Raw genomic sequence first — 72,089 nt, forward strand, 5'->3', positions numbered from 1 at the left:
AGCAGACCTTCCTCATCACTTCCAAGTTATATAGATACATCTCGCAGTACTAACATACTCATCACCTAGTTTCCCAACCATCACTCCCACTAATAGAGGCAATACTGAATATATAAGTGCAATACACTTGCTCACACAATGAGCACCTCGGTGCTCAAGCCACAGGCAAAGATCCGGCCTCAAGTTCTCCAGACTGGCCCAACATCAAACTCACGGAGATCACATCTCGCCCCTCGATCAGGGAATCACAAGCCATCAAGGAACATCTAATACAGACCGCTCATGCACGCATGCGAACGCATAGAAGGAATTTCAAGAGTTACTTTTCAAGATGGATCAAGGAAGCACGATAAGAATTCAAGAATGTGAAGTTTTTCCTAAAGGTTCTGCAGCCTCTCGAGGATAAATACAAACGTCTCCGTACTGATCTGCGAGACTCTACTAAACCTGCTTATGACTCGTGAGACCTATGTAACCTAGGCTGTGATACCAACTTGTCACGACCCAGACACCGATCTGGTCGTGATGGCGCCTCTCGTGAAGACAAAGCCAGCCAACCAACCCATTTCACCTTTTCGGAATAGTTAATATTAATAAATAGTTCTAGCATAATTAAATAACCACAGTTTAAACAAAGGTTTTCTTTATTCAGTGCGGAATACAACCCAAACACAACCCAAACCGGGGTGTCACAAGTCACGAGCATGTATTAGGGTGCAAATACAACTACAAGGTCAAATTATACAAAACCCGAATAATGAATAAAATGGAGAAAAGAGGTGCTGTGAACGCCGACAGCCACCTCGCTAAACTCTGATAACTCTGCCTCTAATCAGTCAAAAACCCGCTACCGGGTGTATAAATACCTGCATCTGCACACAAGGTGTAGGGAGTAATGTGAGTACTCCCACTCAATGAGTAATAAGGGTAAATAACAATTGACCAGTAGGAAATCACGTAAAACAACCAACATGTTGTATAGAAGCAGTGGAAACCCTTTGAGAAAAATAGTGAAGCTGTGAAATCTTTAGAAATATCTTAGCTCAGTTTAAACCTCTTTTGAAAATGACTTTCTCAACAGTCACGCAAATGAGTGCAAAACGAATAGTGCATATAAGCACGGAAATCCGCCCCTCGGGCACAACACTTAATTAATAGATCATGCCAGGCAATCAGATAGATATCACATGGAGTAGCACAAAATACAGATAATGGCAGACAAATGAGAAAAGTAAACACACAGAACAATATCAACACCGCTGCGGCGTGCAACCCGATCCATATATCGCTACGGCGTGCAGCTCGATCCATATTTTACGTCGACGGCGCTCACTAGGGGTGTGAAGACTCCGGGAGGGGCACCTTACAGCCCAAGCGCAATATCAAGCCATCTCATGGCATACAATCTAGGCCCTAGGCCTCATATAAATCACAAGCCACCTCGTGGCATACATATCTCAGGCCCTCGGCCTCATAATCAATCAGTATCTCAACACTGCGGCGTGCAACCCGATCAAAAAGTATCCTCACAATACAGGCCCTCGGCCTTACTCAGTCAAAAATCACATAAGCCCCTCGGGCAGCAGTAAAACATGATGCTCAACCCAAAAATATTATTGAAAATATCGTTTCAAGTGTTAAAGCAAAATAAACTAGGCTGAGTTTTGAAAATAGCGGGAAAATACATGACTGAGTTCAAGTATAAAATCAAAACAGTGAGGAAATATCAACAATAATCCCCGAAGTGTTCGAATAGCTGGCACGAAGCCCAAATATGGCAATAAGCCAAAACATAATGATCGTAAATAAGTTTCAGTCAAATATGCGGTAAAATCATCAATCGGGATGGACCAAGTCACAATCCCTAATAGTAAAAGACCCCACGCTCGTCATCCATCGAGTGTCTCACCTCAATATAGCACTACGATGGCAATCCGGCGTTTGAAACCCTCAGGATATCGTTTACAATCATTACTTACCTCGAACCGGCGAAATCCCTAGCATGCGACGCCTTTGCCCCTCAAATCGGCCTCCACGCGCGTCGAATCTATCCAAAATCAGAATGAATGCTTCACAATATGCTAAGGGAACAAAGCCCAAGCAAAAACAATCAATAACGCGCACAAATACCGAAATTACCAAAGACCCGAGCCTCGGGCCCACTTCTCGAAAGTCAGAAATTTCCACATCATTAGATTCCTTATCATCCCACGAGTTCATACATACCAAAAGTTCTCAAATCCGACCTCTAATGGTCCTTCAAATCCCAATTTAAAATATCAAAATCCCAAGCCCTAGTTCTGCCATTTTTAGCCAAATTTCCATGAATTTCTAGGTTAATCTCACAATACAATCACGTTTTAGGTTCATAAAATTTACCTCAAATCAATTCTACTTGAATCCTTCTACAATTCCACTCAAAGATCTCCCAAAATACTCAGCTATGGTGGAAAAAATGGCTCAAAATCACGGATTAAACAACTTAAAACATTCTGCCCAGGGGTTCTTTTCGCATCTACAGAAAAAAAATCCGCTCATGCGGCACCGCTTCTGCGGGCACTCCTCCGCATTTGCGGAACTTCACCTAAGGTTCATAATCCGCATCTGCGACTCTGCAAATGCGGTTCCTATACCGCACCTGGGGTTCCTGCCTTGCCCCATCGAAACCGCATCTGCGTCTTTCCTTCCGCATATGTGACACCGCACCTGCGGTCCCAATTCCGCAGCTGCGGAAATACCAAAAGCAGCAGACATCAGCTATCTTTTAAGTTCCAAAAATTCCCGTTAGCCATCCGAAATCACCCCGAGGCCCCCGGGGCCTCAAACAAAAGCACGAACATGACACAATAGCTTATTCAAACTTGTTCCAATCATCAAAACACTTCGAACAATATCAAATCCATCAATTCACATCGAATTCAAGCCTAAGTTTCTAAAAACTTCTTAAATACGCTTTCGATCAAAAACCTAACCAAACCATGTCCGAATGACCTAAAATTTTGCACACACATCACAAATGACATAACAAAGCTACAACAACTCTCGGAATTCCATTCCGACCCTCGGATCAAAATTTCACCTATCAACTAGAAATCGCCAAAATACTAACTTCGCCAATTCAAGCGTATTTCTACTCCGGACTTCCAAAACTAATTCCGATCACACTCCTAAGTCATAAATCACCCAACAAAGCTAACCAAATCATAAAAATTCCGATCCGAGCTCATATACAAATAAGTCAACTCTTGGTCAAACCTTTCAAATTCAAAGCTTTCATTTGAGACTGTTCTATCAAATCCATTCTGATTTTTCTAAAAAAACCAATGATCTACATTACTCATAATACATTACACGGGGCAAGTCATGCCCTAGAACTAGCAATCATGTGCAAAAGCTCAAAACGACCGGTCGTGTCGTTACATCCTCTCCCACTTAAACGCGCGTTCGTCCTCGAACGTACCCAGCGTTGTTTTAAAAGTCAACCCATAGCTGAATAATTTTACCATGCATATACCCGGGGGTGATCCAACATCACCCTATCTCATATAGGTTCGATAACACATTGCAACTGAAATAACACAATCCAATCTGGCCCATAAGCCATAGAACCACATTTCCTCTTCCGAAACCATCAATACGATCAAAACCTCACACCTATACTATGAATAAACCCAAACCAGCTGTAATGACCCATGCCTGCAACCTCGGGAGCAATCCCATAATATACAACATAACTCAAACACTCGTAGCGATAACTTCTATTCACAACAGTTGGCCACAACAACCGAATATTGGTAGAAAACCTCTTATCAACTAAAGTCTCATTCCAACACTTGCATATACTGCCAACGTTAAATGAAATACGCACTAAACCATAACCTTTTCTGAGATCGACTATTCATGTAGCCACTTCTCCTTTGGCAAATACCATAGCAAATTTTCGAGCCGAACCTCGACATTATTCTTCTAACATGCTGAAATTGAATCCGTTCGTATTCATTAATGATCCCAACGATCTCCTATAATCCAACACATCACTCTGGTGACATGACGCATCAATAGAGGCCTAAGCCATAACTGGCATAATACGCGCGCCAATAAGCAACTATCCTAACATACTCAATCATGAAAATGACTCAATGAAGGTGTTGTACCTCAAGCTCACCCATACCACCACAACACAAGATTGAGCACCCGTCTCACATCATAGAAATAGAACACCCGAATCTAACCCGCAAGGTCATATCTCCACCTAGCTTCGCTGCAAAAATGCGCGATTCTATCCAAACACTGTTCCACATGAAACACCTCAAGTCACTATGCTCGAAATTGACAACTGCACACAATTTGACGCCTGGAACCTAAGCAAATCACTACACCTACGGAGAAACAAGGAACACATACCACACAGACCCGATACGACGTAGACGATACGCCATCCATCGAGCAACACCCAATTACTTTTCACGCTCGACTTCCACTATGAAACCCAATAGAACCACACCATATATGCGCATAACCAACAAATCATAACGTCTCGCAACATAGAAAGGCAACTCATTGATCTCCCATATCACTAGTAATCTCAATAACGGTCGAATCATTCTGTCCCTCAACAATATAGCTTGGGGCCAACTAAGCCGACTTAGCTAGAACACGCATCCACATTCACCTGCCAACGAACTCCTTATCAAAGAAGCCCGAAGCTGCTCCTTCCACTACTATAACTCCTACCGGAGCCATACGATACGGTGCCCGGTGCCAAATCAATACCGAAATCAACAACCCTGCCCGGCGACATGCCCAACCACAAGGAACACATCCGGAGAGTCCCTCAACTTCGGAACTGAATCAGTGGTAGAATCCTCTGCACTAACATCAATCACGAAGGCTCAATTAAGAAAGGCAATCCTTCCCAGCTGTTCGCTGGGCCTTTGAAATATAAACCACCCTACTAGCCTGAATATGAGAACTTCTGTCTCCAAATCGACACGGCCCATGAATCACCACATCCGATCCCAATTTCGTCGTCCGAATACATGCTACGCCTCAATACCCAATCATTCCACGATAGATACTCAGAAATTTCCCTGTGCCCCCACGCAAACTCGAATATCACAAGTCGATCTAACAAGAAAGTGCTGCAATACTACCGAAGTACCATCAACTTAATCATATTGTCTTTTCTAAAACACAAACCCTCGTCAAATCACCCCAATTAGCACTACCTCTTCCTTAATCATCTGAAACTGCCTATGCTGCCTAAGAATTCATGACTCTCCGTTCAGAACTGAACCGTAACCGTCCACACGCAATTATCAAACCTCCACAACCCACCGCATATACCATACCATCTCAGGATAACACGAGAACTTCACTTTCCTTCCGAGCCACAAACATCTACGTACTCAATCGGTCAAGAACTTTCCATTGGCCCCAATTTAGAAGAAAAATCACTATACATCCCATGCTCCACATGCCCATAAAAAATATACATCTCCAAACCGTGGTAAAAACAATAAAGAATTCTCCGAGTTCCCTTTGCACAAATCAGACATCTCAGGAATGAATCCTTTTAACTCGATCAAGCAAAGCACGCCATCAAAACCAAAGAACATCACCGCACAATACCTGAAAGAACTCATTACCTAGAACACACACAAGGAATTAATTGTATCCTTACCATACTGGTTCGGTCTACTATCAAACTATTCCATCTATCTAAATTTCCTTCTGATTCATTTTCAACTAGATATTCTCTCTTGTTGTAGCACCACAATTCCTCAACCCAGGATCACCACACGAGACCCAAGCACAAGACCACACTGTCTAAGACCTATAAGCCGCTGAATACTCACTCAATTACTCCAAGAAACACCACATTCCAAAACACTTTACTCTGAGGAACTTTTTGTGAATCAAAATCTGTTACCTTTGCTTTCCTGATACCGATACATAGAATCCTATAATCAATATAGAAATATCACAATTCTTGACCTCTTCCCATGAAAGCACAGTTTCTAACCCCATATACAACTTTAAGATACCCAGTTGTTACATGTAGAACCTCAAACACATTAGAACCATTCTAATTCGCACCCATGCCTCATTAGCACTATGACACCCATGCCTCATTAGCCTGATCAATAACGAATGCATCACAATATGCTAAGGGAACAAAGCCCAAGCAAAAACAATCAATAACGTGCACAAATCCCGAAATTACAAAAAATCCGAGCCCCAGGCCCACTTCTCGATAGTCAGAAATTTTCACATAATTAGATTCCTTATCATCCCACGGGTTCATACATACCAAAAGTTCTCAAATCCGATCTCTAATGGTCCTTCAAATCCCAAACCCTAGTTCTTCCATTTTTAGACAAATTTCCATGAATTTCTAGGTTAATCTCACAATAAAATCACGTTTTAGGTTCATAAAACTTACCTCAAATCAATTCTACTTGAATCCCTCTACAATTCCCCTCAAAGAGCTCCCAAAATACTCAGCTATGGTGGAAAAAATGGCTCAAAATCACGGATGAAACAACTTAAAACATTCTGCCCAGGGGTTCTTTTCGCATCTGCGGAAATAAAATCCCGCTCCTGCGGCACCGCTTCTACGGGCACTCCTCTGCATTTGCTAACTTCACCTAAGGTTCGAAATCCGCATCTGCGATTCCGCAAATGCGGTTCCTATACCGCACCTGCGGTTCCTTCCTTGCCCCCTCGAAACCGCATCTGCGTATTTCCTTCCACATATGCGACACCGCACCTGCGGTCCCAATTCTGCAAGTGCGGAAATACCAGAAGCAGCAGACATCAACTATCTTTTAAGTTCCAAAAATTCCCGTTAGCCATCCTAAATCACTTCGAGGCCCCCGGGGCCTCAACCAAAAGCACGAACATGACACAATACCCTATTCAAACTTGTTCCAATCATCAAAACACTTCGAACAACATCAAATCCGTCAATTCACATCGAATTTAAGCCTAAGTTTCTAAAAACTTCTAAAACACGCTTTCGATAAAAACCCCAACCAAACCAAGTCCGAATGACCTAAAATTTTGCACACGCATCACAAATGACATAACGAAGCTACAACAACTCTCAAAATTCCATTCCGACCCTCGGATCAAAATCTCACCTATCAACTAGAAATTGCCAAAATTATAACTTCGCCAATTCAAGCCTATTTCTACTCCGGACTTCCAAAACCAATTCTGATCACACTCCTAAGTCATAAATCACCCAACAAAGCTAACCAAATCATAAAAATTCCAATCCGAGCTCATATAAAAAAAAGTCAACTCTTGGTCAAACCTTTCAAATTCAAAGCTTTCATCTGAGACTGTTCTTTCAATTCTATTCCGATTTATCTAAAAACCAAAACCAACGATCTACATTAGTCATATTACATTACACGGGGCAAGTCATGCCCTAGAATTGGCGATCAATTGCAAAAGCTCAAAACGACCGGTCGTGTCGTTACATCCTCCCCCACTTAAACGCACGTTCGTTCTCGAACGTACCCAGAGTTGTCATAAAAGCCAACCCATCGCAGAATAATTTTACCATGCATATACCCGGGGGTGATCCCACGTCACCCTATCTCATATATGTCCGATAACACATTGCAACTGAAATAGCATAATCCAATCTAACCCATAAGCCATAGAACCACATTTCCACTTTCGAAACCATCAATACGATCAAAACCTCACACCTATACTCTGAATAGACCCGAACCAGTTGTAATAACCCATGCTTGCAACCTCGGGAGCAATCCCATAATATACCACATAACTTAAACACTCGTAGCGATAACGTTTATTCACAGCAGCTGCCCACAACAACTGAATACTGGTAGAAAACCTCTTATCAACTAAAGTTTCATTCCAACACTTTCATATACTGCCAATGATAATTAAAATACGCACTGAACCATAACCATTTCTGAGATCGACTATTCATGTAGCCACTTCTCCTTTGGCAAATACCATAGCAAATTTCCGAGCCGAACCTCGACATTATTCTCCCAACATGCTAAAATCGAATTCGTTTGTATTCATTAATGATCCCAACGATCTCCTATAATCCAATACATCACTCTGGTGACATGACACATCAATAGAGGCCTAAGCAACAACTGGCATAATACGCGCGTCAATAAGCAACGGTCCTAACATACTCAATCATGAAAATGACTCAATTAAGGAGCTGTACCTCAAGCTCACCAGTACCACCATAACACAAGACTAAGGACCCGTCTTACATCATAGAAATAGAACACCCGAATCTAACCCGCAAGGTCATATCTCCAGCTAGCTTCGCTGCAAAAATGCGCGATTCTATCCAAACACTGTTCCACATGAAACACCTCAAGTCACTATGCTCAAAGTTGACAGCCGCACACAATTTGATTCCTGGAACCTAAGCAAACCACTACACCTACGTAGAAACTAGGAACACATACCTCACAGACCCGATACGACGTAGCCGATACGCCATCCACCGAGCAACACCCAATTACTTTTCATGCTTGACTTCCACTATGAATACCAATAGAAACGCACCATATGTGCCCATAACCAACAAATCATAACGTCTCGCAACACAGAAAGGCAACTCATAGATCTCCCAGATCACTAGTAAGCTCAATAACGGTCGAATCAACCAGTCCCTCAACAATATAGCCTGGGGCCAACTAAGCCGACTCAGCTGGAACATGCATCCACATTGACCTGCCAACGAACTCCTTATCAAAGAAGCCCGAAGCTGATCCTTCCACTACTATAACTCCTGTCGGAGCCATACAATACGGTGCCCGGTGCCAAATCAATACCTAAATCAACAACCTTGCCCGGCGACATGCTCGGCCACAAGGAACACATCCGGAGAGTCCCTCAACACTGGAACTGAATCAGTGGTAGAATCCTCTGTATTGACATCCATCATGAAGGCTCAATTAAGAAAGGCAATCATTCCTAACCGTTCGCTGGGTATTTGAAATATAAACCACACTACTAGAACATAATCTGCCGCCCCTCGCCACTCAACCCGTGGCATTTCCGGCATAGCCCATTGCATAATAGTCCAGAATAACCCAACACTAAGACGACCTGTCTGAACTCCAACATCACATCCAACATCTAACATACCAACAAAGAAAAATCCACTCGAGCCTCCAAATCCCAAAATTCGCTAAATAGTGCTAATACACACGATCCACAACAACAACATAGCCCGAATATGAGAACTTCCGTCTCCAAATCCACACGGCCCATGAATCACCATATCTTATCCCAATTTTGCCATCCGAATACATGCTATGCCTCAAATACCCAATCATTCCACGATAGATACTCAAAAAGTTCCCTATGCCCCCATGCAAACTCGAATATCACCAGTCGATCTAACAAGAAAGTGTCGCAATACTACCGAAGTACCATCAATTAATCACATTGTCTTTTCTAAAACACATACCCTCGTTAAATCACCACAATTAGCACTACCTCTTCCTTAATTATCTGAAACTGCCCGTGCTGCCTAAGAATTCATGACTCTCCATTCAGAACTGAACCGTAACCTTCTACATGCAATTGTCAAACCTCCACAACCCACCGCATATACCATACCATCTCTGGATAACATGAGAACCTCACCTTTCTTCCGAGCCACAAACATCTACATACTCAATTGGTCAAGAACTTTCCATTGGCCCCAATCTAGATGAAAAATCACTATACATCCCATGCTCTGCATGCCCATAGAAAATATACATCTCCAAACCGTGGTAAAAACCATGAAGAACCCTCCGAGTCCCTTTTGCACAAATTAGACATGTCAGGACTGAATCCTTCTAACTCGATCAAGCAAAGCAATCCATCAAAACCTAAGAGCATCGCCTCAAAATACCTGAAAGAACTCATAACCTCGAACACACACAAGGAATTAATCGTTTCCTTACCATACCGGTTCGGTTTACTATCAAACTATCACATCTATCTAAATTTCATTTTGATTCATTTTCAACTTGATATTCTCTCTTGCTGTAGCACCACAATTCCTAACCCAGGCTCACCACACGAGACCCAAGCACAAGACCACACTGTCTAAGACCTATAAGCCACTGAATACTCACTCAATTTCTCCCAGAAACACCACATTCCAGAACACTTTACTCTGAGGAACTTCCTGCGAATTCAAATCTGTTACCTTTGCTTTCCTGATACTGATACATAGAATCCTATAATCAATATAGAAATATCACAAGTCTTGACCTTTTCCCATGAAAGCACAGTTTCTAACCTCATATACAACTTTAAGTTACCCAATTGTTACATGTAGAACCTCGAACACATTAGAACCATTCACGAGAGTCACTCACTCTCTTCAAACTGCAATTAGCCGGATCAAACGAATAGAACCACCTGTGCCTCATTAGCACTCTAACACCGCAGAATGAAATCCTCATTCCAACACATCCAAGTAACTTCTTGCTTTATGCACCGAGCATTCTTTACCAACAACAACTTATGACATCCCATGATTTTTCATACTCTATGAAGCATAATATAACCTTTGTCAAAAAATTTCCTCTACTCGAGTCATCCTTGGTCTCAATTCCGTAAGCCATAACTGATTCGCTCGCACGCCTCAAACCGGATCCAACATAGAGCCTAATCGCGCAACCAACTACTCACAGCAAACTCCCCTACTTGGCTTGGTGCCATAGATCAAAATACACTCGATAACTCATAACACTTATACTCTATTAATGCCACAATACCATAGTGAGATTAAGCTCAAATCCTTTGTAAGCTTGTGAAAACACAGATCATCTAGTATTTTAAATCTTTTGAAAATCTCGTATTCATCCCCGCAACAGTTAAGCCCACTCTCTTAAGCGACCCAAAATATCAAATTTCAACATGTACTTTTCACTTACACATGAGATCTTCTAACATTCACATAAGGATCACACCACTTCAGAACACTCCGCAGGAGATAACCCACCTGCTTTGCCTCAATCTAACATTTTCATATACCTTCCATCGTCATACACATTACACAGTCGCTTAGTCTTCCATTGTCTGAACTCGTACCGCAATATAAAATTTACTTCACTCTCAATTGGAAAACATGAAAAGATCCTTCACGCCTATAACTCGGTGCTATACCTCGAATTAAGATGGAAATCAAGCACCTAATATTTCTTCTATCCTCCAGCAGACCTTCCTCGTCACTTCCAAGTTATATAGATGCATCTCGCCGTACTAACATACTCATCACATAGTTACCCAACAGTCACTCCCACTAATAGGGGCAATACTGAATATATAAGTGCAACACACTTACTCACACAATCAGTACCTCGGTGCTTAAGCCACAGGCAAAGATCCGGCCTCAAGTTCTCTAGACTGGCCCAACATAAAACTCACGGAGATCACATCTCGCCCCTCGATCAGGGAATCACAAGCCATCAAGGCACATCTGATACTGACCGCTTATGTACGCATGCGAATGCATGGAAGGAATTTCAAGAGTTACTTTTCAAGCTGGATCAAGGACGCACGATAAGAATTCAAGAATGTGATGTTTTTCCTAAAGGTTCTACAGCCTCTCGAGGATAAATACAGACGTCTCCATACCGATCCGCGAGTATCTACTAAACCTGATCATAACTCGTGAGACCTATGTAACCTAGGCTCTGATACCAACTTATCATGACCCAGACCCCGATCCGGTCGTGATGGTGCCTCTCGTGAAGACAAGGCCAGCCAACCAACCTATTTCGCCTTTTCGGAATAGTTGATATTAATAAATAGTTCTAGCATAATTAAATAACAACAGTTTAAACAAAAGTTTTCTTTATTAAGTGCAGAAAACAACCCAAACACAACCCAAATTGGAGTGTCACGAGTCATAGCGTCTATTAGGGTGTAAATACAACTACAAGGTCAAATTATACAAAACAAGAATCATGAACAAAATGGAGAAAGGCGGTGCTACGAACGCCGACAGCCACCTCGCTAAACTCCGATAACTCTGCCTCTGATCAGCCAAAAACCCGCTACCGGGTGTATAAATACATGCATCTGCACACAAGGTGCAGGGAGTAATGTGAGTACTCCCACTTAGTGAGTAATAAAGGTAAATAACAATTGAGCAGTAAGAAATCACGTAAAGCAACCAACATGCTGTATACAAATATCTTAGCTCAGTTTAAATCTCTTTTGAAAATGACTTTCTCAATAGTTACGCAAATGAGTGCAAAACGAATAGAGCAGATAAGAATGGAAATCCGCCCCTCGGGTACAACATTCAATTAACAGATAATGTCAGGCAATCAGATAGATATCACATAGAGTAGCACAAACAACAGATAATGGCAGACAAATGAGATAAAGTAAACACATAGAACAATATCAACACCGCTGCGACATGCAACCCGATCCATATGTCGCTGTGGCGTGCAGCCCGATCCATATTTTACGTCGACGGAGCTCCCTGGGGGTGTGCAGACTCCAGGAGGGACCCCTTTCGGCCAAAGCGCAATATCAATCCATCTCATGGCATCAGATATAGGCTCTCGACCTCATATAAATCACAAGTCACCTCGTGGCGTACATATCTCAGGCCCTCGACCTCATAATTAATTAGTATCTCACTACTGCGGCGAGCAGCCCGATCCAAAAGTATTCTCACAATACAGGCCATCGGCCTTACTCAGTCAAAAATCACATAAGCCCCTCGGGCAGCAGTAAAACATGATGCTCAGCCCAAAAATATTATTGGAAATATCGTTTAAAGTGTTAAAGCAAAATAAACTTGGCTGAGTTTTGAAAACAGCGGGAAAATACATGACTGAGTTCAAGTATAAAATCAAAAAAGGGAGGAAATATCAACAATAGTCCCCGAAGGGTTCAAATAGCTGGAACGAAGCCCAAATATGCCAATCAGCCCAAAACATAATGATCGCAAATAAGTTTCAGTCAAATGTGCGGTAAAATCATCAATCGGGACGGACCAAGTCACAATCCACAATAGTAAAAGACCCCACGCTTGTCATCCAGCGTGTGTCTCACCTCAATACAACACTACGATGTGCAATCCGGGGTTTCAAACCCTCAGGATATCATTTACAATCATTACTCACCTCGAACCGGTGAAATCTCTAGCTCGCGACGCCTTTGCCCCTCAAATCGTCCTCCACGCGCGTCGAAACTATCCAAAATAAGAATGAATGCATCACAATATGCTAAGGGAAAAAATCCCAAGCGAAAACAATCAATAACGGGCACAAATCCCGAAATTACCAAAAACCCGAGCCTTGGGACCTCTTCTTCAAACTTAGAAATTTTCACATCATTAGATTCCTTATTATCACACGAGTTCATACATACTAAAAGTTCTCAAATCCGACCTCAAATGGTCCTTCAATTCCCAATTTAAAATCTCAAAATCCTAAGCCCTAGTTTTTCCATATTTAGCCAAATTTTCATGAATTTTTAGGTTAATCTCACAATACAATCACGTTTTAGGTTCATAAAACTTACCTCCAATCAATTCTCCTTGAATCCCTCTACATCCCTCAAAGAGATCCCAAAATACTCAGCCATTGTGGACAAAATAGCTCAAAATCGCGGATGAAACAACTTAAAACATTATGCCCAGGGGTTTTTTTCGCATCTGCGGACAAAAATCCCGCTCCTGCAGCACTGCTTCTACGGGAACTCCTCCGCATCTACGGAACTTCACCTAAGGTTCAAAATCCACATCTACGGTCAAATGGTCTTATCTACGACTCCGCAGATGCGGTTCCTATACCGCACCTGTGGTTCCTGCCTTGCCCCCTCAAAACCATGTTTGGACAATAAAAATTTATAGCTATGTTATGACCATATTCAGATAGAGTTAAACTTATAAAATACCTATTTGGACAATAAAAATTTATTATCCATGTTTTATTGATTTTGATGACTACATGATGACTCTTAATTATGATTAGATGCTTTTTGTGTAGGACTTGTTGAATTGGGCATAAAGGATTTATTTTTCTATGTTGAGCTTTTTAATTGACCGTAGTCATATACTTGCTTTATTTAGTTCATGCTTTAGTGGCTACATGGCTTATTTTACTCATTTTGAATATCATGATTAGATTTACGAGTGTCAAATTAGCTTATTAAACTGTTATGCTGAATTAAATTATATGATTAGCTATTGCCATCTCTTATCCATGTGAGTTTTTATCTGCATTTATTATTGAGTTCTAGTGCTTCTTAATTATATCATTTCACACACATATGCATGAACTATAGGGTTGGATAGTAAGGAAAGTTGTGACTTTTGGCATTATGGATACTGTGAGAGGATTTTGATTATTGATTATCGATTATGATATGATTGATGCTTGGATATGGATCCATCTATCACAACCCAAATCAGAGAGCCACGACTGGCACCCGGTGCCTACTCAACTGAGCGCCATGTACCCTTTTTTCAACAAGACTCGTCATGGGCCATGATAGGCCACATCTATATATATAATCAATAATATTAGAACATAACTCACATAACTAATCCAAAAAAGATTTATATAGATACATAGGGGCCAACAAGGCCGTTGACATGTCTTACCTAAAACTATACACAAGATACTGTATGCAAAACTTTTAAAAAAATATGATCATAATATATAAGTCGGAACAGGGTCCCCGACATCTTCCTAAAATAAAGTAACATATATAACGTGACTCGTCAATACTCCAGGAAGATATGAAGCTCACCAACAAAAAGTTGATATCTAGAGGCAGCCTATAGTGGATGGTCCTCACCTCACCTATTTACACCTGCGTGGCATGAAACACAATGCCCCAGGAAAAGAGACGTCAGTACGTAGAATCTACCGAGTATGGAAGGCAGAAATGAAACGTAATAATTATAAGATACTATCTCGGGGAGAGATAAGAGTCAACTTATAACTTCTGACTTGCCGCTGAGGGCCGTAACATGTAGAATAAAACTTATTCGTATATATAAATAAAACTACGCTATAGTAGTTCTGATTATATCATTCTCATGGTGTTAACTGCCCAAATGATTAGTGGTAACTGCCCGATCGGCTGTAGCACAGTGGTAAATGCATGACTACCCGATCGGCTGTAACTCGGCGGTAAACGTGTAACTGCCCAACCGGGCATAGCTTGGTGGTCAATAAATATGCATGATTGCCCAACCGGTGGTAAATAACGATATATAGCTGCCCAACCGATGGTAACTGCTCGACATTTCATAGCACGGTGGTAAATGCATTAAGATGCATGTATCACTATATTATGAACATTAACATCTTTATCAAATACCTCAATAGGGAACTAGTACTAACGCCACTCAGTATAAAATTTGAGAGGGAGTTAAAAGAAACTGCCATACGAAGAAGTGAGCATGCAATCAAGAATGACTTATTCAGTGCAATCAAGAATGACTTATTCAATAACAAGTTTCAATTATTTCACTCAGAACTACACTCTATACCGATAAGAAGATTAACACCCTATCCCTTCTTGTACCAGAAGTATAACCAGTTTGGTTGCTGCAAAATTAACATATAGAAAAAGAAAGCTAGATGAAGATGCAGCTCCTGTACGGACCTCTTTAGTAAGAAATAAAAAATTTACCTGGAAAATGGTTTCTATATAAGTTAATTGTCCCAATATAAAGGTAAGTTATTTTCTGTTCTACTCCTACAAACATATGAGCATTAATTCCCTTTCTGCTACTAACAATTATCTCCGAGTAGCACCCACCCACCATGTCTCATCCTCACCTCTATTTCAATACTAACTTAATATCCAACCAAACATCCTAGATTTAGAAATATTTTCCTGAGCATAAACAAAAAAATCAGTTTACGTCATCAAATAATATAACGACACTAGCAGTGCCAAGAATTATTTGACTAAGTCAGCAAGAAATCCAACAACTAGTTGCTTCTCAAATTAGCAGCAAACATCAATTGTTCCTTAACTGCTAAGAGTAGAACCACTTATGGAATAACATTACGTTTACCTTTTGTTACTTGGATCGTGCCAAAATAAAGAGGGAATAAACTTTACATACCTGAGTCGATTCTCTTGAGAAAGATTACACAGTACTCCCTTCATATTGCAAAATCTTATGTTAATTAAGGTGCTTTGAAATCCTGGGCCTTGAGGCGTTGAAGACGCTAGAGAATCTCATACATTTTAATTCCTCCAAATCCTTGAATTTCTCACGTTATCATTTATATGAATGGCATGGATATGCGATTCTTTTATTTCCTTAAGACATATGTGATTTTCTTTGTAAAAAGTTGTATTATTGTAACGACCCGACCGATCGTTTTGAGCTTTTGCAATTTGCTCATCAGTTCTCGGGTAGGACTTGCCCCGTGTGATGTTTTGCGACTCATGTAAATCGTTGGTTTTGGTTTTCAGGATAATCGGAATTAATTTGGAAGTACCGTTCCGAGTTTGAATCATGCTCCGGGTAGGTTTGACCAATATTTGACTTACTTGTATATGATCGCGGATTGGAATTTTTATGATTTAGTTAGATCCGTGAGGTGATTTGGGACTTAGGAGCATGATCAGAATGCTTTTTGGAAGTCCGTGGAAGGTTTAGACTTGAATTTGCGAAATTGAGATTTAGGCGTTTTCCGGTTGATAGGTGAGATTTTGATATAGAGGTCGGAATGAAATTCCGGAAGTGGTAGTAGTTCTGTTGTGTCATTTGGGATGTGTTTTCAAATTTTCATGTCATTCGGACGTGGTTTGGTTGGGTTTTTGATCGAAAGCGTATTTCGGAAGATTTCTTAAAACTTAGGCTTGAATCCGATGTGTTCCGGGTAATTTGATGTTGTTTGAGGTGTTTTGATGATTGGAACAAGTTTGAAAAAAGTATTGGTTCATGTTTGTGCTTTTGGTTGAGGTCTCGAGGGCCTCGGGGTGATTTCGGATGGTTAACGAAGAAATTGGAATTTGTGTTGCAGCTTCAGATTTGCTGCTTCTGGTATTTTCGCATTTGTGGTTTGTGGACAACAGATGTGGCACCGAAGATGTGGGTGTTTCATCGCAGAAGCGAAAATGGGTCAGATGAGCTGGACTGCAGAAGCGGCTAAAGGGAATCGCATCTGCGGAAGCGCAGATGCGGAAGAGGTTCGCAGATGCGGCTTAGGTCGGTTTAATGAAATCTCCAAAAGCGGATGTGTTGACCCTATATGCGGTACCGCGAAAGCGGATTTATGACCGCATATGCGGTTATTTATGGCAGAATGTATTTAAGTCGCCTTCTTCGCAATTTTGGGTCTATTTTCACCCATGGCTGCTCGTTTTTGGAGATTTTTGAAGGAAATTAAAGAGGGATTCAAGAGGAATCGACTTGAGGTAAGAATCTTTGTCTTAAAACTCGATTATATTGTGAAATCCACCTAGAAATTTCATGAAAAACTAAGCCTAGAATTGAAGAACTAGGGCTTGAGAAATTGGGCTTTTGATTTGGGAATTTGAAGGACTATTTGGAGTCGGATTTAAGAACTTTTGATATGTATGAACTCGTGAAGAGATGAGGAATCTAATGATGTGAAAATTTCTGAGTTTCGAGAAGTGGGCCCGGGGCTCGGGTTTTGCTAATTTCGGGATTTTTTATATTTTCGATTTTTTTCGCTTGGGCTTTGTTCCCTTAGTATATTGTGACGTATTCGTTCTGGTTTTGGTCAGATTCAATGCGTGTGGAGGCCGATTTGAGGGGCAAAGGCGTCGCGAGCTAGGGATTTCACTGGTTGGAGGTGAGTAATGATTGTAAATGATACTCTAAGGGTTTGAAACCTCAGATTTACACATCGCAGTGCTATATTGAGGTGAGAGACGCGCTTGATGATGAGCGTGGGATCATTTACTATTGGGGATTGTGACTTGGTCCATCTCGATTGATGATTTTACCGCGTATTTGATTGAAACTTATTTGTTATCATCATTATCTAGACTGATTGTCATATCTGGGATTCGTGCCAACTATTTGAACACTCCGGGGATTTTTATCACTATTTCCTCACTGTGTTGACTTACTACTTGAACTCAGTCGTACTGTTTTCCACTTTTTACTCGGTTTTGGAACTAAAATAATATTTTAAATGATGTTTTGGACTGAGGACTACTGTTTTACTAATGCCCGAGGGGTTTATATGATTTCTGGACTGAGTATGGCCGAGGACCGGATGTGAGGATACAATGATACTGATATGAGGCCGAGGGCCTGTGATACAAATATACGCCACGAGGTGGCTGATATTGATTTGAGGCCGAGGGCCTAGATTTGATGCCACGAGATGGCTTGATATTGTGCTTGGGCCGTAAGGGGCCACTCCCGGAGTATGCACACCCCTAGTGAGCGCGGTTACCCATTGTGATCACAGAGTGAGCCCGAGGAGCTGAGAGTGTTTTGAGAGTAAGCCCGAGGGGTGGTACTGTTCTATGTGTTTACTTTATTTCCATTTGTCTGCCATTACCTGTTGATTGTGTTACTTTATGTGTTATCTTCTTGATTGCCTGACATTACCTGTTAAATTGAGTGTTGAGCCCGAGGGGCAGATTTCTATGCTTATATACACTAATTGTTTTGCATAACTGTTGAAAAAATCATTTTCAAAAGACGTTTAAACTGAGCTAAGATATTTCTAAAGATTTCACAGCTTCACTGTTTTTCTCAAAGGTTTTTACACTGCTTCTATACAGCATATTGGTTTGCTTTACGTGATATCTTACTGCTCAGTTGTTATTTACCTTTATTACTCACTGAGTTGGAGTACTCACTTTACTCCCTGCACCTCGTGTGCAGATGCAAGTATTTATTCACCCGGTAGTGGGTGTTGAGCTGATCGGAGGCTGAGTCATCGGGGTTTAGCAAGGTGGCTGCTAGTGTTCGCAGCACCGCTCTTCTCCCTTCTCTTTCATCAGTCATGTTTTGTACATTTAGACCTTGTAGTCATATTTATACTCTAATAGATTCTCATGACTTGTGACACCCCAGTTTAGGTCGTGTCGGGATGGTTTCTACTATTGTTATCATTATGTTCCACAAATTATGGTTATTATATCATATTTTAGAACTAATTATGGTATTTAACTATTTAAGTGAGGTGTTCTGTTTTGGTTTGGCTGGCCTTGTCTTCACGAGAGGTGTCATCACGACCGGGTTTGGGGTTAGTTTCGTGACAAGTTAGTATTAGAGCCTAGGTCGCATAGGTCTCATGAGTCATGAGCAGGTTTAGTAAAGTCTCGCGGATCGGTACAGAGACGTCTGTATTTATTCACAAGAGGTTGTAGAACCTTTAGGAAAAAAAACTTTGCATTCTTGAATTCTTATCGTGCATCCTTGATTCAGCTTGAAAAGTAACTCTTGAAATTCCTTCCACGCGTTCGCATGCGCGCATGAGCGCTCAGTATCAGATGTGCCTCGATGGCTTGTGATCCCCCGATTGAGGGGCGAGATGTGATCTCTGTGAGTTTGATGTGGGGCCAGTCTAAGGGACTTGAGGCCGGATCTTTGCCTATGGCTTGAGCACCGAGTGCTGGTTGTGTGAGCAAGAGTTTTGAACTTATATGTTCGGTATTGTCCCTATTAGTAGGAGTGACGGTTGGGTATATATGTGATGAGTATGTTAGCACTGCGAGATGTATTTATATGACTTGGAAGTTACGAGGAAAGTCTGCTGGATGATAGAATAACTACTAGGTGCTTGAATTCTATCACGATTCGAGGTATAGCCCAGAGTTATGGGCGTGTGAAGGATTCGTTGATGTTTTCCAGTTGAGAGAGTGAAGTAAATTTTATGTTGCGGTACGAGTTCCGACTCAGGAAGACTAAGTGACTGCATACAGTTTATGACGGTAGAAGGTATGCAGAAATATTAACTGAAGGCAGAGCATGTGGGTTATCTCCTACAGAGAGTTCTGGGGTGGTGTGACCCTTATGTGATTATTAGAAGATCTCATCTGCAAGTGAAATGTATTTGTTGAAATTTGAATTTAGGGTCGCTTGAGAGAGTGGGCTTAGCTGCTGCGAGAATGAGTGCGAGAGTTGCCAAAGATTTAAAGTACTAGATGATCTGTGCTTTCACAAGCTTACAAAAGGATTTGAGTTTAATCTTACCATGGTATTGTGGCATCAATATAGTATAAGTGTTATGAGTTATTGAGAGTATTTTGATCTATGGCTCTGAGCCAAGTGGGGGAGTCTGCTGTGAGTAGTTGATTGGACGGTTAGGTGCTATATTGGTTCCAGTTGGAGGCGTGTGGGCGAATTAGTTATGGCTTGCGGAAATAGAGACCGAGGATGGCTCGAGTAAAGGAAATTTTTTGACAAAGGTTATATTAATCTTCATAGGGTATGAGAATCACGGGATGTCTGAAGTGGTGGTTGGTAAAGAATGCTCGATGCATACAGCAAGAAGTTACTTGGTTGTGTTGGATTGAGGATTTCACTCTACGGTGTCGGAGTGCCAATGAGGCACGGGTGGTTCTGTTCGTTGGGTCCGATAAATTGCAGTTTGAATAAGAGTGAATGACTTGAAAGAATGATTCTAATTTGTTCAAAGAGTATGCATACATCAATTGAGTATTCTAAAGTTTCATATGCGATTGGAAACTGTGTTTTCATTGGAAGAGGTCAAGACTTGTGGTATTTTTATGTTAATTATGGGATTCTATTTATCAGTATCAGGAAGGTAAAGGTAACGGATTTAGATTCGCAGGAAGTTCTGCAGAGTAAAGTATTCTGGAATGTGGTGTTTCTGGGAATATTTGAGAGAGTATTTAACGGATTATGGGTCTTAGACAGTGTGGTTTTATGCTCGGATCTCGTGTGGTAAACCTAGGTTGAGGAATTGTAGTGCTACAGCAAGAGGTAATATCAAGTTGAAGATGAATCAGAAGAGAATTTAGATAGATGGAGTAGCTTGATAGTAGACCGAATCGGTATGGTAAGGATATGATTAATTCCTTGTATATGTTTGAGGTAATAAGTTCTTTCAGGTATTTTGCAGCGATGCCCTTAGGCTTTTCTGGCTTGCTTAGCTTGATCAAGTTAGAAGGATTCAGTCTTAACAGGTCTGATTTGTGCAAAGGGAACTCGGAGAGTTCTTGATGGTTTTTACTGAGGTTTGGAGATGTATATCTTCTATGGGCATGCGATGTATAGTGATTTTTCTTCTAGACGGGACCAATGGAAAGTTTTGACTAGTGGAGTACATAGTTGTCTGTGGCTCGGAAGGGGGATGAAGTTATCATGTTATCCTAGGACGGTAAGGTATATGCGGTATGTTGTGACGATCGAGATTTGCATGTGTAAAGTTACGGTCAGTTCTAAAAAAAAGTTCATGAAACTCTTAAGCAGCGGGTAGCCTCAGATGATTAAAGAAATTGTACTGCTAATTGGAACTGATTTGACGAGGGTAGATGTTTCAAAAAAAGGGCAATGTGATTTAAGTTGATGGCACTTCGATAGTATTGCGGCACTTTCTCGTTGGATGGACTGCTGACATTCGAGTTTGCTTGGGGGCATAGAGGAATATTTGAATACCTCCCGTGGAGTGATTTGGTATTTGAGGTGTGGTATGTGTTCGGACGGCGGAATTAGGTATGATGATTCGTGTGCTATATGAAGTTGGAGACTGGGAGTCCTCATGTTCAGGCTATGTTGCGACTGTGAGTCGCGTGTGTCGGCACTGTGTAGTGACTATCGAGGTTTGGAGACCCGAGCGGATCTTTTGTTGCTTGGTATGTTAGCTTTGGAAGTGATATTGGGTTCAGACTGGTTGTCTTTGTGTTGTGTCATTTAGGATTAGTGCGTTATGGCTGCGCTGTTGGCTATGCCAGAAAATGCTACAAACTAAGTGGCGATGTTCAGCGAATTATGTCCCATTGGAGGAATTTTACATGCCAAAGACCCAGCGGACGGCTGGGAAGGATTTGTCTTTATTACTTGGGCTGTTGTGACGAGTGTCAGTGCTGAGGCTCCTTATGTTGATTCAGTTTCGGTGGTGAGAGACTCTTCGTATGTGTTTCTTATGGTCGGGCACCATATCGTATGGCACCGGTAGGAGTTATAGTGGTGGAAGGAACAGCTTCAGGATTTCCTTGATAAAGAGGCCGATGTGGATGCGTGTTCTAACTTGAGTCGGCTTGGTTGGTTCCGAATTGCATTGTTGAGGGGTGTGTCGATTCGGCTGTTATTGAGTCTATTAGTGATCCAAAGAGATCTATGAGTTGCCTTTCTGTGTTGCGAGACATTATGATTTGTTGGTTATGGGCACATATCGTGCGATTCTATTGGGGTTCATAGTGGAAGTTGAGCGGGAAGAGTAATTGGGTGTTGCTCGGTGAACGGCGTATTGGTTATGTCCTATCGGGTTTGCGCGGTATATGTTACTTGTTTCACTGTGGGTGCAATGATTTGCTTTGGTTCCAGACATCAAATTGTGTGTGGTTGTCAATTTCGAGCATAGTGACTTGAGGTGTCTCATGTGGAGCAGTGCTTGGATAGGATCGCACATTGCAGCGAAGCTATGTGGGATGTAACCTTGCGGGTTAAATTCGTGTATTCTATTCTATGATGTAAGACGGGCTCTCAGCCTTGTGTTGTGGTGGTACTGGTGAGCTTGAGGTACAACTTTTTCATTTGAGTCATTTTCATGATTTGATTATGTTCGGACCGTTTCTTATTGGTGTGCGTATTATGCTAGTTGTTTCTTAGGCCTCTATTGATGTGTCATGTCACCAGAGTGGTGTGTTGGATTAGAGGAGATCGTTGGGATCATTAATGAATACGAACGGATTCGATTTTTGCATGTTGGAAGGTTAATATCGAGGTTCGGCTCGGAAATTTGCTATGGTATTTGCCAAAGGAGAAGTGGTTTCATGAATGGGTGATCTAAGAAAATGGTTATGGTTTACTGCATATTTCATTTATCATTGGCAGTATATGATAGTGTTGGAATGAGACTTTGGCTGATAAGAGGATTTCTACCAGTATTTGGTTGTTGTGCACAACTGCTGTAAATAGAAGTTATCGCCACGAGTGTTTGAGTTATGTGGTATATCATGGGATTACTCCCGAGGTTGAAGGCATGGGTTATTACAGCTGGTTTGGGTCTATTCAGAGTATAGGTGTGAGGTTTTGATCATATTGATGGTTTTAGAAGTGGAAATGTGGTTCTATGGCTTAGGGGCCAGACTAGATTCTGTAATTTCAGTTGCAATGTGTTATCAGACCTATATGAGATAGGGTGACATGGGATTACCCCGGGTATATGGATGGTAAAGTTATTCAGTTATTGGTTGGCTTCTAAAACAACTTTGGGTACGTTCGAGGACGAACGTGTGTTTAAGTTGGGGAGGATGTAATGACCCGACCGGTCTTTTTGAGCATTTGTACTTTGCTCGTCAGTTCTTAGGCAGGACTTGCCCCGTGTGATGTTTTTGCAACTCATGTAAATCATTGATTTTGGTTTTCAGGATAATCGAAATGAATTTGGAAGAACCATTCCCAGTTTGAAGCTTGAAATTTGAAAGGTTTGACCAATATTTGACTTGCTTGTATATGATCGCGAATTAGAATTTTTATTATTTGGTTAGCTCCGTGAGGTGACTTGGGACTTAGGAGCGTGATCGGAATGCTTTTTGGAAGTCCATGGAAGGTTTAGGATTGAATTGACGAAATTGAGATTTCGGCATTTTCCGGTTGATAGGTGAGATTTTGATATAGAGGTCGGAATGATATTCTGGAAGTAGCAGTAGTTTTGTTGTGCCATTAGGGATGTGTGTGCAAATTTTCAGGTTATTCGAACGTGGTTTGGTTAGGTTTTTGATCGAAAGCGTATTTCGGAATATTTCTTGAAACTTAGGCTTGAATCCGATGTATTTCGTGTAATTTGATGTTGTTTGAGGTGTTTTGCCGATTGGAGCAAGTTTGAATAAAGTATTGGGTCATGTTTGTGCTTTTGGTTGAGGTCCCGGAGGCCTCGGGGTGATTTTGGATGGTTAGTGGAGAAATTGGAATTTGTGTTGCAGCTTCAGATTTGCTGCTTCTGGTATTTTTGCATCTGCGGTTTGTGGACTGCAGATGCGGGTGTTTCATCGCAGAAGCAAAATGGGTCAGGTGAGCTGGACCGTAGAAGCGGCTAAAGGGAATCGCATCTACGGAAGCGCAGATGCGGAAGAGGTTTGCAGATGCGACTTAGGTCGGTTTAATGAACTCAGCAGAAGCGGATGTGTTGACCGCAAATGCAGTTCTGCAAAAGCGAATTTTGGACCGCAGATGCGGTTATGTCTGGGAAGAATGTTTTTAAGTCGCCTTGTCCGCGATTTTGGGTCTATTTTAACCCATGGTTGCTCGTTTTTGGAGATTTTTGAAGGAAATTAAAGAGGGATTTGAAGAGGAATCGACTTGAGGTAAGAATCTTGGTCTTAAAACTCGATTATATTGTGAAATCCTCCTAGAAATTTCATGGAAAACTAAGTCTAAAATTGAAGAACTAGGGCTTGAGAAATTGGACTTTTGATTTGGGATTTGAATGACCATTTGGGGTCGGATTTAAGAACTTTTGATATGTATGAACTCGTGAGGAGATGAGGAATTTGATGATTTGAAAATTTCTGAGTTTCGAGAAGTCAGCCCGGGGCTCGGATTTTGCTAATTTCGTGATTTTTGATATTTTCAATTGTTTTCGCTTGGCCTTTGTTCCCTTAGCATATTGTGTCGTATTCGTTCTGATTTTGGTCAGATTCGACGCGCGTGGAGGCCGATTTGAGGGGTAAAGGCGCCGCGAGTTAGGGATTTCGCTAGTTCGCGATGCCTTTGCCCCTCAAATCGGCCTCCACGCGCGTCGAATCTATCCAAAATCAGAATGAATGCATCACAATATGCTAAGGGAACAAAGCCCAAGGAAAAACAATCAATAACGTGCACAAATCCCGAAATTACCAAAAACCCGAGCCCCGGGCCCACTTCTTGAAACTTAGAAATTTTTACATCATTAGATTCCTTATCATCCCACGAGTTCATACATACCAAAAGTTCTCAAATCCGACCTCAAATGGTCCATCAATTCCCAATTTAAAATCTCAAAATCCCAAGCCCTAGTTCTTCCATTTTTAGCCAAATTTTCATGAATTTCTAGGTTAATCTCACAATAAAATAACATTTTAGGTTCATAAAACTTACCTCCAATCAATTCTCGTTGAATCCCTCTACAATTCCCCTTAAAGATCTCCCAAAATACTCAACTATGGTGGAAAAATGGCTCAAAATCGCGGATGAAAAAACTTAAAACATTTTGCCCAGCGGTTCTTTTCGCATCTGCGGACAAAAATCCCGCTCCTGCGGCACCGCTTCTACGGGCACTCCTCCGCATCTGCGAAACTTTAGCTAAGGTTCGAAATACGCATTTGCGGTCAAATGGTCGCATCTGCGACTCCGCAGATGCAGTTCCTGCCTTGACCCCTCGAAACCATGTTTGGACAATAAAAATTTATAGCTATGTTATGACCATATTCAGATAGAGTTAAGCTTATAAAATACCTTATTTGGACAATAAAAATTTATTATCCATGTTTTATTGATTTAATGACTACATGATGACTCTTAATTATGATTAGATGCTTTTGTGTACGACTTGTTGAATTGGGGCATAAAGGATTTATTTTTCTATGTTGAGCTTTTTTATTGACCGTAGTCATATACTTGCTTTATTTAGTTCATGCTTTAGTGGCTACATGACTTATTTTACTCATTTTGAATATCATGATTAGATTTACGAGTGTCAAATTAGCTTATTAAATTGTTATGCTGAATTAAATTATATGATTAGCTATTGTCATCTCTTATCCATGTGAGTATTTATATGCATTTATTATTGAGTTCTAGTGCTTCTTAATTATATCATTTCACACATGTATGCATGAACTATAGAGTTGGATAGTAAGGAAAGTTGTAACTTTTGGCATTATGGATACTGTGAGAGGATTTTGATTATTGATTATCGATTATGATATGATTAATGCTTGGATATGGATCCACCTGTCACGATCCAAATCAGAGGGCCACGATTGTCACCCGGTGCCTACTCAACCGAGCGCCATATACCCTTTTTTTCTACAAGACTCGTCATGGGCCATGATAGACAACATCTATATATATAATCAATAATATTAGAACTTAACTCACATAACTAATCCAAAAAAGATTTATATAGTACATAGGGGCCGACAAGGTCGTTGACATGTAATACCTAAAACTATATATAGGATACTGTATGCAAAACGTCTAAGAAATTATGATCATAATATATAAGTCGGGAGAGGGTCCCCGACATCTTCATAAAATAAAGTAACAGATATAGAACGTGACTCGGCAATACCCCTGGAAGATGTGGAGCTCACCAACCAAAAGTTGATATCTGGAGGCAGCCTACAGTGGATGGTCCTCACCTTACCTATTTACACCTGCTTGGCATGAAACACAACGCCCTAAAAAAAGAGACGTCAGTACGAATAAAATACCGAGTATGTAAGGCAGAAATGAAATGTAATAATTATAAGATACTATCTCGGGGAGAGATAAGAGTCAACTTATAACTTCTGACTTGCCGCTGAGGACATGTAGAATAAAACCTATTCGTATATATAAATAAAACTACAATATAGTAGTTTTGATAATATCATTCACGTGGCGTTAACTACCCAAATGATCAGTGGTAACTGCCCGATCGGCCGTAGCACAGTGGTAAATGCATGACTGGCCGATCGGCCGTAGCTCGGTGGTAAACGTGTAACTGCCCAACCGGGCGTAGCTCGATAGTAAATAAATATGCATGATTTCCCAACCGGTGGCAAATAATGATACATAACTACCCAACCGACCATAGCACGGTGGTAAATGCATGAAGATGCATGTATCACTATATTATAAACATTAACATCTTTATCAAATACCTCAATAGGGAACTAGTACTGCCGCCACTCAGTATAAAATTTGAGAGGGAGTTAAAAGAAACCGCCATACGAAGAAGTGAGCGTGCAATCAAGAATGACTTATATAATAACAATTTTCAATTATTTCACTCAAAACTACACTCTATACCGATAAAAAGATTAACACCCTATCCCTTCCTGTACCAGAAGTATAACCAGTTTGGTTGCTGCAAAATTAACATATAGAAAAAGAAAGCTAGATGAAGATGCAACTCCTGTACGGACCTCTTTAGCAAGAAATAAAAAATTTACAAGGAAAATGGTTTCTATATAGGTTAATTGTCCCAATATACAACAACAACAACAACAACCCAGTATAATCTCACTTAGTGGGGTCTGGGGAGGGTAGTGTGTACGCAGACCTTAATTGTCCCAATATAAAGGTAAGTTATTTTCCGTTCTACTCCTACAAACATATGAGCATTGATTGTCTTTCTGCAACTAACAATTGTCTCCGAGTAGCACCCACCCACCATGTCTCATCCTCACCTCTATTTCATTACCAACTTAATATCCAACCAAACATCCTAGATTTAGAAATATTTTCCAGAGCTTAAACAAAAAAATCAGTTTACGTCATCAAATAATATAACGACACTAGCAGCGCCAAGAATTATTTGACTAATTCAGCAAGAAATCCAACAACTAGTTGCTTCTCAAATTAGCAGCCAACATTAATTATTCCTTAACTGCTAAGAGTAGAACTACTTATAGAATAACATTACGTTTACGTATCGTTACTTGGATCATACCAAAAGAAAGAGGGGATAACCTTTACATACCTGAGTCGATTCTCTTGAGAAAGATTACACCATACTCCCTTAATATTGCAAAATCTTACGTTAATTAAGGTGCTCTGAAATCCTGGGTCGTGAAGCGTTGAAGACGCTATAGAATGTCATACGTTTGAATTCATCCAAATCCTTGAATTTCTCACGTTATCAGATATATGAATGGCATGGATATGTGATTCTTTTGTTTCCTTAAGACATGTGATTTTCTTTGTAAAAAGTTGTATTATTTAAGTCATGGGACAAGTTGCTACCTAGACTAAGGACTTAAGAGTCATTCCTAGGATTTGGGTGGTGCTGCCACGTGGTGGTGATGGTGGTGGGGGGTATTCTTAATCTTATCTTATAATTTATCAATTAATTAGGTAATGTTCTGTTATTCGATAATTAACTAATTACCCACATAATTAAGAATTATATCAAATTACTTAAAATACTACTTATTTTTAATATTCTTTATATATACCCTACTATCATGGTAATGTGATATCATATAAAGTTATTTTTTTCAAACTGTTCTACAAAAATTCCACTCAAAATTCCATATATATATATATATATCAAGGTTGTTAAACTTACGGGGTCTTATAATGATATAGTCACAAATCTTTTATAACCTCATGAATAGTCTTAATCTATTCAAGATCATATGAATTACTACGAATTATCTTAATATTAAAGTACAGAATGTAACACCATCCTTCCGAGGTCAGGTGATTACCCATATTACTTTGGGCCCAGTGTACATAGGCACTCCGATTGGTGCTTGGTTGGGATATGTGGACTGTTTCAGGCATATGGGTTGTGATGTGAGGTATTAAGAGTGAGTTTTTAGCATGTGTTTACATTGTAACCTTATGCAGTAGCTCTTATATAACCATTGACTGATATACATCATGCTATATGTAGGAATTGAAGTATTTGACTTTTTATTTGATATCTTTATCTGACAAGCATGCCTTTTTATTTATCTCTATTTATTTATTTTCTTTCCGTACAGATGTTGGTGTTCCGTTGAGTCTATTTACTCTTGATACATCCTCGTGATGATATGACACAAGGTTTTGGATGTTTGTGAGATATTTGTAATCTTGTTAGATGCAATCCAAGACTTATGTATTTATGATGTTGATTTAAGACTTAATTTACTTTCATATTTACATCATGATTATGTTAATGACTTAATAATATAATTTTATAATTGTTTTCGAGTGTTGGCTTGTCCAGCAAGAGGGTAGGCACTATCACGATTTTTAATGGGACTTTGAGTCGTGACAAGTTAGTATCAGAGGACTTGGTTCTAAGGGTCTCATATGTTAGGAGCAGGCCTAGTAGAGTCTTGTGAATCAATACAGATACGACAATATTTACATGTGAGAGGCTATAGTATTTTAGGAACATTTCCCTTTCTTGATTCCTTATTGTGCATTAATTATTTTCTATGTCTAAATCTTTCTCTTATATTCTCTTATAGATAGTGAGAATGCGTGCTTCAGAAGCAGCAAGTGAGAGAGAGGTAGTACCACCGGCTTTACCCAGGAGGGTAATGGCTTGGGATAGGGCCAAGGCTCCCATTAGGGGTCACACAATCATAGCTAAAGGTGGAGCATCCACCAGAGCCCGCGGCTGCACCAGGGCAGTTTCAGCAGACCCACCTGCGTATCAAGTGGAGGATCATATTATTGATAATCAGGTTAAGGCTCTAGTACCCACGCAACATCCAAAGGGTTTTTGTTGCTGCACTGACATTCTAGAAGGCTATGGCTAAGATGGTCAGTTTTATTGATGCATTGACACAAGATGGAACAGGTCTAGTGGACCCAACCATATCTAAGTGGAAGGGGAGCTCAAGTATTTGTCACTCGTATTCCGAAGCAGGCTGCGGTGATGTTCTAGCCCCGGGAAAATTCCTTACTATCAGTGAGCAACCCATTATAGCAGCTAGACCAATGGTTATGCATGCTATGCCTGCGTAGGAGTTGAAGAAGATGTACAGGTTTCAGATGCTACATCATCCTCACTTTGATGGTGGTTTTTAGGAGGATGCACATGATGTTCTATTTGGTAAAGTCTAATGTGGTGGACTTCACTACATTTCATCTTAGAGAGTCCGCCAAGAGATGGTGGTAGACCTATGAGCTGGGCAGGCCAGTGGGTTCAACTCCTCTTTCTTGGACTTAGTTCAAGCAGTTGTTTCATTAGTGGTACATCCCACTTACCAGGAGGGATGAGGTAAGTTTAAGCATCTTCAGTAGGATCGCATGTTTGTGACCATGTATGGGGCGAGATTTACAAAGTTGTCCTATTATGCAGATTTCTTGATCCCAACCGAGGCAGAGAAGCTGAGGTGATTTATTGAGGGATTGACTTAGGGCATTAGGGTTTCTATGGCTTCAGAGTCAGAGATTGGGACTAAATTTCTATCAGGCCATGGCGATAGCATAGAGGATCGAGCTTATTCGTAGTTAGGAGCGATAGGCCATGAAGAGGGATAAGAGGCCTTATTGTTCTAGTAGTTTAAGTGGCACCTCATCTGGGGGGGGGGGTTAGACGTTATTTTGGTAGAGTCCATCATGGTAGGCCAACTTATTCTCCATAACATGTAGCTCCTGGTGTAGTGACTCGACCATCTTTCAACACTCTGATTCCAACATCTTTTAGTTCTCTCCCGGTGAGGACATATCATGATCCGTTTGTTTAGTGTTCTTAGAGTAGATATTCGAGTCATCAAATACAGATTCAGGTTCAGTAGCCTCGGTCAGCTAAGGGTTATTATAAGTGTGAAGAGTTTGACCATGTGAGGAGTATTTCCCTAAACTTCCTAGAGTTCCAGCTCTGCAGAGTTCTTAGTTAGTGATTCCCACACAAATTTATCCATCCCTTTCGCAACCGTTTAGAGGGGGAGGACATGCAGCGAGAGGTCATCTTAGAGGAGGGGACTAAGTTAGTGGAGGTTATACTGGTGGCAATCAAAATCATTCTATTCTTTCTGAGTTGACCCGAGGAATTAGCCTCAGATACTATGATCACATGTATGGTTTCATTCCATCTTAGAGATAATTCTATGTTGTTTGATCCGGGATGTACCTATTAATATACGTCATCATATTTTTCTTCATGTTTTGATATGCCTCATAATTCTCTTGATATTCCTATTCATGCATCTATATCTGTTGGTGATTCTATTGTGTTTATCGATCTTGTGTGGTTAACATTGGGGGTTATAAGACTAAGTTTGATATTCTATTGCTGAATATGGTAGATTTGAGGTGATTTTCGGTATGTATTTCCTATCTCCATACCATGCTATTCTTGATTATTTTGGTAAGATTATGATATTGGATATACCGGGATTACCATGGTTGGAATGGAAGGGTTCTCTTCATCATACCCCTAGTAGGGTAATCTCATTTCTGAAGGCTCAGCGGATGATTGAGAAGGGATGTTTGTTGTGTGTAGCTTTTGTTATAGATTCTATTGCTGAGATTCATACTTTTGATTCAGTTCCATTAGTGAGTTTTCAAATGTATTTCCTGCAGACCTACCTAGCACGTCACCCAATAGAGATATTGATTTTGGTAATAATTTGGGATCGGTCACTCAACCCATATCTATTCCCTGATACCGTATAGCTCTAGCTAAGTTGAAAGTATTGAAGGAGCAGTTGCAAGAGTTGTTAGATAAGGGAATCATCACACCAAGTGTTTCCCTTTGTGGTGTGCCAGTGTTGTTTGTGAAGAAGAATGATGGTTCCATGAGGGTGTACATTGCTTATAGGTAGTGGAACAAGGTCACTATCAATAACAATTATCCCTCGCCTCATATTGGTGATTTGTTTGATTAGCCTCAGTGTGTGGATATTCTCGAAGATTGATCTGAGGTAAGGCTATCATCAATTGAAGTTTAGGGCTTTAGAAATCCCTAAGACAACTTTCAAGACTCGTTATGGATATTATGAGTTCTTGCTGATGTTTTTTTTGGTTTGACTAATGCTCTGGCAACTTTCATACAGTTGATGAACAATGTATTCTAGCCATATTTGGATTCATTTTGTTCATTGATAATATACTGGTATATACCCATAGTGGAGAGGAACATGAGCAGCATTTGAGGATTGTTCTTCAGACTCTGAGGGAGAAGAAATTTTATGCTAAGTTCTCCAAGTGCGAGTTTGGCGGGATGACATAACATTCTTAGGTCATGTGGTGTCTAGTGATGGTATCAAGATTGATCTGAAGAAGATTGAGGAGGTTTAGTGTTGGCCTTCATATACTACTACTATGGAGATTAGGAGTTTCTTGGGTTTGGCAGGCTACTATCGCCGTTCCATAGAGGTGTTTTCATGCAGCTCCATTGACCTGGTTGACTCAAAATGGAACTCTGCACAGATGGTTTGATGAGTTTGAGAAGAGCTTTTAGAAGCTCAAGAATGCTTTGACCACAACTCTAGTTTTGGTATTTACCTCAAGATTTGGGATCTATACTGTCTAATCTGATGGTTCGCGTATTGACCTTGGTTTTGTATTGATGTTGGACGGTAGGGTGGTAGCCTGCGTTATGCTAATTGAAGCCCCATGAGAAGAATTATTCAGTTCATGATTTGGAGTTAGTAGCTATTATGCATGCACTCAAGATTTGGAGGCATTACTTATATGTTGTGCCATATTAGTTTTATACTGATAATTGAAGTCTTCAACACATGTTCAAGTAGAAGCATTTGAATTTGATCCTCAGTTGCTTGTCTTTAAAGATACAGTGTTTCAAGGTGGTGCTAAGGAGGTAGTAATTGTAGATGACGGTGTATTGCAACTTCAAGGTCAAATTTGTGTTCCTAATGTTTATTGTTTGAGGGAGTTGATTTTTGAAAATTCTCATAGCTCGAGGTATTCTATTCATTCAAGTGCTATTAAGATGTATCGTGATTTGAAGAAGCAATATTGGTGGTCGAGGATGAAGACGGACATTGCTGGACATGTCACATGGTGTTTGAATTGTAAGCAGGTCAAGTATGAACATCCGAACTAGGCGGTTTCCTTTAAAGGCTAGTTATTCTGCAGTGGAAGTGGGAACTTATCATTATGGACTTTGTGGTAGAATTGCCAATCTTGATTAAGTTTGAAGCTATTTGGTTTATTGTGGATAAAATGAACAAGTCTGTGTATTTCATTTCGGTTATGACTTCTTACACTTCACAGAAGTTACTTTAGATATACATTAGAGAAATTTTCCATTTGTATGGCATCCCTATTTCTATCATTTTAGACCTGCATACTCATTTCATGTTGCACTTTTAGAGAGCTGTTCAGCAAGAATTGGCTACGCAGGTGGAGCTTAGTACTATATCTTACCCACAGACGAATGGCAGTTCGAGCAAAACATTTAAGTCCTTCAGGATATGGTGAGACTTGTTTTATTGATTTCAAAGGCTATTGGGATCCGTTTCTACCATTGGTGGAGTTTTTTCCACAAACAACTATCAGTCCAGTATTTATATGGTTCCATATAAGGCTTTATATGGTAGATGGTGTCGTTCTCCTATTGGCTGGTTGGAGCCGGGGAGCTAGGTTGTTGCGCACAAATTTGGTTTGTGATGCTATAGTAAAAGTAAATTTGATTTAGGAGTGGGTTTGTACAACACAGTATAGACAGAAGAGTTATGCAGATAGGAAGGTTCGTAATGTGGTTTTCATGGAAGGTGAAAAAGTTCTTCTTAGAGTTTCACCTATGAAGAGCGTGATGAGATTTGGGAAGACAGGCAAGTTGATCCCTAGGTGCATTTGAGGTTATAGAGATAGTTGGCGAGGTTCTTATAAGCTTATTTTGCCACCCAACTTATCTAGAGTTCATCATGTATTTCTTGTTTCCATGTTTCAGAAGTATTATGAAGATAAGTCACATGTGTTCGATTTCAGTTCAGTATAGTTAGATGAGAATCTAGCTTATGAAGAAGAGCTAGTGGCCATTTTAAATAGTTAGGTTCAGAAGTTTAGACAAAGAAGATTACGCATCGGCGCTGGTCGAACGGAGTGATCAACCACTCAAAGAAGCAAATTGGGAGACCGGACATGTCGTATGGAGAAAATATCATCATATTTTTGGCATTTAAGGTATTATTCTAAACCCGTTCAAGGACGAATGTTTTTTTAAAAGGTGGAGAATTTAACGATTTGGCCGATCTTTTTGAGTATTAAAACCACATTCCCCTATTTGATACTTTTTGCAATTTCTTTTGATATTTTATAACTTGCGGGGATGGATGGATTGGTTTGGGAGTGAATTGGAACACTTGTTCCTTTTTCTGAAGCATTAAATGTTAAGAGTTGACCAAGGTTTGACTATTGAGCAATCGACTTCGAAATGGAAATTTTATTGTTGCATAGGTTTGAACGGTGATTTTGAACTTGGGAGTATGTTCGATTTTTTTTGGATGTTCCTAGAAGATTTTGGCTCTATTTGCTGAAAATTGGTAATTTGAAGAATTGGTGAGTTCATAGGGTTGACCGAAAACTAACTTTGATGATATCAGACTCTAATTGATGTTCTAGGATTAAGAGTAGGTATGAGATGTTGAAATGTTCTTTTGTACAATGTTTGGTTATCATCTGGAATGTCTAAGTATTATTTAGGCACATTTGGCAATGTTGGGAAGTTTGAAAGTTATGGCATGGAATTAATCTTCAATTCTTGCTTTTGTTGTTATTTTTGATGTTTCAAGCCTTGGGATAGGTTTGTATAAGGTATACAGACTTGTTGGCATGATTGGATGGGATCCCGGGAGGCTCGGTTGAGTTTCGCAGTGGTTTTAGACCAGTTTGAATCATATTGAGGTTGCTAGTATTGTAGGTATCTGATGCACCGCACCTGCGATGGTTGGTGCATATGTGCGATAATATGGTGATGACTACGCATAGGCGAAGGGAGGACAGGCCAGGGCAAGTCATAGCAGCGGAAAGTTTGTCGCACATGCGGGTCCACATTTGGCTAAAGGAGAGTCGCAAATGTGAATGTTGGTCAGGGCTGGGGAGGTTGCACCTGCGGCAGTGTTGATCACACCCATGAGTCCGCATTTGTGGAGTTTGGTCGCGATGCGAAAGTTGTTCTAGTGTTGGAGGCTCGCAGATGCACATGATGAAGTTGAGAAGTAGGGCTCCCATCTGCGACTAAGTGTCCGCAGATGCAAGAATACCTAATATGGTGTTATATGTCAAGCTTTGGTTCATTTTTACAATTTTTGAGTTTTGGAGCTCGCCAAGAGGCGATTTTTTAGTAGATTTTTACTATAATTTTGAGTGTATGTAGTTTCTACTTGGAATTGATTATATATATTGATTCCCCATTGATAAAATTTCAAAGTGAAATTTGGGGTTTACATCATAGCCTCATGAAATAACTCTTAAATAACTTTTGACTGATATACACCGTGCTATATGTAGGAATTAAAGTATTTGAATTTATCTTTGATATCTATCCGGATATGGTCATAACCTAGCTACGCTTATACGCTCGTTACCTTACATATATGCGGAACCTAAATAAATCAACAAGTAGCAAATAGATCACTTATAGGGAGAATCCACTCTTACAACGATAGATAAGAGATTTACCTCTTCATGGATAGCTTCAATCAACAACAACCGCCTTTCCTATAAAATCCACCTCCAACCAATTTGATTATAGTCAAATATAACTTAAATGATTCGATACAAGCTTTAGGAATTGATTTCATATAAAAAAGATTTAATCTTTAACCCACATAAAAAAGTCAATCAAAAGTCAGCCTTTGCGTCTGGTTCGGATTCCGAAATTGATCATTGATATAGACTGCCCATAACACTCCAAGTCGAAATATCTAAGTAGGTTACGAATCAGATCCCAATTTCATATTCAAAATCTTCAAAATTACTTTCTTAGGTTGTGGACAAAAAACTCAATTCACTTGTTCAAATCCATGTTTGATATTAAATCTAGTGATAATTTCACATATAAACCATAGATATAGGTTTGCATCACTTACCCCAAGCTTGTGGGTAAAACACAAGTCTCAAACTTCTTAATATGAGCTCTAAAAGTTGGAAAAAGATAAAAATCACAAAACAGGCTTTAAATAGTCCCAAAAGAAAAGCTGCCCATCGACCACAAAATCAATTATGCAGCTCGCAGAACCATTTTGTGGTCTACAGAAGCATCGTTAAATTACCCAAAACTTCAATTACCTATGGATCACAAATCTGAACCGCAATCCGTAGATCTGGTCGCGGATCAGACCTGTCAGTTGTCAATTTCTACAAACTCTCTCCTAATGCACCAAAACTCACCCCAGCCCGTGGGGACCATATCCAATTGGAGTCTAATAACATCAAACTTAACTCTTAGTCAAATTTAAGAACTCTCCAATTTTTCAAATTGACAATTTTCAACAAATAGAGTCAAACTCTTCTAGGAACATCCAAAACCAAATCTGAACATATACGCAAGTCAAAAATCATCATATGAACCTGTTGAAACCATAAAATCACTAATCTGAGGTCGTTTACTCAAAAGCTAAACCTTGATCTACTCTTACAACTTAAGGCTTATAAAATGAAGCTAAGTGTTCTAATTTATTACCAAACCTTTCTAGAGAGTTACACCAACCATCCCTACAAGTCAAACAGGGGAACAAGGCTCTAATACTCAAAATGACCGGCTACATCATTACATTCTCCCCCTCTTTAACAAACATGCATCCTCGAATGTGTTTAGAAATGTACATGGACTTCCAAAAAAGGTGAGCATATCTGCTCTGCATGTCTCGCTCAGTTTCCCAAGTTGTTTCCTCGACCGATTAACGTCTCTACTGGACCTTCACTTATCAATCTCTTTCGACCTCAGTTTGCGAACCTGCTTATCCAAATTGACCACTAGCTCTTTTTCATAAGCTTGATTCTCATCTAATTGTACTGAGCTGAATTCCAACACAGGTGACTTGTCTTCATAATACTTCCAAAGCATGGAGACATGAAATACTAAATAAACTCCGGACGAACTGGGTGGCAAATCAAGTCTATAAGCTACCTCGCCAACTCTCTCTAAAACCTAGAATGGGCCAATATACATAGGTCTCAACTTGATTTTCTTCCCAAATCTCATCACATCCTTTATAGACGATACCCGTAGAAGTACATTTCCACCTTCCATCAAAGCCACATCACTCACCTTCCTGTCAGTATAAGTCTTCTGCTTGGATTGTGTTGTATGAAGACGCTCTTGAATAAAAGTCACCTTATCTAATGCATTATGAATTAAATATGTACCCAAACATCTAGCTTTACCAGGCTCAAACCAACCGATATAAGAACGATATTGTCTATCATATAAAACCTTGTATAAATCCATCTGAATGTGGAATGATAAATATTGTTGTTAGCAAACTCTGCAATTGTAGAAGCTGGTCCCAACGACCTCCTAAGTCAATCACATAATCCCTCAACATATCCTCTAGGATCCGAATAGCTCACTCGGACTGACCATCTGTTTGTGGGTTAAAAGCTATGCTAAGCTCCACCTGTGCACCCAACCTCGCTGGAAAACTATCCAAAAATGAGAAGTGAAATGAGTACCATAATCCATTATGATTGAAATAAGCAAATCATGCAAACGAACAATCTCTCAGATGTATATTTTAGCCAACTTTTATGAAGTGTACGAAATCATCACCGTAATGAAATGTACAGACTTGGTCAATCTATCCACAATGACCCAAATAATACCAAACCTCCTCAAAGTCTGTGGAAATCCTAACATAAAGTCCATAGTAATGTGCTCCCACTTTCGCTCTGGTATCACCAACCTCTAAGTCAAAACACCTGATTTCTGATATTCATACTTCACCTACTTGTACTTTAGGCATCATGCAACATGCCCAACAATTTCCTTCTTCATTCTCTCCACCAATAATGTTGTATTAAGTCACTATAACTCTTTGTTACACCTAGTGAATAGAATACCTCGATCTATGAAAGAACTCTACTAGTCTCAGAAATATCCAACCTCACAAATTTGTAGCCATAGCCTAAACATCCATAGCCAAAGGCCTCTCTCCATGACTGGAATAAATGCCAAACTCTCCTTGGTCTTCACCTTTCTACTCAAAGTGTTTGGTACCACATTTGCCTTACCATATGATATAAGATAGTAATATCATAATCCTTAAGTAACTCAAGCGAATCTCTGCCTCAAATTCAAATCTTTTTTCTTGAATTTCTAGGCAGCTCAACAAAGTCACAATCAAAAATAAGTACCCACTACCCAGGATAGATGATTTATTTGATCAATTACAGGACACCAAGTACTTCTCCAAAATTTATTTACGGTCTGAGTATCATCAATTAAAGATCAGGGAGCAGGATATTCCAAAAACAGCTTTCAAGAACCGGTATGGGCAATTTGAATTTCTGGTAATGTCTTTTGGGCTAACAAATGCCCCGACAGCTTTCATGGATCTTATGAATTGAGACTTTAAGCCTTTTCTTGACTCCTTTGTCATAGTATTCATTGACGATATTCTTGTATATTTACGAAGTTGAGAGGACCATGCCGACCATCTCAGGGCAGTCTTGTAGGCTCTTCATCAGCACCAGTTGTATGCGAAGTTTTGGAAATATGAATTTTGGCTTGAATCTGTTACATTCTTGGGTCATGTCGTCTTTAGAGAAGGAATTATGGTTGATTCTCAAAAGATTGCAGTGATGAAGAATTGGCCTAGGCCTACAACTCCAACAGAGATTTGCAGTTTCTTGGGCTTTGCAAGGTATTACAGGAAGTTTATGGAGGGGTTCTCTACTATTGCCTCTCCATTTACTAAATTGACGCATAAAGCGATATAGATGGATTTATAAAAGGAGCTTCCAGGAGTTGAAATTAAGATTGACTACAGTGCCAGTGTTAACCCTGCCAAATGGTACAGATGGATTTGTGGTATATTGTGATGCTTCAAGGATCGGGCTTGGGTGTGTATTAATGCAACATGAATTGAATTTGAGGTAGAGAAGATGGTTAGAGTTACTCAAAGACTACAACATCGATATTCTGTATCACTTGGGAAAAGCCAATGTTGTGGCGGATGCTCTTAGCCAGAAATATATGGGTAGCTTGGCTCACTTGGAGGCATATCAAAGGCCATTGGACGGGGAGGTTCATCGGTTTGCTAGCCTGGGAGTTCGTCTTGCAGACTCTAGTGAAGGCGAGTTGATTGTACAAAATAGAGTTGAATCATCGCTTGTGAAGGAGGTCAAGGAGAAACAACACGACGATCCATTATTGTTACAACTGAAGGATGGGATTCATAAACATAAGACTGTATCTTTTTCTCTTGGCATTGATGATGGTACACTACCGTACCAAGGGCGACTATGTGTTCTAAATATAGATGGTCTTCGAGAAAGAATCATGGCTGAAGCTCACACTTCTAGGTATTCCGTGCACCCAGGTTCTACAAAGATGTATCATGATATCAAGGAAGTCTATTGGTGAAACGACATGAAGAGGAATATAGCAGACTTTGTGGCAAAATGTCCAAACTGTCAGCAAGTGAAGGCCGAACATCAAAGGGCCGGTGGGTTGGCACATAACATAGAAATTCTAATGTGGAAGTGGAAAATGATTAATATGGATTTTGTGGTAAGGCTACTGCATACTCCATGCAAGTTTGACTCAATTTGAGTGATTGTGGACCGACTCACGAAATCAACAAACTTTTTGCTAGTTAAATCTACCAACACAACGGAAAAATATGCTCAGTTGTATATCAAGGAAATAGTGAGGTTACATGGCACATCAGCATATATCATTTCAGATTGAGGAGCATAGTTCATAGCTAACTTTAAGAAGAAATTTCATCAAGGATTGGGTACTCAAGTAAATCTTAGTTCAACCTTCCACCCACAGATTGACGAGCAGGTAGAGCGGACTATTCAGACACTTGAGGATATGTTACGTGCTTGCTTTCTTAAATTCAAAGGTAGCTGGGATGACTATTTACCACTCACAGAATTTTATTACAACAACAATTATCATGCTAGTATTCAGATGGCACCATTCGAGGCGTTATATGGTAGGAGATGTAGATGTCCCATTGGGTAGTTCGAGATTTGGGAAGATGAGTTGATATGACCAGACCTTGTGCATCAAGCTATGGAAAAGGTTAATATCATTAAGGAGCGGTTGAAAACTGCTCAGAGTTGTCAAATGTCCTATTCGAATGATCGTCGCAGAGAATTGGAGTTTAAAGAAGATGATTGGGTATTCTTGAAGGTTTCCCCCATGAAGGGTATAATGCGGTTTGAAAAGAAAGGGAAATTGAGTCCGAGGTATGTCGGGCCATATAGAATCATTCAAAGGATTGGTTAGGTGGCGTACAAGATTGATCTACCACCTAAGATATCATTAGCGCACCCAGTATTCCATGTGTCTATGTTGAAGAAGGTAGTTGGAGATCCATCGACTATTGTGGCAGTTGAGACTATTGAGGCTAATAAGGAACTGTCATATGAAGAAATTCGAGTTGTTATTCTTGATAGGCAAATCCGGAAGTTGAGGAATAAAGAAATTACCTCCATAAAGGTGTTATGGCAAAACCAGTAGGTTGAAGAGGCTACTTGGGAGGCCGAAGGAGTGATAAAAAAGAAGTATCCTTACTTGTTTGAATAGTTGTGTAATCCTTTTTATGAAATTATCACCTATGATTTTTGTATCACTTGTTAAGTTAATGTAAAGGTATTCCTTTTGATTATATGTTGTTCATGAGGCCACACCTGGTGTTGTTTTGTGTTACGTTACATCATTGGATAATATAAATGTTGTTAGGATGTGTTTCTAGAAATCTCTGACAGGTGGATAGGCCTAGTTACAAAGGAAACTCTAGCAAAAGTTTTGGAAATTTTGGGAATTAGTCATAAATTTGGGGTTGTTGGTGTGTAGTGTGGTAGTCAATTTGCAGCGGATGCTAATAATGAACTTTGACCCTCATTCGAGGACGAATGATATTAAGTGGGGGAGGATGTAAGGCCCCATAAAATTTTACCTAAAAAACTCGGAATTTTGTGGTGCCGAGATAGGCTTATGTGTTAAAGATTATAGAGATTCTTCACAGTGAGCTGGCTCACTGAAGAGCGGACTTTTTAGGCTTAGCAGTGTGTTGGTGAGCTGAAGAAATTTTTTAGAAGTGCAGGGTGTTTTGTGCGGCCGATTCTGCAACCGCAGAACTGATCTGCGGACCGCATAACTGCTGCAGAGTGAAGTAGAATTTTGAGCTAATTTTTGGAACAACATGTGGTCCATTATGCGGTCGCATAATCATTTTGCGGTCCGCATAATCCATCGCAAATCCCACATAAAAATTCTCGGAAGGATATTCCGCAGCGTATTATGCGACTGCAGAACTGGTCTGCGGACCGCAGATCGGTTGTAGAGTAAGGCAGAAAAAGCTAGTCCCAGAGGGCCATTATGCTGCCCATTTTGCAGAACACAGAAGCATTATGCGATCGCATATGCGACTGCAGATCTGTGTCGGGGCTCCAATTTTTCTAATTTTTGAACCTGACTCCATCTTAATATAACTCCCTTGGGGATCATTTTAGAAGGCAATGCCTTATATTTCTAGAGAAATAATACCATAGAATGAGAAGGGGAGTCCCTAAACTCATCACTCATCAATTCTTTCTCAAAGTTGAGGAATTTATTAGAAACATTCTCTAGGTCTTCAGAATCTATATTCTAGCCCTTAATTTCAAAAATTAACTAGAAGTGGGTAATTAGTAAGATAGTTCATGGGGATGAGAGTTGTTTGTCTTACATGCATATGTGATAAAAGAGTGTAGGAAGATTGTGGGGTAAAAATGGTAAAGAATGGGTATTGGAATGATGAAACCTTGAAACCTTAATACATACTTAGTGTTTGATAAAATACTCAAGTGAGCATGATCGTTTTCCTAATTTTTGGTTCAATTTGTTATATTGCTAAAATAGATTGAAGTTGCTAAAGAATTTTGGAAAATTGTAGGATTAAAGAAGCTCAATTGAGGTATGTTGGCTAAACCCCTTCTTCTTAGAATTGAATCCCATGGTGTTCATATAATTGGTGTATGTCTCAAATTGATTGCTAAAGAATTTGCTATTCCGAATATGCTTGGGTTGAAAAATATATGTGTAATGTGTATTCCAAATGCTTTCATCATGTTATCTTATCATTTGAGGATATGTTCAAATATGGAATATGTGTTAAAAATGTAAGTACTTCAAGTCAAGTTCGAATGAAAGTTGTTTTGCCAAATTGTATGAAAAGTCTCTATATTCCTAAGACTCCCAATTGCTCATATATGTTTAAAGTCTTGAATGGGAAGCCTTGTTGTTGTTGTTGATGAAAATGATATTTGAATATGGAAAGGGAACATGAATTATGAAATACGACCAAGTGCCAATAATGACTTTATAATTGTGGCCACTAGTGCCAATGAATTGAAAAGATGTGAAAGAAGAATGAAGTGAGATGATTGATAGAAAAAGGTAATGTCTTGGGTTAGACGGCCTAGCTGATCAGGCTATAATCGTATGCCATGCCAAACACATGGTGGTAATTGTGCTGGAAATTGAAATTGGAAAATAAAGTCGGAATCGTGATTTTGGTGGATGTCTCAAATGAGACGACCTAGCCGATCGGGTCGTTATCGGACTATGTATAAAAATATGGTGGTGTTGTGATTGATTGTATATTGGTACTAAAGATCTCCCAATCTAAAATTATGGAAATCTACTTGAAAGCTTATGTGGTTTTTAACTTGATGTTGGTAATGTTTGAGGTTTCTATTGATTTCATGATTATCCTCTTAGTATTGTTGTTCATTCTACTGAGACAGTGTTTAGTTATACATACTTGTACTATTCGACGGTACTAACGTCCCTTTTGTCGGGGGCACTGCATCTTTAAATGGATACAAGTGGTTTCATAGTAGGCAGTGTTGATTAACGATAGTGGTACACCCTCTTCCCAGCAGATTTGTTGAGCCCCACTTCATCTCGTGGTCATGTACTGTATCTTTTGTTCATATTATTATCATGTTTTGAGGTATAGTCGGAGCCTTGTTGCCGACACTATTATTATACTCTTTTGTATCTTTCAGAGGCTTCGTAAATACAATGTGGTTTGTATATGGCTGCTAGAAAAGTCAAACGAGTTATGTTGTGTTTGAATCATCTATTCCACTTCAACCTATGAAGGTGTGTGTATTTTGAGATATTAACTAATGAATTATCTAATGAAAATGACTTGGTATTGTATGCATGATCTCCCTATTATATAATTAATGAAAATATGTCTTCTCCTTATTCATGAGTGAGTTTGGGCAGAAAGAATCTAATAGGCTAGCTCAGTCGTGTTCACTCAGTCGAGCGCCGGTCACGCTCCCCGAGTTTGGGGAGTGACAAGAGAGAAATGAGAGCGTGTAGGAGTGGCAGAGGCGAGGGAATGGGATTAGGGTTATGGTTTTTGGGTAATAAAATAGAAGTGTTATTATGGAATGTTCTGCAAGTAGGGCGGGTTAAAATTCGGGTCCCGACCGGGTTCGGGAAAGAGGGGTCATTTGGATTGGGTTCAAGGTCATTTGGCCAGTGATTTGGACCTATTTTGGTCCTAAAAGTGGCTTAAATTTTGGCCGGAATTAAAAAAATAGAAATTAAAGAAAAATAAATTAATAAAATAGCTAATAAGTATATACAAATGTGAGTGAGCTTGCAAGCTTCTCTCTACTTTTTCAGTATTTTCATGGAACTTTGAGAACAACCTTTAATGGCTGCCATCACCTCTCCCCAGCTTTTGACTGTGGGAGAGCAGAAGCTTATTCCTAATGCAACAAGCTTTAGCCTCAATCCAAATCAATCATCCGCAATGCGTTTAGAAATCAATGAACATGTCCCAAAATATTCCATTAATCAATCAGCTGTAGCGACAAATCCAAATGACGGGATTCATTTTGGACAATCCCAAATAGCGCACAAAATTGACCATCTGGCTACTGATGTTGTGGATCATCAGTGATCCAATTGAATCAACACCAACGACAAGTGAATTATGAAGGTCAACATACTGCTACCAACACCTCAAATCCACACTTCATCAATCCAAATAATGCAACAAATTCAAATGATGCGACTGTGGAATTGAACACTCCAGATAGTCAACAAAATGTGCAAGCCAAAGTGATATCCCCATTGGGAGACCATAACAATCCTCATGATGTCTAGGGTCATTGGAAGTTTAATCGTCATATAGTTCTAGACTACTCCAACATTCTGAAGCCTACAACTCTCAATGCACCCACGCACATAAAGGAAACTGTTCAAGCTAATGTCGAGCCAATCTCTATGCGACATGTTACTTTTCTACATGGTGAACCATTCGTAAAATTCACAGAAGCAGAGGTGGAGCGTATGAACATAATTGAAGGTTTGCAATATGCTGTAGTCTGCAAATTCTCGTATGGATGTCCAGATTTACAAGAAATTCAGAGAATTCATCCTTTCCAATGTAGAATCAAAGGTGAATGTGACATTGTATTTCTTAGAGATAGGCATGTACTAATTCGACAGACTTTATGGTGCTAAACTAATCAGTGCTAGTAATGGGACTGTGTCACAACCCCAGTTCGTCCTCCGTGAACTGTCGTGAAGGCACCTAGTCTTTATGACTAGGTAAGCCTAACAAGTGCGGAAATAAAATTGAAACTTGAGGAAATATAAATAAAGGAAAACCAAGAATAACCAAAAAGGGAAGTAATATATAGAAAGTTGCTCGGCATATACATCACGACATCTCAAACTTCTACAACACTATCCCAAAACCCAAAAACTCACGGGAACACAAGCTAGAAGAAATACAGTAAAGTGATCTAATCTCCAGAATGTCTACATCAACAGTAAGATAGAAAGGCTAACACTACAGGATAGAATAAAGACAGAGACTCCTTGGTCTACGGACACGACAGATGTACCTCGAAGTCTCCGAAAGATCTCTCTGCCTCAATGGTGATAAGCCTAGGTAGAGGTACCTGGATCTGCACATGAAAAATATGCGCAGAAAGGGGCATGAGTACACCACAACGGTACTCAATAAGTGTCAAGCCTAACCTCTGTCGGGTAGTGACGAGGAAGGTCAGGGCCCTAATGAGGTAAAAAATAATAAACATGACAGGGTAAGATAAACAGTATAAATGAGAATCCATAGTAAGAATCTATACCGTATGATAAGAGTACAATAACGGAAACAGAAATAAAGGCATAACACAAGGAAAACACTGCTCACAGCAAGGATAATAACTGGGGATCTCTTGGTATCCCGAGGATCTCTTGGTATCCTCAATATGTACACTAGGGATCTCTTGGTATCCCGAGGATCTCTTGGTATCCTCAGTAAATATACTAGGGATCTCTTGGTATCCCGAGGATCTCTTGGTATCCTCAATATATATGTCAGAGATCTCTTGGTATCTCGAGGATCTCTTGGTATCCTCAACACCCGTGTCAAGGATCTCTTGGTATCCCGCACCTCCGTACAGATCATAAATACTTGCAGGGGATCTCCCGGGATACCGTCCCGTAGTCCCAAATTAAAACACATAGCAACAGCTCAAGAATATCAAAATAAATACTAAGTTCGTAACAAGTAAATAGTTAATTCTAGCCTAACATACTTCACATAACGCAATTAAGGCAGTTTAAGCAAATAGGCAATTAAGTCAACTAAGCATGCTTTTCTAAACTAATACAGGCTAAGTTTGCAAGTAAAATAAAAACATGTAAGAAAGGAACTCAGTTTAAATACTTAAAGTAAAACCAAATTTTCAACAATTAGCTCAAGTATGCGCTCGTCACCCCACGTAGAAGGCATTTCAAATATCAAATGTCATATTATAAGGAGAAGGTCCTCCACACAAGATTAGACAAGCCACTTACCTCGAACCGGCCCAAAATCAACTCGAAATCACACTTTTGCCACGAGTATTTGACTCCAAATGGCCAAAATCTATTCAATTCAATTGCATATTGTAAATAACACCTCAAGCAACTGATTCTACAATTAGAGTCTAAGCTAAAACGCAAAATTATGTAAAATGACCAAAATGCCCCTCATGCCCACATCTCGGAATCAGGTGAAATTTATATTTCGAGAAACCTCGTACTCTCACGAGTCTATAAATAACAAGAACACTAAAATCGGAGTCCAGATGACTTTTAAATCTTCTTTTAAAGACCTCTTATACTCAAGCACTAATTACCAATTTTTCCCAATTTTTTCACCACTAATTAGGTCTTTAATCATATAAAAACGAGTTATGAAGTTAAGGATGTTACCTCCAAGCGATTCCCCTTTATTTCCTCAAAAATCACTCTCAAAAGCTTCAAAAATGATTAGAAATAGTGGAAATAAACTCCCAAGTCGCGGAACCCCTTTTTAAAATAATGCCCAGCAGTTTCCGCATCTGCGGTTCTGGAACCGCATCTGCGGTCCCGCTTTTGCGGAACAAATGTCGCATCTGCTACTTCCCACTTAAGGCCATATTCCGCATCTGCAGCCCTTTACCCGCATGTGCGGTACCGCTTCTGCGGAAAATATACCGCATTTGCGGTTCCTGGGGAGATGGACAATTTTCGCTTCTGCGGCTCCTTGGCCGCTTCTGCGTCTCCGCATCTGCGGTCCCCAAACCGCAGATGCGAAAATACCAGAAGGCTAGCTGCTCCACAACTTCAACTCTAAAATTTTCTCTTTTAACCATCCGAATTCATCCCGAGTACCCCGGGACCTCTACAAAGGGCATCAACATATCCTAAAACCTTATTCAAACTAGTTCAAATTTTCAAAAAACTTCAGACAACATAAAAACCCGAACCAAAACACGTCCTAATGACCTGAAATTTTGTACACACATCCCAAATGACATAACGAATCTACTGCAACTCTCAGAATTCCATTCCGACCCTCGGATCAAAATCTCGCTATCGAACCGAAAACTTTAAAATTTCGACCTTTGGCATTTCAAGCCTAAATTAGCTACGGACCTCCAAAACATAATTCAGACATGCTCCTAACCCCGAAATCAACCAATGGAGCTAACAGAACCATCAGATTTCCATTCCGAGGTCGTCTTCATACTGTTTCGAATACGGTCAACTTTCCAATACTTAAGCTCTCATTTAGGGACTAAGTGTCCCGAAACTCACTGAAATTCAATACCGAACATTCCAGCATTTCATATTAGCATAAATAAACTTAAAAAATAGTTAACAGGGGATCAGGACGTTAATTCTTAAGACGACCAGCCGGGTCATCACAGACTGCTACTAGGTAAGGATTACTTACTTAGTCTAATACAAAACCCATCAACAAGAGATCATCTAATTACTACCAGAAACTATGTCAGGGGAACACGGGAACCTAATGTGTAGAGAGTCTTAGAAGTAGATAATGGTGAAAAAATGGGACACAAGGAGTTGGGAAATACCAATTCTCAATCTAACGAAATGGTAGTTGTACAATCCGGGGAGCCTGTGGTTGAACGAGGGGAAGGAAAGAAGGGTGAGCAGGAAACCCCTGAACTTGATCAATCGGGGGAGCCGACAGATATTATATCTTCTCAGATTTTGCATGTGAGTGCTGCTAAATGTGATCTGTTGGAAGTTTTCACTAAGGAGTAGAGTACTGATATTGCAGAAGAGCAAACAACAAGATAAGCCTTACAAATTCTTGGTGAGCAGATCTCCAACAGGGGACTCGACCATGTGGAGCATGCAATTGTACAGAGGGAATCTCCAGCAATTTCCACTACTCCGATTGCTTGTGCTTCATCTACTGGTTATCCAATGCAGATCCAGGTCAATGTTCCACTGATCTCTCCCAATCAGATTTTACATGATCTCATCACACACAAAGAAATTTCACTTGAAATTCATACAGCTTTGTTTGTCAAATAGCACATGGAAGTTGAAGGAGAAGATGAATCCACTGCGGGGAATTTCAAAGCAGTTTCAAGGGAAGGATATTTGTCACCTAGAATCTCATCCAGAAATAAAAAGAAAGGCAAGAAGAAAACACCTACTAATGCTCCACTTCCACCAACCAGGATCTTGCCCAAGAGGACAACCTCAACAACTAGATGATGGTTAAAACATTGATATTGAACATTAGGTCTGTTAAGACTCAACAGGCCTTTCAAAGAGTCATCAACTTCAAAAGGAACATTGATTTTTCATTATAGCACTTATGGAGCCTTTTCAAAAGCAGGGGTTAATTCATAAGTATAGGAGAAGGTTGGGAATGGACAATGATATCTCAAATATTAATTGGAAGATTTGGATATATTTGGATGCAATGGTATAGTGGGAACTACTGACTAACAACTAACCATTAAGACATATAATCAATATGTTGGATAGCACATCATGATGACCTTTGTATACGCAAAGTGCTCATCACTACACAGATTGGAACTATCTGTATTACCTTTCTGCTGACATGGAACTGCCCTGGGTGGTTAGAGGGACTTCAATGTTGTTCTTAATGAGGAAGAAAAAATGGGAGGATTACCAATATATCCACCAGAATTTGAAGACTTTTCCTTCGGTGTTAATTCTTGTGGTTAGTTTGACATTTGCTACAAAGGAAGTCCTTTTACTTGGTGGAATGGAAGATCAAATGCTAAATGCATATTCAAGAGACTAGATAGAATACTAGTTAACCAACCTTTTCCGACTCTGTTCCCAAACATAGAGGAGGAGCACCTTATAAGATTAGGTTCTGACCATGCTCCGTTACTTATGAGTTGTACAGAAGAAGTTATGCAGTCTGATAAAACATTCAAGTTTCTCAACTTCTACACTACTCATCACTCTTTCACTGAGGTGGTAAAGTAGAATTGGATAGCACACTTTGTTGGTGATCCCTTTGTTTGAGTTCAAACAAAAACTGAAGATAGTTAAAACATGTCATGCCCCAAACTCGGGGAGCGCGACTGGCGCTCAACCGAGTGAACCCAGCCGAGCAAGCCTATTAAACTCTTTCTACCCAAACTCACTCATTAATAAAGAGAAGACATACTCTCATTAATTAACCAATATAGAGACTATGTATACAATAACAAATCATTTCCATTAGTTACTTCATTTTAAAGTCTCAAAATACACACACTTTTTCATAGTTTGAAGTGGAATAAATGATTCAAGCACAACATAACTCGTTTGACTTTCCCACCACCCATATACATAACCCACACTATGCCTACGGAGCGTCTAAAGGATACAAAAGAGTAAGATGATAGTGTCAGCAACAAGGCTCCTGCTATACCTTAAATTGTGATAATAATATGAACAAAAGATACAATACATGACCCCAAGATGAAGTGGGGCTCACCAAGTCTGCTGGGAAGAGGGTGTACTACTACCGCTGATCAATACTGCCTGCTATGTAACCACCTTCATCCATTTAAAGATGTAGTGCCCCCAGCAAACGGGACGTTAGCACCGTTGAATATTACTAGTATGTATAACTAAACACCATTTCAATAGAATGGACAATAATAACAAGAAGGAACAATCATGAAATCAATAGAAGCCTCAAATAATACCAAAATATCATGTTAAGAATCACATAAGTTTTCAAGTAGCTATCCATGCTTTTACGTTGGGAGATCTTTAGTACTGATATATCATCGTTCACAATACCACCGTATTCTTGTAGGGAGTCCGATCACGATCCGATCGGCTAGGTTGTTTCATTTGAAACATCAGCAATAATCACAATTTTAATTATTATTTCCAGCACAGTCCCCACCATGTGTGAGGCATAGAGTCCGATCACAGCCCGATCGGCTAGGCCGTCTCACCCGAAACATTACTTTTTTCTATCAATTATCTCAAATCTTACTTCTTTCACATCTTTTCAACTCATTGGCACTCATAGCCACAATTATAATGTCAACCTTGGAACTTGGCCGCAATTCATATTTTGTGCTCACCGTATTCATTTTCAAAAATCATCATCATTGTTAATAACAAGTACTTTCAATTCAAGACATTAAGAACAAATGTGAGCAATTAGGAGCCTAAACATGTAGACATTTTCACATAATTTGGCATAATAAGCTTCATTCAAGCTTTACTTGGAGTCATAATATTTTAAACACAACCCATACTTTGAACATATCCTCAAGTGATAACATAGTATGATAAAAATATTTGGAACACATATTAAACATATATCTTTCACCACACGTTTATTCGGAATAGCCAATTTCTACAATGATCAATTTGGGACTTACACAAATTACATGAATACCGTGAGATTCAATTCTAAGAAGAATGGGTTTAGCTAACATACCTCCATTGTGCTTCCACTAAAAGAAATCACCCTTATTGTGGCGACTAAAGTCGCCACAAAACCTATAAGAGTCGCTGCTAAAAGGTATTAGCGGCGACTTTTGTGTTGCCACAAGGAAAACCGTAACTGAAGGTTATTTGTGGCGACATTCGTCGTCGCCACTAAAAGAACATATTTTGTGGCGACAAAGTTGCCACAAAAGGTTGGAAAAACGCTACAAAAATTGTTCCATAAGAACAGATATTAGATGGGTCGCCACTATAAATGTCCTTTAGTAGCGACTAAACTTGCCACAAAAAATATTTATGTTCAGTGGCAAGATTATGTCGCCACTATAAATGTCCTTTAGTAGCGACTAAACTTGCCACAAAAAATATTTATGTTCAGTGGCAAGATTATGTCGCCACTATAAATGTCATTTAGTAGCTACTAAAGTGGCCACAAAAGTTTTAACCATGAAAGACACAATATTTTTTGTAGCGACTAAAGTCGCTGCAAAAGAAATTGACATTCTGTGGCAACTTATATATCGCAACAGTTACTAATTTTTTGACAAAACTATGTCACCACTAAAAGTTATTTTCTCAGCAATTATAACAACCAAAATTATATACATTTCCATTCCAATACGAACCTCATTCTCTAAAATTTCATATAGAGATATTCATATCAATTAACTATCAATATTAAAGCAACCAATAATGCTTGACAAACACCAAAAGAATTTCTCAAGCCGAATTTTATAAATATTATCATTACTAAAAATCCAACTACATATATACTTCCCGACACTTCATTGTGCATTGTAATTGTACGCATATACATATCCCAAAAATGACAAAATATTAAGTGCCTTGTAACTGCTTCTTGCCCGACACCATCCATGTACAATCTTTGAAGCCTTGGTTTGATTGGAAAATGCCGCAAGATTTTATGAGCTACTTTCTTGCCTCCGTGTTCTTCGGACTTCCATCTAGATGTACCACACTTAGGACATGCTTGGACATCGGCATAAGCAAGCTAATATAAAATACAATCATTCCGACATGCATCTATTTTGGTGTACCCCAAGCCGAGGTCACAAAGAACTTTCTTTGCTTCATAGAAAGAATTAGGCCCAAATGACCCCCCGGGAAGAACTCCTTTAAAGAAGCTCAATAATGCATCCATCGATTTGTTGCTCCAATGGTTAAGACACTTCAAGTGAAGTAGTTTAACAACAAAAGACAACTTCGAGACTTTTTTACAACCAGGATAAAGTTCTGTCTCAGCTTCTTCTAACAATTTGTAGAACTTTGTTGCATGTACATTTGGCTCTTCATTGTCCTCTGAATTATTATTATTATCCTCCACATTCGTATATCCACAAGCATCGTGAATCATTTTAGTAATATTATCCTCTTCAATGCTATCATCTTCCGTTTCATCACTAATTGCAGTATTAGAAGTTTCAACTCTAACTAACAATTCTCCATGCAAGTCCCACACTTTATAAGAATCCCAGAAACCCTTCCTCAATAAATCCCCTCTTACACCAACCCTTAGCTTGAACGCGGTATTCATACATCCTTTACAAGGACACCGAATCATAGTGTTCACAGTTGGTTGACTGAATGCCCAATTAAGAAAGTTGTCTACTCCATCTCTATACCTTTGGTCGACTCTATTCCTTATATTCAACCAACTTTTATCCATCATATCTATTTTCAAAGAAAGATGAACAAATCAAATCACTTATAAATAAAATAGAATTATTGTAGCATTTTTTTCTTCTCACACACCTTTTGATTAACAAGGAAAACAAATAGTTTCATAAAAAAAATTTATACACTACCACATAATATAAACACCTTTTTGATAAACAGATGTAACATATCTTACCCAACTAGACTCAAAGTGTCATGAATCTTACTTTTAGTTCAATTCAATCGTTTTAACCTATAGTGTTTCTGTGAGCATGAGACTATACCTTCTATGAGCATGAGACTACATATTGTTGATGAAAATGAGACTATATATAACAGATACTATGAAATATAACAGACACTACGAAATAAGAAGCTTTAAGTATTCAAGAAAGACATTTAATAAACTGCTCCTTTGCAATTCTTTTTAAACTTCATATCAAATGCAATAACAAAAGAAATACGGCAAGGACTTAAAACAACTCCCTTTCAAATCCTAGGAAGAGAAAATCACATTATTGCGATATCAAAGTCGAGATCTATGAAACTCATATAATAATTCAAACTGAATTGAATGCCGACATGTAAAACGTCTCTCAAGAAGAAGATTTTAACTTACCCATGAAAAGAGATAGCTGAGATTCAGTCAAGACCGAGAATCGACAATAACAACACCAAATACGCTTCAAATGATTCTTTCTGTGTGATATTTTTGGTATTCCTATAGATTATCAAATGACTCGTAGAAATTCGAGATAAAATCTAAGAATACAAAAGTGAAATTGTTGAAAAAATAATTATCCCTAACTGCATGTTGAAACTTTTGTCTTACAAAATCAATATACAAAAATACCCAAATGTAAATATATCTTATATAAATCTTTATGGTTCTGGACATTGTCCATCATTATAGTTTTACTTTTTTTTTTGGTTCATTCTGTTTTTGAACTGTGTTATTCCGATTGTGCATATACTAATCCGTGCATGAGTAAGTATTGGAAATGCTCCATTCTTTCCATAATGTTAGAAATCATTTACTAGTTATATTTGTATATCAATAGATGGCATTTCTTACAAGTTAATCGATTACCTACTACTGCATAATTTTTTATTTCAATATTTTCACATATAGTTATTATTATATTTTTGGTCATAACCACATCTAGTTATAAGTTTGCAAGTGCAGTTAGACATTCAAACTAACAAGGTTTTTCAATTTTAAGTGAACCTTATTTTTTATAAACATTTATCAGAAAGTTCAAGAAAGACCAAGGAGGAAAACAATCCCTATTCTGTCATTTTGTTGGATAATTCAACAAGAAAGTCCAAATAAACTTGAAGAATTGACATGAATTCCAATGGAAATATTGCTTTTTTACAAGCAATAGCGAATGAAATCATTTGTACTAGATGCATTTGAACTGCTTAGCCACTTGCTCTCTATTACTAGCTGAAGCTCTTTCTAGCTAGTACAAAACTACTTATATCTTACATAAGCAAGCAAAAGATGTAGGTTTCATCAGAACTAAAGCTTATAGTATTTGCCTAATCACTGAAGTAGGCCAGAACGTTGTTAAACAAACATACAAGGTTTTCACTCGATGTTGTTAAACTACAACTTCAGGTCCATAAAATTGAGACCTCAACACGAAATCGGTCGATTCTGTTAAACAAAAATCGTTTCTTTGATTCTTCCTCCAGCACACGAAATCGATTGATTATCAACTTCTTTCCCAAAAAAATGAAAAGATTAGGGGTTTGAACATACCTGACAAATGAGATTCACATTTTGATTTGAGGGGTTTTGATTTGGATAAAATTTTAGATGAAGACCTGATTTAATTTTTAGGGAGAGAGCGTTGATGCCGATATTCTCGAGAGAGTTTTGCTCCTCTATTAGTTTCACTCGCAGCTTTGTGGGTTCTGTTCCACAGACAAGTTTTAATTAGCTTATTTAATTTTTATTTTCTTTATTATTTTAAAAGTGAAAATCTAGGTTATAGGAGCGACCCAGTCGCTGCCAGATACTTTTAGCGATGACTTTTCCATAGTCGCCACAAATATTATGGAGCCAAAATTTTATTTTTAGCGGGACTGAAAATTTCAGCCATATGGGAGGCGACCCAAAATAAGTCGCTGCTTAAAATTATCCTTATGCAGCGACTTTAGATGTCGCTGCTAATAATATAGATGTTGTAGCAACCTATAGGGCCGCTGCTATATGTTGCCACTAATAATCCAATTTCTTGTAGTGTTCATTAAACTCTAAGATAATCCAGAATTCTAAGCAACTTCAGTCTATTTTATAAATATAACAAATTGAACCAAAATTATGAAGATGATCATGATTCTAGATCATTTGAGCATTTTATCAATCACTAGTTGTGCATTAAGGTTTCAAAACCCTTTTATGAAAGACTTCATCATCTCACAACCCATTCTTTACCATTTTTAGCTCACAATCTTCCTATACTCTTTGATCGCACATGCATGCAAGATAAATAACTCCCTTACCCAAAATTGTCTTGCTAATTACTCATTTTTAGTTAATTTTTGAAATTAAGGGCTAGGGTATAGATTCTTACCTCTTAGGATGAAGACCTAATGAATTATTATTATAATTTTCCTCAATTTTGAGCAAGAATTGATGAATGAAGAGCTTAGGGACTCCCCTTGTCACTATATGACATCCTCTCTCTCTAGAAATGCAAGACTTTGCCTTTTAAAATGATCCCTAAAGGTGTTATATTAGGATGGAGTTGGGTTCAAAATTTTGAAAAATAGGAGCCCCGACATAGATCTGCAAATGCTTTTGCAGTCCGCAAATTGGGCCGCATAATGGCCCTCAGGAACTGGCATTTTCTGTCTCACTCTGTGACCAGTCTACGGTCTGCAGACCTGTTCTGCGACTGCACAATGTGCCACAGAACCTCCCTCCAAAACATTTCTGAGCTGAATATGTGATTAGAGTGAGACCCGCGAAATGGCTTCGCGGTCAGATAATGGGCCGCAAAATGACACCAAAAATGGCCCAAAAGACTGCCTCATTCTGCGGTGATTCTGCGGCCCGCAAAGTAATTCTGCGGCCGCATAGTAGGCCACAAAAATGCCTTTTTCTGCCAAGCTGCACTTTCTCATTGGAGTAAATTGACATTTTGTGAAATTTTCAAATAGCTTGCCATTAGGGAAGACATTGTCAGGGTCAATGAGATGCTTTTTGAAAAGGATCTCACAATTGAGAATAAAGTTGTACTACAATAGGCACAAACAGAATTGAAGAAATATCTTAGAATCGAGGAGCAATTCTTGAAGCAAAAAGCAGGCATGCATTGGTTTGCTGAAGGTGTTAGGAACACAAGATTCTTCCACAATCATGTTAATGGAAAGAGACAAAAACTTCACCTCAGAATAATGCAAGATGGAGATGGTGTTTGGTTGGAATCTCAAGCACTTATTTCTGAAGCTGCAGTTGATTATATTCACAAACAATTCACACTAGAAAGAGATCCTACAAGCTTTGAGTTACTTAACAATGTACCACATATGGTTACTCTAGAGCAAAATATGGAATTGTGCAGATTTCCAACAACTGAAGAGGTTTAGAGAGCAGCCTTTTGATTAGGAGGAGATACTGCCAGTGGACCTGAAGGTTTTACTGGTTTGTTTTATCAAAGTTGTTGGGACATTGTAGGGGAGGACATCTTTAGGATGATAGAACAGTTCTATGTAGGTGCATCACTACCAAAATCAATCACTCACGCTAACCTTGTCCTATTACCAAAGAAACAACATCCCAGGCATTTCCTGATCTTAGACCAATAAGTTTCAGCAACTTTATCAACAAGGTTATTTCTAGAGTACTGCATGACAGATTGGAAAACATCCTCCCTCCACTAATTTCTTCAAACCAAACATGATTTCTGAAAGGAAGAAGCATATTTGAAAATATTTTACTTACACAGGAAATAGTTACAGATATAAGGCTGAGAGAAAAACCTGCCAATGTGGTCATTAAGCTTGACATGACAAAGGCCTACGACAGGGTATCATGGAAGTATCTTCTTCACACTCTAGGAAAAATGGGGTTTTCTAAACACTACATAACTATGATCTGGAATTTGCTGGCAAGTAACTGGTATTCAGTTCTAGTGAATGGTCAGTCTACTAGATTCTCCAAGTCAACAAAAGCGGTTAAGCAGGGAGATCCTCTTTCTCCAACCCCGTTTATCCTATCTTCTGAGGTACTGTCAAGATTAATGAACAAACTGTTTGAAGACAAGCAATTTCTTGGTTATGGAATGCCAAAATGGACTGATCCATTGAACCATTTGGCATACGCTGATGATACAATCATATTTGCCTCTCCTGACATATACTCATTGAATAAAATTGTTGAGGTACTCACACAATATGAGCATACATCTGGTCAACAGGTTAACAAAGCTAAGAGTTCATACTACATGCACAAAAATATGGCAGACTAACTGTTTCAGAGTGTATGTTCCATCACTGAATTCCAAAGAGGTAAGTTCCCCTTAACTTATCTAGGATCTCCAATATTCTACACAAGGAGAAGAAAAGATTATTACAATGACTTAATTCAGAAATTAAAGGCCAAACTTTAATCCTTGAAAGGTAAGCTGCTGTCTTTTTTAGGCAAATCCACTCTCATCTTCAGTGTTACCTACACACATCTTGTCTATTCTTGATCCTCCTAACATAATTGAACACTTGCATAAGTTATTTTCTAGGTTCTTTTGGAGTACAAAGAAAGAGGACATGAGTAGACACTGGACCAAAATGGCAGAATCTCTGCCTCCCAAAGGAGGAGAGGGGAATAGATACTGCAAAAAGGATCTTCATAAAACTGTAAAATTTAGGGGTGGATCTCATGTTTGAAAGAAAATGTTGGAAGCAAGGGAGGGGGTAGAACATGAAATCCTTAGGGAAATGAATAGGGGCATACTAATATTTGGCATGAGAATTGGACTGACCTTGGATCACTTTATCATGTGGTGCCACCAGATTTTAAGATTAATGAAGACCTCCAAGAAGTAGCAGAATTGAGAGATTGATACATGGAATGATCTGATTTTAAAACAAAACTGTCATACAGATCAAGCATGAGGTTTATTTTGAAAAATCAGAAGCAACATGGGACACTCCTAAATGGATGCCAACACCTCTAGGAAAATTTACCCTAAGCAGTGCTTGGCACTTACTTAGGCATAGGCACACCCCAAATCATGAACACAACCAGCTATGGACAAAGGGATTGACATTCAAGATATCCTGATTCTTATGGAGACTTTGGAAAGGGAAGGTTCCAACAAATGATACTTGGAGGAGAGGGGGATACTTAATTGTTTCTAAATACTGGTGTTGCCTACCACCACAATAGGAAACACTTAAGCATATTTTCCTTACATGTGACACTGCTACAAGGTTTTGGAGACTATTATTACAAGGTGCAAGATTGATTGTCAATCTGATCCAGCTCCATCAAGTTATCAGATCATGGCAGGGAGCTGATTTCTGTGCAAAACTAAGCCACTGTACCAAGAAGCTCCAGCTATTATCATCTGGGAATTATGGAAAAGAAGGAACTTAATGAAACATGGAGGAAGGCCAATCTCTTTTAATAGGCTAGTACATAAGGTGGATAAACAACTGCACTATTTAGCAAGGACTAGATATCCTTGGATGCCTAACATGCCACTTCACTGGCATGATATGGTTTCCTTTCTTGAAAGCTACATGCCTTATGTTGCAACAAAAAGAGTTCAATGGAAACTGCCTTACAGCAAATGTTCAAATGCAATACTGATGGTGCTTCTAAAGGAAATCCTCAGCAAAACTCATATGATTTTTGTATAAGGAATGATGCAGGTTATGTACTATTTGCAAAGGCAATGGAGTTAGGATTGTCAACTAACATAGTTGCTGAAGCAAGGGCAATTGTTAAAGGGCTATCATTTTATGTCTAAAAGAAGAATATTCATCAATTAATCATCGAGACATATTCAATTGTGATGAAGAAAATAATTGATGGTATCTGGGATGTGCCTTGGAACATAGGGAAGGAAATAAAGAAGACCAATCAATTGAAGAACAACTTGAGTGTGATATTTGAGCATGTTCTAAGAGAGGGCAACACTGTGGCGGATTATTTGGCTAACTTTGTCTTCTCTTGTGCAGGTACAACAGTATTTCACTCATTTCATGACTTCCCTAGTGTAGTTAAGACACTTATGTACCAAGACAAGGCATAAATTCCTAACCTTAGAGTTAGGATTGCAAGAAGAACACCTCCAGATTGAAGATTATGCAACATTTAAGGCGACTAGCTTTGCTGGATAACTTGGGAATACATTCTTACCGTAAGGACATGTTTCCATACTCAGTGGTATTAGCATTTCATATTGCTCAATCTGTAGATGAGGAATCAATAGAGGGGAAGATATTTTCCAGTTTTTTCCAGGAGCAACACAGAAAAAATTGTGATGCTGTGACTATATCAACAACATCTCCTACACTGGTATTACATAATACTGTTATTGTGTGTATTGTACATAGTGGTGTCATGATGTACAAGTGATTAGACAATGTGCTCTTGATCTGGACAACCTTCATGACCAGATGCTGCTTCATCTATCATTATGTTGTGTATTACTTGAGCATAATTGATAATGCCAAACTATACCTTATACAAGGATACACACAGACGTAGCAAATATAATCTGAGTAATTTTTTCCAAGAGTCGAACCACAGAGAATTAACCTATCAATTACTTTTGTCGGATTTACTAAATTCACAGAATCAATTCTGCCAAACTTTGTAATTCACGATTGATGATATTTCTAACAACTAAAAACTGAAAATAATTAACAGCTGAAAATTAACTATGCTTGATGTGTAAACTGTTGGAATAAGGTCTAAGATAATGATTCCCCCGTTGGTGATTTCCTTGGTTGTATGTACTTATAGCGATGCCTTAGTTGGCTCTATCAATCAAAAATTCTCCAGTTATCATAAATCTCTCTCGAGTAATTATGATCATTTACTAGACACACTCTCTCAAGCTACGCTAGATAGATTCGCATTACCATTCTTTTATATTGCACCCGAGGTATCGTTATCTCTAACCCAACCTCTAAACCCTCGGTTATGACTCTCATCTATACTCCGGGAGTGATGTTGTTCAAACAACTACCTAATTATGCACTCTCTCTCAAGAAGATACATAATAAATAGGAACGGATAATTGAGGGCCCTTTCAACTAACCACAATCAAAAAGTAGATGAACAAATAGAGATTAACAACCAATTCAAACTATATTACTATCACAACCAAGTCATCCCCAACGGGTTTCACTATAACCTTAGATTAAAGTATTTAGCTACTCATGACAATGTAAGAATAAACTACGAAAATATTCATAATGGAAAATTGCAAGAAAGATAGAAGAGAATAAGAACTGATGTTTTTGGGTGATCTCTCACACTTCTTCTTCTTGCAAAGGTACTCTCAAAAAAATAATAAGCCCCCTTTCTTGGGCTAGTTTCCTACATCTTATAAGAGTTTTACAAAAACTTTCCCGAATTGACACTTTGGCCCCTTAAATTTCTCGACTATGAACATGCTTCCGCGGTCGCGGCGTCAACCGCGGTGCTGACCGAGGAGGAAACTGACTCCAACCGCAATGCGGACTGCGGTGGAAACCGCGGTGAGTATGCTGGGCCTTTTAGTCTCCGTGTTACTTCTCTTTTTGCTCTTTTTGTGTCTGGATACTTCTTGAGTGGGTGTTTTCTTCATGTTATTGAATCTAAACACTTCATGTTGCTTCCTGACATCTTATATTCCATGCGATACCAAATAGTGTTAATTAAAGTATTTTATTGGCAACATACATTATAAAACAACCACAAAGCATGGGCAATTATGGTGTACATAACAACTATATAGCCTATTATCAACACCCCACACTTAAATTATTTCTAGTCCTCGAGCAATTCACCATACTCCATAAAAATTCATTCCCTATGCTTTTCCCTCAACGACTCACGCCAAGAACATTTCACAAGAGTTACACCTAGTAGTGAGCAGCTTTTACCTAAAGAATCAAGTTTTTTGTACCCTGTAACATTTGCACTTACTCAAACCACTCTACACAATAGTCAAGATGCACTTTTCCTTTGTGAATCACATGCCCTCACATCACACAAGAGAGTAGTTCCATATATATAATGATAGTGATAATAATTAGGAACTCAAATAGACAGAATTGGCTCACTCTCCAAAAAGAACATTCATATGCCACAAAGACGCACATAGGCTTGCTCCTAGTGTAGTACTCGACTAATCGAGCCCCACTCAATATAAGATCAATAAGACTTTAATACAATTACGTTGAACTTAAAAAATCATCATTTTGTAAGCCAACACTCCACCATATTTATTTAAACATCCCCATACATTTGGTGCAATTTGTACAAGCTACCACTTATTAATCACTAAAAAATATATGAACTTTTTTTTTCTCGTGGTGCTTTTCTTTTTAAGCTCCACATTCTGCACCTTTTCTATATTTCCATGGTTCCACTTCAAAAACCAAACTACCACCCCACACTTTTGTTTTTACATAATCTCAATACCAATCTAATGCTTAGTGGAAGAAAATTAATTCAAACAGCAGGCTATTCAAACAAGTGGTTAAGGTTCACATTGTGGTTGCCAAAGAAACAGGCTTATAAGATCAACGGGGTTAACTAAGATGTAATGCATTCAGGTGGGTTCACTTTATATGTCTGAATCAACAAAGAAATGCCTATATCACTTCTAAAATCGAATGAAGCTACTATTTCGCTTTGCAAACACACATGGCAAGTTCTAGGCATCAAATGTACAGCATGGAATACAATGATACTCACACCCACATGGCACATGACTCACTCCGGATTAGTTTATCGAAACATTCTCTTTTGAGTGTTCAAGTTAGGTACAACATACAATTTTTAAGGCACTTAAACATGATTCAACCCTTGAAGCTAAGCGCTACACTCTAGCGTCTATCGTGTTCAGGTGTAAGAATGCTAAGGGTTTTTTTTTCTACAATTTTAAGCTCGTCTTCCATTAATCCTAACCTAAAACAAAAAATCTACTTATACCCGGTTCAAGCTAAAACCCTTGGAAAAGAACCGTGGCCCAAAGAAAAACCAAGGGGGAGTTACTACACTACCTAAGACATAATTTTTTTTTTCTCTCGACTTGGTCCCTTAAGAACCCCGCCGAAAGAGATCCATCGTCGGGACAAGTCGCTTGTATTTTAACTTCCTAAAAAAATTGTTACTCTATTTCTAAAGTCACTAACACAAAACAAAACCAAGAACAACAAGTAGATAATATTCACAAGTACAACATACAACGAAGTCCCCCACCCCACACTTAAAATTAAGACATGTCCCCATGGCTTGACAATATAAAAAGCTGTGAGGTAAAGAAACTTCCCCGAAGGGTCACTCTTGATTCAAAACTGTGTCTGGGTTCACGTTGCAGGCGCGACCCAGTGCTCTCAACCAGCCCATGAACTTCTTTTCCGACTTCACCTGTTGGTCAACCACAACATCCATGCAGGACCCCAAGTTTGTGATGGAGGTCCGTAGTCTAGTCATTTCCTGCTCCAGAGCATCCATCCGAGTGCTCCGTCATGGCTGTGATGATCCTGCCTCGTCCCCTCTAGGAGGGGTTGTGATCTCAGTAGCTTCAGCAGTATCAGAATCATCCTCAGACTCAGACTCATCAGATGAGTCATCATTGCGTTGTACTGGCTCTCTTCCCTATTGCCCAATTTTTCTCGCTCGGAAAGGGGTTTTTATAGGTAATTTCCCATCAACTCGGGAGTTCTTAGGAACCATAGCAAGGCAGCATAGACGGGTGACAAGCGAAGGGAAGTAGTGGCCTTTGCTTAGTTCGGGCGATCGGATGAACATTTCTTCAGAGAGGACTCGGGCGACATCAACCCTTGGTGAGTCATGAAGCAGTAGATCATAGCAGCCTGTGGCCCATTTACATCGGTGGTATTGCTGGATGGTAGCAACCGAGTGGTGATGATAGTGAGCCAACATTTGGCCTCCCAAATAAGCGACTTAGAGTGTAGAGTCGTCGGTTGTGCTACTCATTTGGGTTGTCTGCCAGGTATAAAAATGACCTCCAGAATTCTGTCCCAGTCAACCATCGGACGGCTAGCCCTGATATAATGATCGTCACCCGTGAACGCGGGGAGGCGATACACTCTGCGGATGACCTCTATAGAAGCATTAACCGGGGTGTTGCGCACAATCACAACTTTGTCCTCGTGTTTTGGCAGGTTTGCATAGAACTCCCTCACTAGCTGAATATTGGCTTCCTCATGAGCCTCAAAGAAGATGTCCAGTTGACACTTCCGTAGCTCATCAAACATATTGGGGCATTCCTTCACCAATGCCTTCCTGTCAATATGGACCTCATGGAGTAGCTTTTTGGCAAGTTTCTGATTGTACCTCGCCTCTGCTTCTTCAGAGACGAACCGAGATCTATCAAACCGTGGTTAGCTGGATTGGGCCCTAGCCTGTGAGGAGCCTCCTGGGCCACTCGCAGAGGACCCGTGTTTCTTCTCTTACGGGCTGAACTCATAATGCCTGTCAAAACAGAGAAAAACGTATTAGGATGAGCATAAAATGGTGACTATGGGTGGTTACTCAGACTTCACCACTACCATGTCACAACATTTCCTTATATCTCTATTGAGGCAATTTCACAAACACATTGTGGGCGAATTCTCATCATGTCGCAACAATGATGCACTGGTTTGCGGATGGTAAGGGGTAGCCACCTTGTGGCGTACATCATACTTTGCAAGCAATTTCTCGAAGGCTCTGTTACTGAAGTGAGTGCCTCCATCACTGATGATCTCTCTTGGTATCTCAAATCGGGTGAATATATTCTTTTTCACAAAACTTATCACCACTCTTGCATCATTAGTGGGCAACGCTGCAGCTTCCACCCATTTAGACACGTAATCCATAACAAGTATGTATTTATTGCCAAATGATCTGACGAAGGGGCCCATGAAGTCAATCCCCCAAACACCAAACACCTTTACCTCTTGAATGGGGTTCATGGGCATCTCATGGAGACGGGAAATGATCCCGCTTCGCTAACATTCATCGCACCCCTTCACCCATAGGTGTGCATCTCTAAACACTATTGGCCAAAAGAACCCGGCCTCTAGCACTTTCGCAGCTGTCCTGGCTCCTCCAAAATGTCCTCCATATGCTGATGTGTGACAAGCCTGCAAAACAGAAGATTGTTCTATCTCGGGGACACACCTCTGGATCATATTATCAACACAGATTCTAAACAAATAAGGCTCGTCCCAATAATACATGCGGCAATCACGATAAAAATTTTTCTTTTAGACATATGAAAGGTTATAGGGAACAATACCGCAGCCAGGTAGTTTGCAAAATCTGCATACCATGGCGCATCTTAAAGACTGGCTGCGAGCAGCTGCTCGTCTGGAAAGGTTTCCAGGATCTCTTTGACCTCGACTGATTTTTTAGCTCCTTCAAGTTGCGATAGATGATCAGCGACTTGATTTTCTATGCCCTTACAGTCACGAATTTCGAGGTCAAATTCTTGCATTAGCACCCAACGAATCAGGCGCGGCTTAGACTCTTTTTTCTCAATTACGTACCTGAGAGCTGCATGGTCAGTATATACAATTACCTTGGAACCAATCAGATATGATCGGAACTTGTCAAAAGCAAACACCACCGCCCACATCTCCTTCTCTGTCACTGTGTAATTGAGTTATGCACCGCTTAGCGTTCTGCTTGCGTAGTAAATCGGGTGCATCAGCTTACCTTTTCGCTGCCCCAAGACTGCTCTTATAGCATAGTCGCTGGCATCACACATGAGCTCAAATGGTTGCTCCTAGCTGGGTGCAACAATGATGGGTGCCATTATCAATCTCTTCTTCAGTTCCTCAAATGCCAACCTGCAATCATTAGAAAATACAAAGGGCTGATCATTTTCAAGGAGTTTGCATAATAGGTTAGCAATTTTGGAAAAATCTTTTATGAAACGTCGGTAGAACCCGGTGTGGACATGAAAACTTCTCACCGCCTTGATTGAAGTGGGCGGTGGTAGCTCAATCACGTCAACCTTAGCATGGTCGACCTCAATTCCTTTACTGGACACTCGATGCCCCAGGACTATACCTTCTTGTACCATAAAATGGCACTTCTCCCAGTTTAGCACTAAGTTTGTCTCCACACATCTTTTAAGCACTCTCCTTAAGTTGTGAAGACAGTCTTCGAATGAATCTCCCACCACGGAGAAATCATCCATAAAGACCTCCATAATATCCTCCACCATGTCTGTGAAGATGGATAACATGCACCGTTGAAAAGTCGCGGGTTCATTGCAAAGCCCAAAAGGCATTCTCTGAAAGGCAAAGATGACAACGGACAGGTGAATGATGTTTTCTCTCTACCTTCGGCGGCTATTGATATCTGATTGTACCCCGAATATCCATCCAAGAAACAGAAGTGTGATCGCCCAGCCAGCCTGTCCAACATTTGGTTAATGAAAAGTAAGGGGAAATGGTCCTTCCGGGTGGCTGTGTTCAATTTCATGTAATCCATGCAGATACGCCACCCTGTGACTGTACGAGTTGAGATCAACTCATTGTTCTCATTTTTTACAAAAGTAATTCCCCCCTTTTTCGGCACATATTGGACAAGGCTGACCCAATTACTATCAAAGATGAGGAAGATGATTCCCGCATCTAACCATTTGATTACTTCTTTCTTTACAACCTCTTTCATGTTTGGGTTCAGTCTTCGTTGGTGTTTCCTGGAAGGTTTGTGCCCCTCATCAAGGAGAATCTTATGCATACAGAAGGCTGGGTTGATACCCTTTATATCTGCCATGGTCCAGCCAATGGTAGTCTTGTTTTCCTGCAGTACCTGTACGAGCCATTCTACCTACACATCTAGCAAACCGGATGATATGATAATAGGAAAGATCGAATCAGGGCCTAAGAACACATACCTGATGTGATCTAGGAGTGGTTTCAGTTCCAACTTGGGTGGGTCCTCTATTGATGGCTTTGCTGGAGGAGTGGCCCTTTTTCTAGCTCAAGGGACTCGAACTGAGGTTCCCTTGACCAAAATCCTCGGCCTTCCAATGCCATGACCCATTCAGCTAACCCTTCACCATTTATTTCTTCTAAATTCGTCAGACATGCCTCAAATGGATCTTTTACAGTTAGGGTCATATCATCTTCTTGCAGGATTACATCCACTGCTTCCACTAGAAAGCAATTAGCATATTCATTGGGTCTCCTCATAGATTGTTGAACATTGAATATGACTTCTTCATTGTTCAATCTCATTTTTAATTCCCCAGTTTCACAGTCGATCAGTGCTCTCCTAGTGGCTAAAAATGGTATCCCTAAAATAAGGGGTATCTCCTCATCCACCTGACAATCCAAGATAACAAAGTCTACAGGGAACACGAACTTCCCCACTTGCACCAACACATCATCAAGAATACCAGTGGGCCTCTTCACTGTGCAGTCAGCCAGCTGTAGCAGCATCAAAGTTGGCCTAGCTCTACCAATGCCTAGTTTGGTATACACAGCCAGCAGCATCATATTTATGCTGGCTCCCAAATCACACAATGCCTTTGCAAAGGCATAACTTCCAATTGTGCATGGAATAGTGAAGCTACCTGGGTCCGACATCTTTTGAGCCATCGGTTTTGCAACCACTGCGCTGCAGGTCTGTGTCAGAGTTATAGTGGATAGATCCTGAAAATCAAACTTTCGTGACATTAGATCTTTCATCATCTTAGAATAACCAGGCATCTCCCTCGAGGCATCCATCAAAGGAATATTCAACTGAATTTGATGCAGCATCTCCATGAACTTCTTATATTGGTCTGCCTTCTTTTGTTTGACCAGTCTCTGAGGGAAGGGTGTAGGTATCACCCTTTGTGCATTGCTTGCTGGCTTCTCTCTGTTAGAATTTTCTGGCACAAGAGGTGCCACCTGTTCTGCAACTTGTTCATTCATCTTTTCTTTGCCTTTTTCCTCCTAACTCTGCTCAACCACCACTTTAGTAAGTTCTGTTGGTTCCTCTACCTCTAATTGAACTGGAGTGGCTGTTGTAGTATCCTTGTTGGCTTGTGCAATTTCCTGCTCTCTGTCTAAATCTCTCCCATTCCGGAGACTTACTGCCATCAACTGATTCGGGTTTTGGTCCCTGGGTTTATGTTTGTGTCTGCATGCAAAGTTCGCTAAGGACGGTTGTTCAAAGCCATGGATAGCTGACCCAGCTGCGTTTCAATATTCTTTATGGCTAAATCATGCACTGCCAATTTTTCCTGCACTTTATTATTTGTCCCAATGAGTTGCTGAAGCATACCCTTGATTTCTACCATGTTGTTGTCTTGCTGCTGAGGGGGTGGTTGGTATGTCAATTGTTGTTGATTTTGCTGTGGATAGCCCTGTGGTTTCTGATATGGTACTGGCACCAATTGGTTTTGAGGGTGAATACCCATAGGCTGCTGCATATTAGGCATGTACTACTGATTTTGATGCGGTCTCCACTGCTGTGCTCCTTGCCTCTGACCCCCATAGTTGTTGATATAATTTATATCTTCCCTTGTCCCTTGATTTTCACCTTCTCCTCTCCATGAACACATATAAGACTGATTAATACAAGGTGTACACAGTCCCCCATTTGTTGTATCAACAATGTGCACATGTTTTGCGCCCATCTCATCAATCTTCTTTGCCAATATGCTCATCTGAGTCATGAGTGTGGCCATGTTCTTTGCATGCAAATTATTTGGGTAAAGAGGAACTAAATGCACTATGGGTGCCAATGTTATACCTATGGTCATCCACCCCGAATTTTGTGACATCTTATCAAGAAGGATTTTGCACTCAGTGAATGTTTTACTTAAAAATGCACCTCCAGGTGAAGCATCCACATTTGCTTTCAAATTGTCAGCTAGCCCCATGTAGAATCTCTGGCCGAGCATCTGGTCTGGAATGCCATAGTGAGGGCACTTCACTAACATTGCTTTAAATCTTTCTCAAGTTTCTTGCAAGGACTCAGTGGGCTGCTGCCTATGCTGCAATATGTCATCAATCTGTTTTGCAGTCTTGTTAGGCGGATAGAACTTGTTCAGGAACTGCTTGACTAATTCCTCCCATGTGGTAATAGAGTTGATAAGGAGTGAATTTAGCCAAGTCTGAGCTTTCCCGGTTACCGAGAATGGAAATAGTAGCAACTTGATAGTTTCCGTAGTCGCATTTGGCTGCCTTTGGGTCATACAAATTGACAGAAAATTTTTCAAGTGTTGTTGTGGGTCTTCAATGTGTGACCCGGAAAACAGTCCCTTATTCTGTAGCAGATGCAGCATGTTGTTGGTGATATTGAATGTCTCCGCTTGAATTGCGGGCACAGCTATGGAAGTGGACAGATTATTAGCTGTGGGATGTGCCCAGTCATAAAGTGCAGCTTTGGACACAAGAGGTGCCACCCCTCTGACATTTAAATCAGCTGGCTTATTCCTGACGTTTCCGTTGATGTTATCTACGTCACCCATGTCAAATTCGAGTTGGTGTGATTGTTGAGATTGTTGAAATCTTTTGTTGGCACAGTTCAATGCCCTGAATGTTTTCTCGAGGTCTGAGAGTCCTTCTAGCAGTTCTCCAGTCCTCGAAGAACTTCTAGGCATACACCTGCTTTCCACAAGAGTTCAAACATTAGAATTTCAATGAAAATATTGGGTATAGAGAGAACTGACTACACTTAGAATTTTATTTTGTACTTCTCTCAATTGTAATTGATAACACCGTTAATTCCCCGGCAACGGCGCCAAAATTCGATAACGCCAAACTATGCCTTATATAAGGACACACTCGAACGTAGCAAATATAATCTGAGTAATTTTTACCTAGAGTCGAACCACAGAGAATTAACCTATCAATTACTTTTGTCGGATTTACTAAATTCACATAATCAATTCCCCCAAACTTTGTAATTCACGATTGATGATATTTCTAACAACCAAAAACTGAAAATAATTAACAGCTGAAAATTAACTATGCTTGATGAGTAAACAGTTGGAATAAGGTCTAAGGTAATGGTTTCCCCCGTTGGTGATTTCCTTGGTTGCATGTTCTTATAGAGATGCCTTAGTTGGATCTATCAATCAAGAACTCTCCAGTTATCATAAATCTCTCTCGAGTAATTATGATCATTTACTAGACGCACTCTCTCAAGCTACGCTAGCTAGATTCACATTACCATTCTTTTATACTGCACCCGAGGTATCGTTATCTCTAATCCAACCTCTAAACCCTCGGTTATGACTCTCGTCTATACTCCGGGAGTGATGTTGTTCAAATAACTACCTAATTATGCACTCTCTCTCAAGAAGATACATAATAAATAGGAATGGATAATTGAGGGCCCTTTCAACTAACAACAATCAAAACGTAGAGGAACAAATAGAGATTAACAACCAATTCAAACTATATTACTATCACAACCAAGTCATCCCCAACGGGTTTCACCAAAACCTTAGATTAAAGTATTTAGCTACTCATGACAATGTAAGAATAAACTACGAAAATATTCATAATGGAAAATTGCAAGAAAGATAGAAGAGAATAAGAACTATGATATTTTTGGGTGATCTCTCACACTTCTTCTTCTTGCAAAGGTACTCTCAAAAAATTAATAAGCCCCCTTTCTTGGGCGAGTTTCCTAAATTTATACATGTTTTACAAAAACTTTCCCGAATTGACATTTTGACCTCTTAAATTTCTGGATTGTGAACATGCTGCCGCGGCCGCGGCGTCGACCACGGCGCTGACCGCAGAGGACACTGACTTCCACCGCGGCGCGGACCGTGGTGAGTATGCTGGACCTTTTTGTCTCCGCTTTACTTCTCTTTTAGCTCTTTTTGTGTCTGGGTACTTCTTGAGTGGGTGTTTTCTTCACGTTATTGCCTCTAAACACTTCATGTTGCTTCCTCACATCTTATATTCCCTGCGAAACCAAAGAGCGTTAATTAAAGCATTTTATTGGCAACTTATATTATAAAACAACCACAAAGCATGGGCAATTATGGTGTACATAACAACTATATAGCCTATTATCAACAATCCAGTGCTTTAATCTAGAGACGTGAAGGAAATACATGATATCTTCTGCAAAGCAATCAGCTATGGTCCAAAACAATATAGGAGCATCTTTGGTACTGTCCGGTTCATATACCATCTTCTTTTGGAAAGGGATCACAATGTTTGGAAATGCAGATCAAGACTAAAGAGATCAAGATGGAGTAACACATGTATTTATCCGTGCTGGATAGCTTCAAAACAAAGGTGTAAGTTTGCGATCCACATTAGCCTTATTCATTGAACTTTTGTTCAATGAAACGCATACCTTGCGCCTGGTGAGGACATTAGAGGTGCTACTTAGTATTTACCCTTGGTTATTGTATTCACTTACACCATTTGGAGATACATCTTTATTCTGTGTAATAAATAGCTCATTAGTATTAGTTTTCCTATTCATAGTACTAGCTAATAGTATCATGCTTTTATTTTATATTGCTTTGGACATCCTATAAGCTTTGAACCCAAGTTTTGATATATATATATATTGCATAAATAACATTTGTATATAATTTTTTTAAGCAAGTATATCACGAGGTCTGCTTCCTAGTAGCTAATATTGATAACATAGTGGCATACTTGCTTTAAACAATTATACTTGCTTTAAAAAATTATATACAAATGTTATTTATGCAATTTAATGCCATTGAAATAGTGACTGAAGATTGTAAAAATACAAAAATACTATTTTGTCCTAAATAATACAACAAATCCAATTATTTGTAGAATATAGGCTATCACTGCAAATAAAGTATAAATGGTGTGAAAATACAAATATAATTATATAAAACAAAGTAAACATATTGAGCGCATAGGCGTTGCTTTTAAACATTATGTCTTTTTGGAAAGGGATGTGATGGCTATTGTTTTTTGCATGGTAAAAAGCGAAGGAAAAAACAAATTAATTGTTAAAAAAGATAAAAGCTCTTCCTTTTCAATGAAACTGCCACATCATTGTACAAAAACTGATAAATTATTTGACTAGCGCTTATTCCACCTCAGTTTGTTAATTTTAAGTGTTGTGTATTTCAAGCTTGGTCTTACTTCACCGTCGAGAAAGGAAAGAAGACGTTATTTTAAAATATAAATTTGTGTATTAATAAATAATTTGGATGATTAATCACCGAAAAATAATTTTAAGGATTAATTAATAAATATTTAACAATTAAAAATGAAAAAAAAATCCAGTTTGGAAGCTTTAAAAGTACAAGAATTATTTGTATGAACTCTTATAATCTAAGTTTTGATAATAATAAAAAAATAATATTTTAAAGAGAAAATACATAAGTTACCCATTAAATTTGTCCCGAAAAATCATTTACACACCTTAACTTTACGGGCGATCTATGTCCCACTTATTTTTGTTTGAGGTGAATTTAATATCACCCTAAATGGTGACATGGCAAAGGCAGTAGTTACACTCTCCCAAACTCGCGTGTAAGAAGGAAAGAATTAAAAATAGACATATATTTTTACCGTGTGCGTCCCTTTTTCTTTTACTATTTTTTTTGTCTTTTTATTTTCTCTCTCTACCTTTTCTTCTTCCTGTCACCATTTCCCTTTTCTCGTCCAAGATACTACTGTATCTCAATTTTTCGCCATTGTATCTGCCTCCATCCCCCTATTTGTTTTCCTTTTTCTTCTTTTTCTCTTCTGCTTTTTCTTTACTAGAGTAGAAATACTCTCCACCACCTTTTAGTAGTAGCAATACCACGTGTAGTTTCCACACCCATATATACATATACTTGTACTAGCTACAAAAAATCCTGTCTTTCTAATTTATTTCTGGTAATATTTCGTTAAAAAAATTTGAATAAATAATGTAATCTGGCATGTTTGGACATAAATTTTGCCGAAGCTTGAGGGATTTTAACTGACTGAAAAGTTTGGGATTTGCTGGCTTCATTTTTTGACGAGAAGTTTTCCTCTACTTTTTAAAGATGAAAGTGTTGGATCTTCCATGGTGGTGTAGGTGGTGATGAAGATGACACAGAAAAAAAGAGTTAAAAAAAAGTAATGAAATAAGTGGGAAAAATATAGGAGCTTTTGACACGTGGCGCGCATGTACTATACATCCCACCACAAGACTGACTATGTGTTACCAATGAGATATTAAATTCATCCCAAACAAGAATTGGGGGGACATAGGTCGCCCGTAAAGTTAAGATGTGTAAATAATTTTTTCGAACAAGTTTGATGGGCATTTTATGTATTTTCTCTATTTTAAAAAATATATGGAATACTTTATAAAATATGAGGGCAAGATTTAGTATCAACATATGCCCTTCTTTACCAGGAATGATGAAAGAATTATCGGGTAAAGAAAATGATAATCCATTTTGTCCAAATAAATGAGGATGGGAGTATGTTGTCCTTAAAATATGGGGGTCGAACCCTGGTTCTTGAGTTACCTACATATCCCTGATTTTACAGGAATCAGGCCACGTGTAGTTCTGGATCCAAAGGTGGACAGACCGGTTGAGTTGTTATGAATAGATTGTATGCCTCGAAGAATGATTTGGAGAACATTGTCATGAATAATTGATGTTTTGGGCGAAGAGTATGAATGGCAATAATGCAAAATTGATCGTTACGGGATGCATGGGACAATATGATTGAGGACGTTTGTGGGAATGAACGTAATCAATTGTCAGTTACCAGTTACTTTAGGGACAATCAAGGAATATGAACGTTCGGTGTGAGAATTGCTCCTGTTTGTAGAACGGCTACCTCCGGAGTTACCTGCAAAACTTAAAAAAATGATGCACGTGAATATATATAGTCACTGCGGAAAATTAAACATGATGCAAATTCCCTTTGGACTATGAGAATTGTTTTTGGACGATGAAGATAATGTCCTTATACTATGATGTCCTCGGCTATGAAGCATATGAT

At 39.4% G+C, this 72,089-nt stretch overlaps 2 protein-coding genes across 2 annotated transcripts; one reads left to right on the top strand and one right to left on the bottom strand.

The window, feature by feature from the left end:
- The first annotated feature begins 38,563 nt into the window (after positions 1-38,563).
- On the top strand, positions 38,564-39,374 carry LOC138887340 (uncharacterized). Its single transcript, XM_070169075.1, has 3 exons — positions 38,564-38,652; positions 38,744-38,819; positions 38,889-39,374. Exons 1-3 carry the CDS (start codon positions 38,564-38,566, stop codon positions 39,372-39,374), a joined length of 651 nt encoding a protein of 216 aa, XP_070025176.1.
- A 25,716-nt stretch (positions 39,375-65,090) lies between these two features.
- On the bottom strand, positions 65,091-66,068 carry LOC138887341 (uncharacterized). Its single transcript, XM_070169076.1, has one exon. It carries the CDS (start codon positions 66,066-66,068, stop codon positions 65,091-65,093), a length of 978 nt encoding a protein of 325 aa, XP_070025177.1.
- Between the last annotated feature and the right edge of the window lie 6,021 nt (positions 66,069-72,089).

This window comes from Nicotiana sylvestris, chromosome 3 (genome assembly GCF_000393655.2).
Source record: "Nicotiana sylvestris chromosome 3, ASM39365v2, whole genome shotgun sequence".
In the NCBI taxonomy this organism is placed as follows: domain Eukaryota; kingdom Viridiplantae; phylum Streptophyta; class Magnoliopsida; order Solanales; family Solanaceae; genus Nicotiana; species Nicotiana sylvestris.

Excerpts from the sequence above, each read along its gene's own strand:
- LOC138887340 (XM_070169075.1), top strand. The coding sequence starts at position 38,564 with ATGGTTGATTCTCAAAAGATTGCAGTGATGAAGAATTGGCCTAGGCCT. Across the intron at positions 38,653-38,743 it reads AGTTTCTTGGGCTTTGCAAG|GAGCTTCCAGGAGTTGAAAT; the intron begins GTATTACAGGAA and ends GATTTATAAAAG. Across the intron at positions 38,820-38,888 it reads ATGGTACAGATGGATTTGTG|AGAAGATGGTTAGAGTTACT; the intron begins GTATATTGTGAT and ends AATTTGAGGTAG.
- LOC138887341 (XM_070169076.1), bottom strand. The coding sequence starts at position 66,068 with ATGAATGAACAAGTTGCAGAACAGGTGGCACCTCTTGTGCCAGAAAAT.